At 41.2% G+C, this 72,089-nt stretch overlaps 2 protein-coding genes and 1 non-coding gene across 3 annotated transcripts in view; 1 reads left to right on the top strand and 2 right to left on the bottom strand.

Moving 5' to 3' along the window:
• The first annotated feature begins 14,873 nt into the window (after positions 1-14,873).
• Positions 14,874-14,980, top strand: LOC122649312. Its single transcript, XR_006331272.1, has one exon. It is a non-coding gene; the product is annotated as a small nucleolar RNA R71 (small nucleolar RNA).
• A 6,835-nt stretch (positions 14,981-21,815) lies between these two features.
• Positions 21,816-22,642, bottom strand: LOC122648743 (two-component response regulator ARR2-like). Its single transcript, XM_043841963.1, has 2 exons — positions 22,418-22,642; positions 21,816-22,330 (listed from the first exon to the last, which is right to left on the bottom strand). The coding sequence occupies exons 1-2, from the start codon at positions 22,494-22,496 to the stop codon at positions 21,912-21,914; spliced, it is 498 nt and encodes a 165-aa protein (XP_043697898.1). The 5' UTR covers positions 22,497-22,642; the 3' UTR covers positions 21,816-21,911.
• A 37,504-nt stretch (positions 22,643-60,146) lies between these two features.
• LOC122650600 overlaps positions 60,147-72,089 on the bottom strand; it is a 13,645-nt gene continuing 1,702 nt past the window's right edge. Inside the window, exon 2 of the mRNA XM_043844003.1 lies at positions 60,147-60,764. Coding sequence (XP_043699938.1) covers positions 60,147-60,764 — 618 coding nt within the window. The remainder of the gene's footprint in view (positions 60,765-72,089) is intronic.

Raw genomic sequence — 72,089 nt, 5'->3', positions numbered from 1 at the left:
TACATACTCTTTGTATACACTACAAAGAGCTGCTACCATGGCTGGAATCATCATTAATTAGAGCATCTCTAGGGATGGAAACTATATATGCCTTCATCACCTTAAAAAGCTTAATAAATAAATGCTCTCTCTTTCTTTCTGTGTGTATGTTACATAAGAAAATTGCAGCAAGCCTCAACTAGTTGGGAATAATAGCAAAGTAATGATTGAGGCTTGGTGGTGGTAGTGTGAAGGGACTGGTTGATGGTCCAAAGGTCTGATTGCCCATCTGAATGGTCAAAATAAAACCAATATGCATAATTATTTCACAATATATGAAAATAGCAGCAAGCCTCAACTAGTTGGTAAAGACTATATAACACAACTTGTGTGTGATGATAGTTAAGGCCAGGACCTTTAATGATTCTTAAGGTTAATCAAGTCTACACTTTCTGATAGTATTTTTAACTTCTATTATATATATGTAGATCTTTGTAATATTTGCTCTATTGTACTAACTTATTCAAATTACTAATGCTTATGGCAGGTGTTCTTGGACCAAAAGAGAGGGGAAGCTAAACAACAGGATTTTGTTAACCATGTTTTATTTGTTCATTTTAGATTGGGCCTTTTGCTGGATCAAGTATACTATCTGTTCTTATTAGTTTAATCAATTTTTATTTGTGTGGAGAGTCCAAACCTATAAGAACTCAAAGGATTAAATGGTAATTTGTTTTCGTTTCTTTGTTTTTGTTTGAGAATTGAGTGTGAGAAATGATGATTATAACAAATGTGTGGGTGGATGTGAGATATGCAATGATTGATGTGAATGTGATTTGATGGTAAATGTAATTACATGTATTGAAAATGAGAAATGCAGAAGCTAAATTTTTAAAAAATATATTAATATTAGCCGCAGTTTTAAAACCGCGATTATATATTAACAACTCATTATTATTTCGCCACGGTTATATAAAACCGTGGTATAAATAAATAAATTTATAAAAATATATATAAAATACAGTTCGGGAGGTAAATCTAATATACTATGGTTATATAAATCATGGTTAGATGTATTACTAACTTATTAACCGCGGTTTTAGAAAACTGTAGCTAAAAACGCAATTGGTAGATGTACAACCACCTTTATACCCGCGGTTTATGAAAACCGTGGCTAAAAACACAATACACGCACGGATGTAAAAATCGTGGTGATAGCCCACTTTTCAAATGCGGCATTACTTTCGACCGCGGATGAGCCGCGGTTTTAAAATCGCAGTTAAAACCCTTTTACCACGGTTTTTTGATCAATTGCCACGGAAAAAACCACGGCTAAAAAATACATATTTTGTAGTGTGTCAATTTATCAGGGGATGGGGGTCATACAATTAAATGAAATGGAGTTGCCACCTAGGATTAGGGCCTAGGACCCATTGGTGTAGCCCTATAAAGGGCTACGGGACTTCGTTTGGTCTGGTCAGGGATTCGGGGTAAGTAGTCAAGTTACGAGAGTGGGAAGGTGTTAGGCACCCACCTCACCCGGGTGAACCGGTCTTTCTACTAAATGCTTGTTTTTGAATATTCTCCCATTTTTAATAACCTATTCCCACATGTATGGCTAAAATGATGCGTAAACAGCTTAACTAAAACTAATCTAATTTACATTAACTACTGTACACTACACGAGAATAATTTAAAAGTCTACATTGTTACGAAATTCAAGGTTCAATGAAGAAAATAAATACCTGTATGCTTTAAACCAATACAATTATGCGAGATGGATTGCGTCCCTTAGCTTAGGTGGAGGCAAAAGACTGACTTTGTCATTCGTCGGGTAGAGTAACGGCTTACGGGTGTCGGGTGCTAACCTCAGATAGAATAATGGCGTCGGATAGCTTCAGGGTTAAGACACTCGGGTGTCGAGTAGAGTAATGGCTTACGGATGTCGGGTGCTAGGACCTCGGACAGAGTAACGGCGTCAAAAAGTTTCAGAACCCAGACACTCGGGTGTTGGGCAGAGTAACGGCTTACGGATATCGAGTGCTAGGACCTCAGACAAAGTAACAGCATCAGAAAGTTTCAGAACCCTGACACTCGGGTGTCGGGCACAGTAACGGTTCACAGATATCAGGTGCCAGGACCTCGGACCGAATAACAGCGTAGAAAAAACGTGTATTTGGACGTCGGACAGAGGGGCTAGGCTATGGGGGATTCCTAGGGCTTGGATAGAAAGTGATCGGGGAAGGTGGATTCGGGTGACCCGGACTTCGGATAGAGGGACTAGGCTCTAAGGACCAAAATCGGGTTGGGGAAAAGCCCCTAAACAAGGAAAATAGGAAAAAAAGAAAACGGAGCTTTGGGGGTGCCCCCTCTCCCACCACTTGGAACTTGTTGAAATGAGGGGTGGAGGGGGGCTACTTATAGGCAAAATCACACCTGGCAGCGCTGCCGGGGGTGTACTGCAGCTCCGCGGGGGAGCAAAAAAAAGAAAAAATGGATTTTAGGCACACGCAACATTGCCTGGCAGCACCGCACAACGCACAGTGTTGCATGGCAACACCGCACAACACGCACAACATTGCATGGCGGCGCCGCACGCACGCGTAGCGCTTTCGCGTAGGGCTGCTGCTATGTGCGGGGCTGTCGCATAGCATTGCTGCAACATGTAGAGCTGTTGCGCAGTGCTGCTGCTGCGTGCGGGGCTGCCATGTGCTGAATGTTGGGTGTGCTTTTCGAGGTGAAATAGGGTGGTGTTTTTTTGAATGGGTTTCCAAAGGGCATTGCCAGTCTTTCGCATCCGGTTGTCGTCATCGCTGGGGGTGGTGACAAAATTCAGCATCTACAGATACTTAATCAACATACGAATCTCCTGAGTTACACTAGGAAAACCTCCATGCCCTCATTTCGATCTTCTTTCACTAGGTAGGCCCTTCAGTCTTTGATATTATTCAATCTACTTTGTTTTCTTACTTCTATCGAGTTTTGCATCTCCAAGAGGAGTGTGATCCCGTCTCTCTAGATGGTGATCACACCCAATTTTATTTTCTCTTTCTGCTTCACTATTTTTTATGTGTTGTATCTCCTCTCGTGCACGCATCTCCAAGATCCCAATCCCCCGTAGTTTAAGACTCCCTCATGCACATTCACTATTGGCATATTCCCTCCTGTTTTATTCTCAGATTCCTCCATGCATATGTATATAATTTATCATCCATATTTACATGCATTTATCAAATCATCATGCTTAGCCTAGAGTCAATCATGTTTAGCTTATTAGGTTTATGGGCCCTTAATTTTACATTCTAGTATACTATCCCTTTCCTTGCAGCTGAACCTCCGGGTATGTGTTCTATTCACTCCCCTTGTAATTTACTGTCTTACATTTTTACTCGTATTTACATACTATTAAAGCATATTATTCATTCCATAATGCCTAGCAATAGAAGACCGGCAAGTTCGGGCGAACTGAGGTGCCTAATACCTTCCCCAGACTGTAACTTGACCCCCATACCCAGATCAACGGGCCATTTGTCCCCAAAAGGGCATTGCATGAGAGTCATTATATTTACATTATGAGTCTTAGACCCTCCTCTAGGTGGCGACTCCAACATACAATCCACCTCTCTCTTTTCCCCAAAGAGGGATGAGGTGGAGGACATGTTGCAATCCCCCGCTATATGGTCATTTGTCCTCATAGGAACTAGCCCGGTTTAGAAGTGAACCGGCCTTGGTGGAAAATTTCCAAATTTGTCATTACTAAGGGAGATCAACAACTAGAGCCCTCGCGTTGACAATGAGCCACATCAAGCTTAGGCTCATTGACATCAAGCAGCCCCTTCCATTCGTCGAACAGAACATTCCCAGTGTCGATTGCATCAAGTACACATGTTGACAATTATAAAACTCTGGTTGACATTCGATGACCCCGAGTTGGCAACATGCCCATATTTTTCAACAGCACCCCATTGTCAAGTCGACCCCCCCCCCTTTATTGTCATATTTTGCAAATTACTAGAATTTTTCACCTTCCAAATCAAGAAGATTGCGATGCCAAACTAGTTTGGAAGTCAATTTAGAAGATTTTGGGATATTTTTGGACACTTTTTGGCTCCCAAGTAACTCCTTGCGCATGAAATCTACATGGCTACACCCTATGGGACAAGATTGTCATCAAAACTCCACCCATTGATAAAAAAACTACATTGGGAGGTTCCCAATGAAAGATGCGGATCAAAAAAATAATCCATGGACATACCTTTGAGTGTTTGCTCCTCACTAAGTTTATAAATAACAACGTTCTCATGTTGAAAGGGATCCATATTCTTATTCCTCCAACTTTTGCTTAGAGAAAGCTCTCTATAGTTGAGTTGTCTAATTTCTAAGTGAACCAGAGCAATGACATGCTATCTCCTTTACACTCCGACATAAAAATCCAAAGTGGAGGCCTTTCTTTCAAGTCCAAGGTGGTCTCCTAAAAATCTATTCCAGGTACTCTCATCTAGGTAATACTTTCACCTTGCTCTAGCTCATTACATTCTCAACTTACACTCCTTATGCCTCTTTTCTGTTTGGGAGTTTAGAGATGGTGTGTGTGAGCCTACCTCCTTAGGTAAAGGTCGCACACACCCCTATGAACATGATCCCCCCTCTTTAGGTGTGGTTTGTGAGCATTGATGTGTGAGTCATCTCATCTCCATGATGGTGATCATTCATTATCTTTGTTGTATTCATGCTAGTGTAGCATTGTGTTTTTTTTTTTTAATATTGTTATGCAATTCTATTTTCCTTCATATTTATGTATAACATGGCCCATGTGTTTGCATCTAGCTCTGCTCTGATTGCCATACCATGTTCTCTTTTTGGTTATTCGTTCATTTGCTACACTGACAAGTTTTTTTTTTTTTGGTGAATAAAAATCTATTACCAAAGCGAGGGAAAGGAGGGGGGAATACAAAGGAAAGAGAGGGGGGGGAGAAAGATACAGACCTCAGACCAAACTAAGAGGGAGACTGGGGCCGTAAAAGAGCTTATCTAAACCCCAGAAATCAACAATATGCCTGTTCCTTGGAGTGTCACAAAAGGGCTTTTGGGGGAGTAAACTCAGCTTTGTAGAAACATCCAAAGAGATGGCTTTCCAAATCAAGTCAAAAGACCGGGAATCAGAGGTCCATCTCCTAAGGTTCCTCTCCATCCAAATGTGGTAAAGAGTGGCGCCAAACACAAGCTTGCCAATAGTGTTGCAGATAGAACAACCAGGGTAAGTCATAACCAACCAGAGCCACTCTCTAGCAAAGGGGAGGGGTCTCTTACTCCGAGGCCAAATAAATGATAGGGCTTTTTTCCATACGGTAGAGGAAAAGGGGCAAGTAAAGAAGAGGTGGTCAATGTCTTCGGAACCGCTCCAACAAAAGATGCAAGAAGGGGAAACAGGGATTCTTCGGTGAAGGCAAGGGTGGATTCAGACAAGAACATATGTATTTTTGTGATTCCCCGCTTTCTTCTATGTTTTATCACAGTCACCTCTTTGTCATGTCCTCAATCATCTTTTTTTTTTTTCTCTCTTTCTAATCCATCCCCAATTATATTCATGTATGTGTTGTACGCCATAGCATGCATTTTCGCATCCCTTTACTTTCCTGTACACAGACCACCCTGGCCTCACAACCAAGCATCCCAAGTAAGTGCTCGAAATCCCTTTTTATCATATACTCTTGCATGTGGATGTGTATATTTAATTTCACATGTTACACTTAGTCATGCCTAGCACTTGAAAGATCGGTTTTTCAGGGCAGACTGGGGTGCCTAACCCTTTCTAGAGACTGTAACTAAACAGGTCACTATTATATTGGTTTATTAGTTCCCAATGGGCTATCTTAGATTTTACGGGTCCTAGATCTTGACAATCTAGGTGGCGACTCCAACATGATGACCATTTCCTATTTTTCTCAAGGGTGGGATGGAGGACCCATGGCGAACTCCCGCCGTGGAAACCCCCATTTGTCTCCATAGCGGTGACTCTATTGGGGACTTTTGACATTTGACTTTCTTGGTTTATATGTTGTATTGTATCACTTGTATGCTAACTTCTATGAGCTAACCACATCATGCATTGCATGCACTCTAACACACTGTATGCAAAGTTAAACCTAAAAAATAACCCCGTGAGTTAGTTGTCACACCCCATCATCTTATTTGAATGTTTAATGATTTTAGTTTTGTTGTAGTATGGATGTGAGAGATGGAAGACCAGCCGTTATCAAATGGCAACCCGTGAAGGCCTACCCCCATACATTTTACCTGGGTTTGGGACGTGACAAGTGCGATTAATCTTGAGTTAAATTTTCTTCCTATTTTTTCCCCCTCTCTGAGTACAATTTTTTTGGCTAAAGATCAGCGAGAATTATTAAGAAAGAATTAAAGTGAATACAGAATTAACGTTTGGGCATCCCAGATGAATACAAAAAATAAAATCCATGGAAGACCCCCCTTCGGCATTGTCATTAGCAAGGAGAAACCAGGCTTACACAAAGAAAACATTAAGAGAATCTAAATCTAGGTCTACATTCAACATCTCTCCATAGTTCCTCCATCATTTTTCATAACTTTTCTTTTAGAGTACAAGATAATCCTGTAACTCCATTTTTTCTCTTCTAATCTCTCTCCCCCATCCCAAAAGAAAAACCAAAGGTTACTTTTCTTCATGAACTGATTCATCATTTGTTACCATTAGGGTTTCGACCTGAGCTGACCCAAACAATATTAATAGTCTCTGAAGTCATTGTTTTTTTTTTTTTGTAGAACTTTGAAGTCATTGTTTAAAATTAAAAAAACGTGACTCTGAAGTCTTAACTTGACCAAACCCACAAGTAATAATATTAGTGGGTAACATGGTTGGTTAATGGAGCCAATTCCTTTTGAATGGTTTATATGAACGAGCACATACTATGTTTTTGTAACAATTTAACAGCTTCCACAACAATGTGGGACATAATATTCGAGAAGCAATACATTGTACGTAGTGTTTGAGTTATAAAATAATACAGCCAGCATATGGGTCAATCGTAGCTACGGGTCGAACACGAGGAGATAAGCCACTCTATCTTACTTATTTAAAGTAACGCAAGAGTGAACCAAATTAAGATGATTAAACTAAACTAATGGTCCAAACACACAAGCATCTAATGATTCCAACGACCTAACCATTCATCATCTAACCTACCAAAATCTAGTGTGGAATACGAGATTGACGGATTGAAATTACCACATCCACACACATACAATGAACATAAATCCAAGAGCAAAGAGATAAAACCCGAAAATTGCTTGAACCGAACTTGATAAGGCTTCCTCTACCAAGCTTGAATTCACATCTACATCTACCAAATCTGAAAATAAAAATAAAAATCTAATCATAAGACATGAGGATGAGAGTAAACAAAAATAAAATCCCAACAGAAGCACTTGAAATAAAGAGAATGAGGATGAGAATGAAAGAAATAAAGAGGATGAGAATTAAAGAAATAAAGAAAAATAGGATCGACTACTCCCTTCTATCAAACTTGCGAATGTTGATGATGATTGTGTTGATTGAGCATTGAATGAATGTTGTTGATGAAGCCTACGTTGCTTGAATTAACTTGCATACCTTCCTTCTTCAAATCTCTAAATTCCTCTCACAAGTACTAGAAACCTAGAACTAGAAGGATTGAAACAAAAACTACACCTAGAGATTGAAGAACTTACAACCAAAATTGAAGAACAATCTTTGAATTAAAATTGCATAAAAGAAATTACAACCATTGAAATAAAAATTTGGAAAAGTAGAACTAGAAAACTAGAAGCCAAAAAATATGAAAAGAGACTAGAATTCTCAATACCTTCTAATACCCACACCCCACAAGTATTTATAGGGAGAGAGGAAGGAAGAGAGGGGAGGAGAGAGAGGCCTCCACATTTTTGAGTGGGCCCCACCTCCAAAATTCGTTGGAGGTGGTGTTGCTCACTCAATCTTTGATTTTTTTTTTTTGTTTTTATCTCTTCTTCCTTTTACATCAAAACATGATTCCCAAGAAAAAAGAAGAAAATAGAAAGTAAAATATACAAGTTCTTGGTTTAATACACCTTCTATTTTCTAATTTGAAAGCTTTCTAATTTGACTCTTGAGCATAGATTACACTCTCATGTGTTTCCTTTTTCTTGTAGGTGTCTTCTTCAAGTAATGTGAATAAGGCTCCCTCAATCTTTGACTCTTTAACTTCCCAAGTATAAGAGAATATTTCCCACAAGATATCCACCACTTGTTAAATCCCCACAGTGCCCTTGGAAATTCGTTAGAGAGAGAGAGAGTGTGTCATGTGGTCTTTCTTCTTCAAGAATTAAATTGATGCCAATTCTTCCCCTTAAAAAATCGTGGACCATGGGGTCCTCTTTAAAAAACGTGGAGCATAGTGAGGGAATCCCAAAAAATGCAAAAATAGGATCTTTTGCATGAGAGAATCTCAACCCTTGATCATAATTATCTTCTTTGATGCCAAATATATCCCTAGGAAATCACAGAGTGGCCCGGGCTTGCATTCTAGCTCATTTCTGGCTCATATTCTTTTTTGGCCCAAAAAGAATAATCGTATGTATGGATGTCAAAACTAATCCGTACTTTTAATGCATCATGTCCATCTTGCTTAGAATTCAGCCCTCTTCACAGCCATGGAAAGAAACATGGTGACTTTACATGTAGATTAGGAGATACAGCTTTCGATAGCCCAGAATAGCATAAAATGACCTCAAAATACCTAAAACCTGAAAAACAAAGAAAAATACCCGAGTAACTCTGTTCAATGTGGTAAAATGCATGCTTTATGCCTTAAGATTTCACACATAAATGTGCTCATCAAATTCCCCCTTACTTGAACTTTGCTTGTCCTCAAGCAAACAAAACTAAAAGTATCCTTGAATGTAGAAATTCTAACTCACTTTTGTAGGAATCACGGTTGCACTTCATACGTGCAACAAGCCTTTAAATCCCTAGGTTACCCCTAGTGGACGAGTTTTGTCTCGTGGATGTTTGCAGTGAATGTACACCCAAAATTCACGATTCCAAAAATGTTGCAAATTCTAATTCTGGCATAAAGTAGGATAGTGCAAACAATATCTAAAAATGCTCAACTAAAGATCAAGGAGCCAAAGATTCTCCCATACTTGAATTTTATTACCCCACATCAATTCAAGAAACAAATATGTATCAAGATTAAGGGATCTCCTCAAATCTTCTGAACACTACTCACCTTCAGGTAAACTAATCATAGCATCGATGGAACCAAAGACTTAGGCTTTGAGCATTTTTTTCCATACTTTTCCTTTTAGGCATTAAGGCAATAACTTTTTCTTCCTCTTCACATAGTGAACTCTATTTCTACTCCGCTACTGTTCCCTAAATGACATGGTTGAGCATACACCAGACACCCAAGTACTTGGTAGCTTCGCTTTTTGCATACATCTATAAAAACGTTGATGCTAGAGTTTTTTTTCTTTCAGAAGTTTCCTTCCAAGGAATTTTGAACAAGCCACCCCGTTTTCTGAGGCACTAGTGCCCTGTCTAGTTCCAAGGAATTCCACTTTCCTTTCTTGTTACTTTTTTTTTTCACTTTCATGCCTTGCCACAAATTGGTCTCAGCTTCTAGCCAAAAGATCAAAGGGTCCATAAAACACACAGAGGAATCTAGCCATCAAATGAAATGGTGCTCATATTTTCTAATTCAGTCCCCATCATCGGATATGTACTAATTACCGCCCTCGAAAAGGGATTTTTTTATTATTTCGCATGCTAGGGCACCTAAGTTTCTCTTTCTCTCGCTTCGCAATTAAAGAAACGTATGTACAAAACTACCACCACAATCAAAATTCACCAATTAAGTTCACACCCCCCACACTTAAATCATGCAGTGTCCGCAATGCACACAGAAAATAAAGAACAAGGAAAATTGAGGGGTTATACCTGATAGTGTTAATCATCAAGATAAAGAGGTTCATGGAGATCCATGACCTCTTCCGTTGGAGCAGACGGGAGTTCCAAGAAGGGCTTCAGTCTTTGACCATTAACTTTAAAGATCTCACCTGTGCTGGGATTCAAGAGTTCAATAGCACCGTGAGGAAAGACAAAGTGCACAATATAAGGTCCGTTCCATCGGGACCTCAGTTTCCCTGAAAAAATATGCAAATGGGAATTGTACAACAAGACTTTTTGATCCACCTCAAAAGATTTTCTCAAAATTTTCTTATCGTGGAAAGCCCTGGTTTTCGCCTTGTAAATCCGGGCATTCTCATATGCATCATTTCTTAGCTCTTCCAACTCAAATAGTTGGAGTTTTCTATACCCACTGACCTCAGACAGATCAAGATTCAATTTCTTGATGGCCCACCAAGGCTTGTGCTCAAGTTCCACTAGTAGGTGACACGCTTTCCCGCACACGAGTCGGTAGGGGGATTGATTGAGATTGGTCTTGTAAGCAGTCCTAAATGCCCATAGGACATCTACCAGATAGGTCAACCAATCCTTGCGGTTGAGGTTCACCGTTTTGTTTAGAATCTGTTTGATCTGTCTATTTGAGACCTCCACTTGGCCACTCGTTTGCGGATGGTAGGGAGTCGTAAGCTTATGGGTGATCCCATATTTTTGCATCAAAGCCTCGAAAGGCCTATTGTAGAAGTGCTTACCCCTATCACTTATGATCGCTCAAGGAGTGCCGAAGCGGGATAAGATATTTTCCTTCAAAAACTGGATCACCACTTTGTGGTCGTTGGATTTACAGGCTATGGCCTCTATCCATTTTGACACGTAGTCCACAACCAACAGAATGTATAAATTCCCAAAAGAATTGGGAAACGGTCCCATAAAGTTAATACCCAAAACATAAAAAATCTCCACAACAAGAATAGGATTTAGGGGCATCATGTTTCTCTTAGTTATTCGGCCCAAAGATTGGCAAGCTTTACAAGCCATGCAATAAAGGAAAGCATCCCTAAAAAGGGTAGGCCAGTAAAAACAGGACTGAAAGACTTTAGCAACCATTTTCTTGGGACCGAAATGACCCCCACAAGCATGATCATGACAAAACGATAGAATAGGAATCTGCTCATGCTCAGGGACACATCTCCTGATGATCTGATCAGGACCCATCTTGAATAAGTAAGGGTCATCCCAAAAGAAAATTTTGACCTGTGAATGGAACCAGTATTTTTCTTGGGTGGACCAATGATCAGGTGTCACACCCGTCACAAGGTAGTTCACAATGTCAGCATACCAAGGTTCGTTCATAACGGCCAATAATTGCTCATCAGGGAAATGCTCACTAATGGGGCAGTCATCCTTGCTTGCATTGGGCAGGCGGGATAGGTGGTCTGCAACCAAGTTTTCCGTCCCTTTCTTATCCCTTATCTTTAAGTCAAACTCTTGAAGAAGCAAAATCCAACGGATGAGACAGGCTTTAGCATCTTTCTTACCTAGAAGATACTTAATGGCAGAATGGTTAGTATAAATAATAACATGTGAGCCAACTAAGAATGAGCAAAATTTCTCCAAAGCGAAAACTACAGCTAAAAATCCCTTCTCAGTGGTAGTGTAATTGAGCTGGGCATCGTTTAGAGTTCTACTAGCATAGTAGATCACAATGGGCAATTTATTGAGTCTTTGACCTAGGATAGCACCAATAGCAAAGTCTGACGCATCACACATAAGCTCAAATGGGTTAGCCCAGATAGGAGCTTGAATGCTGGGGGTTGTGGTCAATTCCTTCTTCAACTGTTCACAACTCTCATGACACTCAGGAGAAAAAATAAAGGGGTGGTCCTTTGCAAGCAAGGTAGTGAGGGGTCTAGCTAACTTACTAAAATCCTTGACGAATCTTCTATAGAAGCCAGCATGCCCTAAGAATGATCGGATATCCTTCACACTCTTGGGTGGTGGCGAATTAGCAATGAGATCCACTTTGGCTCTATCAACCCGGATCCCTTCTTTGGATACTATATATCCAAGTACTATGCCCTGTTACCATAAAATGACATTTCTCCCAGTTTAAGACTAGAGTCTTCTCTCTGCATCTTTTTAAAATCAAAGAAAGGTGATGCAAGCAGTCAGCAAAGGTAGAGCCATGAATAGAAAAATCATGCATAAACACTTCCAGAAAGTGCTCTACCATATCAGAGAAGATATTCATCATGCATCGCTGGAATGTGGCAGGGGCGTTGTAAAGCCCAAAGGGCATACGCCGGTAAGCAAAGGTTCCATAAGGGTATGTTGGTCTTCGGTCTTCAAGGGCAATAGGGATTTGGTTATAGCCAGAGTATCCATCAAGGAAGCAATAATACTCATGTCTTGCTAGCCTCTCTAACATCTGGTCAATAAAAGGCAAAGGGAAGTGGTCCTTCCATGTTGCCGCATTCAGTTTTCTGTAATCAATGCACACTCTCCACCCTGTTTGGACACGGGTTGGAATCAATTCATTATCGACATTAACAACTACAGTGACACTAGATTTCTTAGGTACTACCTGCACTGGACTCACCCACTGGCTATCAGAAATGGGGTAGATGATCCCATGGTCCAAGCACTGGACCTCTTTCTTGATTGCCTCTTGTATGACAGGATTAGCCCTCCTTTGTGGTTCTCTTGAGGGCTTGGAACCCTCCATAAGATGTATATGATGCTGAACAATGGAGGGGCTAATACCTTTGATATCTGATATGGACCAACCTATGGCTTCCTTATGTTCTTTCAGAAGTTTGATCAACTCTTCTTCTTGACTAAAAGTCAGATCAGAGGCAATAATGATAGGAAGAGTTTGATCTTGTCCTAAGAAGGCATATTTTAGGTTGGAGGGCAACGCTTTCAACTCTAATGTGGGGGGCTCAATGATGGAGGGTTTAGGAATGGAGGTGGATAGGGGTCTAAGGGGCTCCACAGGCGATTGGATGCTCCAGACCGCAGACAAGATGGTATCATCAACACCTTCTAATTCCTCCATATACTCCTGAAATCCTGAATCAAAATCAATCTCAAAGAAAGTCTCAATGTCATCAGGGAATCCTTGAAATATATACACCTCCTCATCTATTGGGCTACTTGCCCAACCTAAACACATTAAAGTCCACAGATGTGTTGCCAAAAGATAATTTCATGAGACCATTCCTACAATTAATTAAAGCATTATTAGTAGCAAGGAATGGTTTACCCAAGATGATAAGGATTTGGTCCTTGATGTTTGCAACAGGTTGGGTATCTAAGACGATGAAATCCATAGGGAATATAAATTCCCCAACCTTGAGTAGGACATCCTCAACCATCCCCTTAGGAGTTTTTACCGATCCATCTGAAAGTTGAAGGGTGATTCTGGTGGGTTTCAGCTCTCCCAATCTCAATTGTTGCTAGACATGAAAGGCAATAGCTTCACACTTGCACCAAGGTCCAATAAGGCATGATCAATAGTGGTGTTGCCTATAGTGAAAGATATGGTTGGGCTCCCTGGGTCCTTATGCATGGCTGGTATTGGCTGTGCGATGAGAGAACTAATGTGAGCAGCCAAGAATGCCTTTTTGGGCACATTGGTGGTCAGCTTCTGGGTACATATGAGGACTTTTGCATCAGCGGGGACCTGGGCTATAGCATCCAACAAAGGGATGCTCACTTGAACCTATTTAAAGACATCAAGTATTTTCTCCATAGAAGGAGATTTCTTACTAACCAACCTATTTGGGAATAGGGCAGGTGGAGTATACATTCTTTTCGGGGTGATTCCTTTAACTTTCTCAAAAGAATCATCTTTGGTTTCATTAACCAAATCATCTTGAATTTCTTCAGGTTCATCAGACGAACCTAGAATAGAAGGCACTACAATGGCCTCATCAGTAGGGGAGAGTCAATGAGAATATCAGATGGTAAAGATTGAGGGGTACTAACCTGTTGATACTCACGGCTACTCCATAAAGTATATACTACATTAATCTGGCTAGAGGGCCCTAGATGTTGTTGACCCTGTGCAACATTGAGCTGAGGAGCATGGGTTCCTTGTTGAGTTAGAGCCTGATGTTTAGGATACAGCTTTGGCTGGCTAGGAAATTTTCATTTTTTTCTCTTATGTAAGATTGTGACAAGCTGGGTGAGTTGCTTTTCCACATTATTGTGGCTTGTCATGAGAAGGGCCATGCTTTTCTCTAGCTCACTTATTCTTGTTGTCTCTCCAGTATTAGTAAACCCTGGGGGTTGCTGATAGGGTGCAAGGAGAGGTGGCCTAGCAGACTTCATTTGACGTCCTAAATTAGGACGACGAGGGAGAGAATGAGGAGCCAAACTTGGGTTTGGTGGTACAAAATTAGGCCTTTGGGGACCAGGCTGGCCTTGATGGTGGAAGTTGGATGGGCCTACTTGATTCCCTTGGTTCTAGGAGAAATTAGGGTTATTTCTCCATCCTGGATTGTAAGTGTTGTTATAAGGATTGTTCTAATAAAGAACACTTACATTTTCAGTGTTGAAATTACCCACAAAGGTGTTGGGACATTCCTCCATAAGATGACCAAGTGTGTAGCACCAACTGCACATGGAGATTTGGTTGACTTGGTTAATTGGGATAGACTCTTTAGGAACTATGGCTTCCAACCTTTTGATGAGGCTATCTAATTTGGCTTCCTTGGGTGGTACACCTTCAATAAAGTAACCCTTAGTGGTTTTTTCAGCCTCTTGGGTAGACTCCCATTCCCTAGTCTTATCAGCCAAGTTGGTCAAAAATGTCCAAACCTCGTTCTCATCCGTAAAAGATGTAAATCCGGTGGGACACATAGATTCTAGTAGCTGCTTGGTCTGAAAGTCAATGCCCTTATAAATGATATGACAAAGTTGCCATAAGTCAATACCATGGTGAGGGCATTCTAACAGGAGATCCTTGAACCTTTCCATAAATCTAGAGAATGACTCATGTGGTTTCTACCTAAATTGAAAAATGTCACTCTTGAGTTTATTGGTTTTGTGAAGAGGAAAAAAACTTTTCGAAGAAGACAATCATAAACTGATCCCATGTAACAATGGAATTAGTCAGCAGACCATAGAGCCACTTCTTGGCTTAGTCTTTCAAAGCAAAGGTGATGAACCGAAGTCTAACTGCATCATCAGACAAATTTTGTACTTTAATCAGAACACACACCTCCTCAAATTCCCTAAGGAAGAGATAGGGATCTTCATTGGTCATCCCATGGAAATGGGGCAGCATACTAATGAAGTTTGACTTGGGTTCATAATTATTTCCTGTAGCAGTAGGTAGACTGATGCAAGAAGGCTATGTAGCCTTGGTAGGGTAGAACCTATCCTTAAGAGTCCTAGGCTGAGCTCGGTCGACCATGGTCAAAGTTGGTGGAGGTGAAGATTGTATTCTAACAAGTCGGTTGGTAGAGTCACGGGTCCACACTTTAACCACTTAAACCGATTAAGAAGTCTCTTTTTTTTTTTTAATAAAGAAAAATAAAAAAAAACTAGAAGAATCACTAAAAACACGAGGGAACTAAAGACAGTTGGTGAATCTGCCCCTTAAGGATTGAAACAATGATTCCAAAGCTGTAAGGTTGCCATGTAGGTTGACAACAAGGGAACCCGTATAGTCTTCAAAAACCACCTACGTGCGACTCCTGGCGGATTCTGATGTAGAGTGGAGGACTACTATACATTTTTGTTTCTAAACAAAAGCACTCACAATGTTGTTTTCTTGTTATCAAAGTTGGTCACCTCCAAAAATAAGTCACATGCCAATCCAAACCACCCAAATGAATCAAGGGGCGGCGTCATAGGTGACGAAATCCCATGAAGTACACCAAGATTGGTTGGGTTTGGGCATATGAAAATTTTTGGATGGAGTGCACATTCTTTGGAACAGAAGAGAAACAAGATTGGTTATTTTTTTATTTTTTATTTTTTATAAACAAAAGAAAAAAGAAAATTAAACACTTCGATTTACTTAAAACTAAGAAAAACAAAGTGGACAATTATCTCCCCGGCAACAGCGCCAAAAACTTGTTTGAGTTAAAAAATAATACCGCAAGCGTACGGGTCAATCGTAGCTACAGGTCGAACACGAGGAGATAAGCCACTCTATCTTACTTATTTAAAGTAGCGTGAGAGTGAACCAAATTAAGATGATTAAACTAAACTAACGGTCCTAACACACAAGCATCTAATGATTCCGGCCAACGACCTAACCATTCATCATCTAACCTACCAAAATCTAACACCGAATACGAGATTGATGGATTGAAATTACCACATCCACACACATACAAAGAACATAAATCCAAGAGCAAAGAGATAAAACCCGAAAATTGCTTGAACCGAACTTGACAAGGCTTCCTCTACCAAACTTGAATTCGCATCTACATCTGCCAAATCTGAAAATCAAAATAAAAATCTAATCATAAGACATGAGGATGAGAGTAAACAAAAATAAAATCCCAACAGAAGCACTTGAAATAAAGAGAATGAGGATGAAAATGAAAGAAATAAAGAGGATGAGAATGAAAGAAAGAAAGAAAAATAGGATCGACTACTCCCTTCTATCAAACTTGCAATTGTTGATGATGATTGTGTTGATTGAGCATTGAATGAATGTTGTTGATGAAGCCTACGTTGGTTGAATTAACTTGCATACCTTTCTTCTCCAAATCTTTAATTCCTCTCACAAGAACTAGAAACCTAGAACTAGAAGGCTTGAAACAAAAACTACACCTAGAGATTGAAGAATTTACAACCAAAATTGAAGAACAATCTTTGAATTAAAATTGCATAAAAGAAATTACAACCATTGAAATAAAAATTCAGAAAAATAGAACTAGAAAACTAGAAGCCAAAAAAACATGAAAAAAGACTAGAATTCTTAAGACCCTCTAACACCCACACCCCACAAGTATTTATAGGGAGAGGAGAAGGAAGAGAGGGGAGGAGAGAGAGGCCTCCACGTTTTTGAGTGGGCCCCACCTCCAAAATTCGTTGGAGGTGGTGTTGCTCACTCAATCTTTGATTTTTTTTATTTTTTTTATCTCTTCTTCCTTTTACATCAAAACATGATTCCCAAGAAAAAAAGAAGAAAATAGAAAGTAAAATATACAAGTTCCTAGTTTAATACACCTTCTATTTTCTAATTTGAAAGCTTTCTAATTTGACCCTTGAGCATAGATTCCAATCTCATGTGTTTCCTTTTTCTTGTAGGTGTCTTCTCCAAGTAATGTGAATAAGGCTCCCTCAAGCTTTGACTCTTCAACTTCCTAAGTATAAGAGAATATTTCCCACAAGATATCCAACACTTGTTAAATCCCCATAGTGCCCTTAGAAATTTGGTGGAGAGAGAGAGAGCGTGCCATGTGGTCTTCTTTCTTTAAGAATTAAATTGAATCCCATTCTACCCTTTCAAAAACTGTGGATCATGGGGTCCCCTTTGAAAAACGTGGGGCATAGTGAGGGAGTCCCAAAAAACGCAGAAAGGGGATCTTTTGCATGAGAGAATCTCAACCCTTGATCATAATTGTCTTCTTTGATGCGAAATATATCCCTAGGAAATCACAGATTGGCCTGGGCTTGCATTCCATCTCATTTCTGGCCCAAAAAGAATAATCGCATGTATGGATGTCAAAACTAATGCGTACTTTTAATGCATCACGTCCATCTTGCCTCAGAATTCAGCCCTCTTCATAGCCATGAAAAGAAACATGGTGACTTTACGTGTAGTTTAAGAGATACAGCTTCCGATAGCCTAGAATAGCATAAAATGACCTCAAAGTACATAAAACCTGAAAAACACAGGAAAATACCCGAGTAACTTTGTTCAATGTGGTAAACTGCATGCTTTATGTCCTAAGATTTCACACATAAATGTGCTCATCACGTAGCCAAGATTCTCAACTTCTAAAATGAAAAGCAATAAAAGAAAGATGTCAAAAGTTTTCTCCTTGTTCAAATAACTAGAATCTTGAGTATCAGTCTCTGTTCCTGACTTTCATAAAGTTGAGTTGTCTTGCAAAACTAAGAAATTATATCATATTTAAATAAAATAGAAAAAAGCTTTTATGATTTCCTCTTCATTGAATGTTCTAATCTAGGCACAATATCTATTAACTTATTGCATCAAATCTTTCCCATATATTCAGTGATAATGGAGAAAAATCTGTCTTTTAAAGCTTAGATATGCCAACTGATGGCACACATGAATGAAGAGAAGACCAATGAAATCCACTGGGTCGACAGAACTGCTAGTTTATCTACTAGTCATTATAGGATCAAACAATTATCATCTTCCAATAATGTGTGACAATTCAGCATCAATCTCCAAGTATCATAGAATGTGATAGATGACAGTCATATAATGATGTTTGCATTGTTGTAGCAAAAATTCTACAGCCTAGATTTATCCTACCTCTAAAAGAAAAAACTATATGCCTTAAGAACGTTAGGTAAAACTTGTGAAGGATAGTGTACCATTGTATGAATTATGCATGTACAAAAAGTATAATTGACTCATTGAATCCTTTCCAAGTTGTAGACAATATGATCTCACCAAAAACAATGCTTGGCAGTATAGAAGTCCATTGTTCTCTTACATTTGATTTAGTAGTTATGAGCATTTCTTCTAGCCATCTAAAAAATTTAATGACCCAAGGGCATGACTAATGTCTTAAGCCTTATGTTTTTCAAGTCTTGGCTATCACACAAGTTAGATTTTCAAAAGCCATTGAAATTATCAAGAAAGGAAACAAATATCCCGAAATCCCAATTACAAATACTTATACGCTGTCCTACTTGTAAAGCATAAATTTATCTGTTCCAAGTTTCAGTCTAAACTAAAGGGCTATATGAAAGCCAAATTCAACTAATAAGTATAGAATCTGCATCGTTGCGGAATCCGAACTGAAGGATTGTTGTTGTCTTTTTTTTTTTTTTTTCGCTAAAAGGATTCAAAATCGTATTAAGATGAGAAAAAGGATATACAAAAACCTGGAAGAGACAAGAAATTAAAAACAAGATTTGTTGAACCTAACCGACTCCTACGGCATGACCCTCAGAAGGGGAGAGGAAGCAGCCAAAAATAATTGCAAATTTACAAATTAACACCACCGACAGGTAGGTCTTCCTTGGGCATCAACTCAAGATCTTCTTATACAGAAGCAGGCCATGAGTCAATAGGAGAAGAAGCATCAAATTTTGCAAATGATTTAGCTAAGAAGTCTGCCACTTGATTTGCTTCTCGAAAACAGTGTGTTATTTTCCATTTGATGTCCCCAAGATAGCCTTGAAGAGTCGACCACTGTTGCCATATGAACCATGGAACCAACTTCTTAGAAACCATGACAACTACCATTACTGAATCGCATTCGATCCAAATCTTGTTAAGGTTGAGTTCTCTGGCCTGTTCCAACCCCAAAAGGATTGTTGTTGTCCACAAGACAATTGTTGATGTTGAAGTCAGGATCCATTACTTCTCCACAAATTTCTTACTTCAAACAAAGACTGATATTTCAAAATGGTACAAGCTTAATACATATATTCATAATACAAAAGATCATTTTTGGAATGAAATGAGCATTAGAGACTTACCTGATTAAGTGATTGACCTATTGGCATGAACAATATATCACTAAGATAATGCTCATCAAATGATGGAACAAATGAGAAGTTTGCAAATGAGGAATTGTTTTTCATTGACTCAAAGTAGCTATCAATTTCTTCTCTAACCATAATGTCATTTTCTTTTTGTTGTTGTGGCGGTGGAGGTGGAGGTGGCGGCTGTGCTGCCAACAAAGGCAGTTGTTGACTAACATTAGTGAGGTTCGGTGAAAATAGATTAGTGCTTGTGAATGTACTAGAAGAAATTGATCCCTGATGCACCATCCCACTAGGAGGAGCTAACCCTTGAGGCATTAAACAACTAGAAGAAGCTATCCCTTGAGAAGAATAATCAGCATGAGATGAAGTGAGTCCAAGAATGAGAGGAGATTTCCCAGTGTCTACTAGAAGCCCTTTTCATTTCGGATCTTATCCATCCTACTATAGCCACAATTGATACCATTTAATGCCACATGACCATTTGGCATCTGATTGAATTCAGATAGCATTGCAGTACTATTCATTTGAATGCTAGCCAAACCATTAAGATTGTTGAAGGATGGCATGTTTCCAACATTTTGAATGTCACTAGGCAAGCTAGTTTTGTTGAAGCAATGATCAAGTGAGCCACAGGAAAAATGCCCCATTCCTGTATGAGGTTTCTGTTGGATCATCGGAAATGTGTCTGTATTGATTGCAAGAGTAGTCGGATCAGTACCACCACATAACAATGATCCTGCTCTAATGTTAGATGATTCCATTTGGAAAGGTGAGTATGTACCATAATTTCGTTGATTAACAAACGATATCATGTCAAGCAAAGGTTGCTTCAACTTTTTTTGGTTTCTTTTTGGAAGGGAATTTTCATCTCCTAGTTGAGAGGTGGAGCACTTCTTAAAACTGAGCGATGGAGAAGGATGTCCCGATGCAAAACTTGATTTAAAAACTGTATTTCTCAGTGACCTATGAACACTTAGTTCACTTGATTGACTTGCTTCCTTAATTTCTTTCAAAAATATGCGATATCTCTGCATCATAGATCAATAGAAAAGATCACTAATTCATATTATATACAAAAAGCTTCAATATATGCAATGGACATGAATTTAAACAGATAAAATTCCAACTTAAGTTGTAATGTATTTTTGCTTGCTTCTTTAAATTAAAGATCATTTTGCTTTAAAAAAAAGGGTTTAAAGACTATAAAATCTCTGTTTTATAGTTTGAAGTAAGAACACTAATGATGTCATATTACTATGTAATAATAGTGTACAAGTTTACTAATATAACACTATGTTACCCAATTAAAACATGGAAAAATTACCTAGATCCACTAGATAAGTAAAATTATTACAAACAAGTAGATTTGATTTTGTTTACACTTACTTTTCTTGTAAACCTTCTTATTTTGTACTATTTTTTCTTATCTAGTAGATCTAGGATATTGTCCCTTAGAAAAATTAATATGATATTATTATTATTATTAGGGCATTTTCTAAAGGACAAGGTTGTAATTGAATCTCAACAACTCTCTCTCTCTCTCTATATATATATCTATCTATCTATCTATCTATCTATCTATCTTGACTAGTAGAGCTTGTAGTATGGTGCAAAATCCTATTTTGTTTAATAAAATAAGTAAAGTTATAACTATATATGGTTGCGGTTATATCTAACCACGACTATAAATAGCCTTTTCCATGCTATTACAATATATATGTATATGGACATAGTTGTTAATAACTGCCGCAAAATATACTCCCACCACTTCGCGAGACCTTTGCGGGGAGGGTCCTGGGGTATTCAACAGCGGTTTTTACCAACCATGGTTATATAGGCATATATATGATGTTGGTTTGTAATAACTATAGTTATATGGTTATTAATGGCCACAGTTATAGGAAAAAGCGGCTATATATGCACCCCAAGCACATTTGGCCGTGATTTTAATAACTGTAGCTATAGAGCACCTTTCGCGCGGTCCTTGGCAACCGCCACCATAGACCTCCACACCCAAATTGTCTTATTTGGGCGTTATTCTTGTAGTGCTGTCTCTCTCTCACTCACACACACACACACATTTATTTTGATGTTACATAAGGAATTTCGCAACTGAAATATCAATGAAAAGTAGTATACCTGTAAACGACTGGCAACATTTACTCTAGTTAATCCAGGGGTATTCATTACCTCAAGTATTTTGTTTGGAGAAGCCCCTAGAATAGAAAAATATAACCAAAACAAAAAAGGGTCAGTGAAAACAAATCCAAATAAATATGATATACGTAAGTGAGTGAGATGCTTTGAACTCTTAAGAAAGAAATTTCTTACTATGAAGACCTATTTGGTCGATGGCATCCAAGAACTTGTTATGAAGCCCATTTGTCCAAACCACCATTGACATCTTTTTTGTAACATTATCTTCTTTATTTCCCCCCTCGTTTTGATTCTTCTTTTTGGAAGATTTTTTCCACGATTCTTGTCTCCTCCAATTGCTTTCATTAACGGAGGATTCAGACTCAATATCTCCCTTCGATACCTTTTCAAGTGTTCGTAATTCTAAATCACTACATATTTCCTCAAGTACCATTCTTTCATTGCGTTTCTTCAGGTATACATACTGCCAAAGGTCACTAAGATTACTTATAGTTAAAGGTTTTGTAAGATAAAATGTAGCGCCGCTTTCCAAACATCTTGAGGCAATAACCTCTTTATCATTGGCAGACATCACTGGATTAAAAAGTTATAGCTTACTACTTAAATTAAAATAAATGAATAGTGCAAATAGAAGATGACTATAAGGGGTAAAAAACTTACTAACAACAGGTATCTTAAATTCAACCTCAATGCGCTTAAGGAGGGCAATTCCATCCATCTCAAGCATGTCAAGAGCCATTAGAATGATATCAAATCCTCCTGGTCTTTCCCGAAGAATGGCCAAAGCATTGGATGCATGTTTAACAGGGACAACTGAAAATGGGAACAAGATATGAAGTCTTTAAGGAGGGAGTTCACAAGGAAGAAAATAGCCATTAAGTATTTCAACTAAGAGAAGTACTATATGTAACATTTCTAATATTTCTCAACTATTTTCAAAACTGGAAGAGTAGATCTGTAGTTGTTCTTCATGGTAATTCCTTTTAGTTACCTTAAGATGAAAACTTTACAATCAACATGAAACAATGGAAAACCAATACATGAAAGGTATAGAGCTACTTAAACTTCATATGCATAAAACCTCTATCTCTTCCCAAAGCCCATTTGGATAAATGCTATGGGGGGGGGGGGGTAGATTAAAGGCTACCATGTAATATCTACATAAATATATTTAAAAAAAAACCTACAAGTACACATAAGAATAACATTCCCCAATTAGACCTACAACAAAAACAAAAACATACTGTTAAAATACTGCTCTATTCTATCAGCCTAGATCATATGAAAGGCTAGGGAATTTGCTTCTTAGATTCACACACAACAAATGTGGGTGGGGGAGAGAAAGAACATAGAGGAGGAGGTGCTTATTTCTTTCAAAAATAAAATAGGTGTGAAAGCATAGAACACAAATTTAATGGTCCACTATTACCTCCCACAATGAAATAGAAAGAGATGTGGTAAATGGGCTTAGTACTATCTATAAAACCATATATAAAAAAACTTAACAAAACACTATGTTAGAAAAAAAAAGCATGAAAACTTCAAGGAGTACCTTCATGTTGGAGTTCTCGTAGCATTACTTCAAGAATCTTAAGGTATGCTACATCATCATCCACAGCCAAAACCCGCATGCCAGCAGTTCTATTGGGTTTATTGCTTCTTGATTGGGTTATCAAGGTTCTTTGATCATCCATGTTTGACCTTGAGAGCTACAAGGTTGTGGTGAGGAAGGTATCCTTGAACAGACAATTGAGGAGAAATAGGAAGAAGACTATACAACACATAGACTAAAAAATTTTTAGAGATAACACATCTCTGATTGAGATAGAGAGAGAATGTGAATATTATAGAGAGAGGGGAGGAGGACAAAGGGTATAGCTTTTATGGGGGGAAGAGGGAGAGAGAGAGAGCACCTGGTTTTGTTCGCTTGTTTTATAATTTAATGTTTGACATTTTTGGAAAAAATTGTAGAGAGGGAGCACCTGGTTTTGTTCGCTTGTTTTATAATTTAATGTATGACATTCTTGGAAAAAAATTACAATTTTTAAGAAGATAATTTTGACCCTAAATTTTAGGATGTTAATAATGGAAATAAAAATAGATAATTTTAATTTTTAGAATCTTGGAATATCTTTTATGCCCTTAATTTATTTTCCATTTTGGTCATGTCCGTTTTCTTTGAAAGTGGATTACTACTTGGCACAATTATTCAACTTTAGTCCAAATATCACTTTCATTGTTAACAATATAATTAATCTAATCAGATCTTTTTAATTATGATTAGATCATACTTAGCTTATTTAGATTGCTTAAGGCTGTTAGATTGTGTGTATCTCGGTTGGGGGTCTATGGTTGTCCATTGACTTGCATATCATGGGATCATAGGAGTATAAGTTTGGGTTTGATCTATGATAGTCTAGATTTTCATTCCTATTGTAACTAATATTAGTTTACACGTTAGTTTTCAATTATGTTTATGTTTAAGAGTTTATATTGGACTGTGTAATCTTCAACAATTATTATTATAAATATTTTTTTGTTTGCTAAAAGATCATGTACATTAAAAGGAAGAAGAATATACAAGTGTTGCGTCAAGAAATCGCTTAGTGGTCCTTCGAGTGCCATAACCTGCAAAAGACCCTGGGGTGACAAAGGAGAACCAGTGTGGTTCCGGCCTAGGATTCTTCGATGCCTAAGTTAGATCTCTCTGAGCAAACAGATGAATAGTAGTATTCAAGGTGAGTTCCAATGTCCCCTGATGGGGTTGTGTACCTTGCCTTTTATAGTAGTGTATGACGGTGTGGAGAGTCCTAGTTGATGTAGAGTGTTTGTCGTAGGTGATAGAGTCCTTGGGTAGTAGGGCTTACTCCTGATTGGATGTTTTCCCGAGAGATGTAGAGTCCTAGATAGACTAAGTAGTTGTCTTCCTGGGAGATGTAGAGTCCTTGCTAGACTAGGTAGTTGCCTTCCTTAGAGACGTGGTGTCTTTGGAGGTCTTCGTATCCTTGATGGATAGATCATCTACGTGGTAGATGAGGTTCAAGGTGCTTGAGTCCATTCACTCCACCTGACTTGATAGGTGGTGGCCTAGAGTCCTTGACGAGGTTGTCTTGCTGACAACGACTGTGGTACCTTATTCTTAGACCAGGGTCTATACCTGTGCTTGTCCGAGGTCACACCCGGAGGGTGGTCATGCGGATGGCCGTCTGTGGAGGGTGATCATGCGGATGGGCATTCGTGGAGGGTCGTTTGCGCCGGTGCCAGGTTTGGATCAAGTCCATCCTTGGTTCGCCGGTTTAGTTCTGGTTCGGCCCTGGGCGGGTCTTCTTTCCTGATTTAGGACATGTGGCTACCCCTGATTGGTTGGTGTGAATTTGGGTTTATCATTTTCCCCCCACTCTCTTGGAACGGAGTGATCAAGAGAGTGTCCTTCTCATTTTTGGTTTTGAAGCTTTGTCTCCCTTGCTCTCTTCTGGTTTCTTCCTTTCTTGGTTATTAACCCTTGGCCTTCCTAGTGGCTTACCTAGCCTTGGCCTACTTAGTGTTGCTTACTCTTGATCTTGATCACGTCCGCTGTCTCAGTCATTAGCTTGTCGCCTCCTTGTGCCCGTGTCGCTCATGCCTCGGTCTCACGTTCTTTGCTCGTACCTCGACCAATTTGTGCTCATCCGTGCCCGTTGGCATGCCCGTTGGCGCGGCTCATTGGTCTGTGCCCGTAGGCCTCGATCCACGCCTGGTTGTGCTCGATCCTCGATCTGCGCTCATAGGCTTCAATCTGCGCCTGGTTGTCCGCGCCTGGTCCCTTTGGTCTGCCCCTGGTCCCTTCGGTCTGTGCCTACTGGTGATTCACGCTTGTAGGAGGTCCGCGCCCATGGGCGGTCAGTGCCCGTAGGCATCTGTGCCCGTCTTCTTGGTCGATCCGCGCCCGTAGGCTATCCATGCCCCTGATCTGATTGCTATCCACGCCTACCCGGCTTCGGTCGACGTCCTTAGTGAGTACTGTTCTTCCTTCCTTGCCTTTTCATGTAGCACCTACATTCTTATTTTTTTTTTTGATTGATTGGCCCTGCATTGATGGTTGCAGGCAGGTCTTCTTCTTCTTGGTTGCTTGGTTTTGGGAGATCGTCTCTTTGAGTAAGTGATCAGTTCGCTTCGTTGTCTTTTCATGTCTTCGTCTGATGATTCTGATCAAACCTCAGTCGGGGTTGGATCTGTTGAGGAGTCTTCTTCGGGGTCATCTTCCCCCACGGATACTTCCCCTCTGCCCTCCCCTGTTGCTAGCGATGGGGAGGAGGAGGTTTCTGGAGACTCCGCCCCTAGTAGGGGTCGTAGGGCCTCCAGAGCTTCTATCTCTATTTGTGACCCTAGCGTCTTGACTTCCTCGGACTTGGCGGTTCACGTTCTGGAGAAGACCCCTGATTATGACTTCTCGGGGTTCCCGGAGGTCACTACACTGTTACCTATGACTACTTCTGTGACTCGTGTCTCTCCTGACGATGGTGCTGTGGTGACAGAGGAGGGTGCAGTCTTGCCAGAGGAGAGTGTTGCTCACCCCGCTGAGGCCAATATGATGTCCCTTACTGGGTCAGATGTCGCCCCTCCATCAGATGCTCCATGAGTTTATAGATGTTCCTTTTGGATGTTGAGTTTGTGGATTAGAACTTTTTGGATGAGAACTTTTGGATAACAACTTTTGGATTGTGATGTGATGAGCACGTTTATGTGTGAAATCTTAGGGCATAAAGCATACATTTTACCACATTGGACAGAGTTACTTTGGTGCCTTCTTGTGTTTTTCAGGTTTTGGGTTATTCTGGACTATCGGGAGTTGCATGTCCCAAGTTACACGTAAAGTTGCCATTTTTCCTTCCATGGCTGTAAAGAGGACTAAATTTGGAGCAAGTTGGATGTGACAGAATGCAAGTATGCATTTGTCTAGCCCACCGTACAGTTGATTATTCTTTTCAGCCCAAGAAAGGATAATGGGTCAGAAAGGAGCTGTAGTGCAAGCCCATAGTCAGTCTACCACTGTCTAAGGACATTTTTGATATTATAGAAGATATTTCTAAGCAATGGTGGAGATCTACTGCAAGTATAGGGCCGTTTTGACAATTTTGCATTCTTGAAGAGAGAGAAGGACTGCTACCCACATGGAGGGACCCACACTGCCATTAGATTCCATTAATTTTGAAGGCCTACAAGGTGTCCATGATTTTTATGGGATGCATTTAATGCACTATGATTTTTAGAGGATACATTGGGAATTTTGTTATTTGGTTGAGTGAAATCCTAGTCATCACTCTCTCTCTCTCTCCTCCAATTTTTCAAGGGCATTCTTGGAATTTCACTTAGGATAGATTTATTTTGAAAGATATTTTCTCATCTATAAAAGGTTGAAAAATCAAAGATGCTTTGATTTTATTGCTTGGAGAAGATATCTACAAAGAAAAGGAAGCACAAGTTAGAATTAGAAATTTACTTTTCTAGAAATAGAAGGTTTATGTAAACAATATTCTTTTCTCTCCCTCTTTCTATTTTTTTCTTTTTTCTTGGGATTCAAGGCAATGTAAAGGAGGAAGGAGAAGAAAATATTCTCTTTTCTTAGGGAATATTTCTCCTACACTTCCCTCTTCTCTCTTCTCCCCTTTCCCCTATAAATACCCCCTACCTCTCTTGTAAATTTTGCTCATACACTTAGTGAAATTTCTTCTCTTCTTCTCCTTCTAATTTGTGATTTTTGGCTTTTCTAAGTTCTACTTTGCTTTTTTGATTTTCATATAATGGTTATAATAGGTTTAGTTTATGCTTTAATTTCAATTTAAGTCTTCAATTGGGTTGTAATTTCTTAATTCTAGTTTAGGTTTTAAGCCTTTTAGTCTAAGTTCTTAAGTTGATGACAAGACTTGAAGATTTAGAAGAGGAGACCATGGTAAGTTTATGCACGTATTCAAGCTTTTCAATTACATTCATGCAAGCACATCCAGGTTTTACTATCTAAATTCTCAATCTCATTCTCCATCTCCTCTATCTCTCTCTATCTTCTTCTTCTTCTCCCTCTATTTCTTTTATTTTAATTTTATATGGTTGTGGTTTGTGGATGTATTTTTATTCCCTTATTTCTTTTTATGTGGTTAGTATGTGTGGCTGCATTTTTATTCCTTTCAATTCGCTTTAGTTTGATAGGTTAGATGCTCATGTGTTAGGACGCCGATTTAATCCCTTAATTTTGTTAGATGCTTATGAGTTAGGATGCATTGATTTTCGTTAGTTTAATTAGTTTAATTTAACACTTTAATTTGGTTCACTTTGCATTACTTTGAAGTTAGTTAAATAGAGTGGCGTATATCTTTTCGTGTTCGACCCGTAACTACGATTGACCCGTATGCTTGCGGTTTTATTTTAACTCTAACAAGTTTTTGGCGCTGTTGCCGGGGAGATTATTGTCCATTTTATTTATCTGATTTTTAAGTAGTTCGAAGTGTTTTAGTTTATTATTTTCTCTTCTTTTTTTGAAAAAAAAAAAAAATTTTTTTTGAAAACCTCTTCTTGTTTCTCTTCTGTTTCAAATAGTGTGCGCCCAATCTAAAGTCCTTCATATACTTCAACCCTCCATCTTTTGGTGTCCCTCATAGGATTAAGTTACCTATGACGCTACATCTTGACTTGGTTGGGTGGATTGGCATGTGACTTATCTTTGGAGGGGACCACTCTTGATAATAAGAAAGCGACATAGTGAGAGCGTTGGAAACGTAAATGTATAGTAGACCTCCACTCTACATCAGAATCCATGTGGAGTCGACCGTAGGTGGCTATAGCAGACTATACGGGTTCCCTTGCTGTCTACCTATTTGGCATCCTTACAGCTTTTGAACCATTGTTTCGATTTTTGAGGGATAGATGCACTATCTACCTTGGGCTCCCTCTTGTTTTTGGTACTTTTTCTTAAGTCTATTATTTTTCTTCAATTTTTCTAAAGGACACCTCATATCTGTTTAGGTGGCTATGGTGTGGACTCGTGATTCATCTAATTGTCTTATTAGAATACCACCTTTTCTATTACCCTTAACCCCACCTTTGACCATGGGTGACCAACAACCCAAGACTCTTAAGGATAGGTTTTACCCTACTAGGGCTGCACAGCCTTCTTGCATCAACTTACCACCTGTTACAGGAAACAATTATGAACTCAAGACCAACTTCATTAGCATGCTACCCCACTTCCATGGGATGGCCAATGAAGATGCATATCTCTTCCTTAGGGAATTCGCGGAGGTCTGTGTTCTAATTAAGGTCTAGAGTTTGACTGATGATGCAGCTAGGCTTAGGTTATACCCTTTGCACTGAAAGACCAGGCCAAGAAGTGGCTCTATGGACTGCCTACAAATTCCATTAATACATGGGATGAGTTCACCATTATCTTTTTGAGAAAATTCTTCCCTCTTCACAAGACCAATAAGCTTAAGAGTGACATCCTCCAGTTCAGGCAGAAACCACATGAGTCTTTTTCTAAATTCATGGAAAGATTTAAGGACCTCCTCTTAGAATGCCCTCACCATGGTTTTGACTTGTGGTAGCTATGCCAAATTATTTATGAGGGTATTGATTATCAGACCAAACAACTTGTAGAGTCCATGTGTCTTGCAGGCTTTACTTCTTTTTTTGAGGAAAATGATGCATGGACATTCTTAACCAACTTGGCTGATAAGACTAAGAAATAGGAATCTTCCCAAGAAGCTGAAAGGACTACTAAGGGGTATCTCATTGAGGGTATGCCAGCCAAGGAGGCCAAACTTGATAACCTCATAAAAAGGTTGGAGTCCATAGTTCTTAAAGAGTCTATACCGGTTAACCAGGTCAACTAGGTGACAATATGCAGTTGGTGCCAAACACCTGAACATATTTTGGAGGAATGCCTGAACACCTTGGTAGAAAATTCCAGCACTGAGAGTGTAAGTGCTCTCTACCAAAATAACCCATATAGCAATACTTACAATCTAGGATGGAGAAATCACCCCAATTTCTCCTGGAATCAAGGGAACCAAGCAGGCCCATCCAACTTTAACCATTAAGACCAGCTTGGTGTCCAAAGACCCAACTATGCACCACAAAGCCAAGGAATGTCTCCTAACCCCTTTCCCCCTCGTCCTCATCTAGGACCTTCTGTGAATTCTGTTAGGCCTCCTCTCCTTGCACCCTATCAGCCACCCCCAGGGTTCATCAATACAGGAGAGGCACCAAGAATAGGTGAGATTGAGAAAAGAATGACCCTTATGGAAAAGCAACTCACCCAACTTGTCACAATTTTGCATGAGAGGGAAACAGGAAAGTTACCTAGCCAACCTGAACCAAATCCTAGGCATCAGGTTTATATTCAACAAGGTACCCAAGCTCCTCCACTTAACCCGGTACAAGGCCAATAGATTCAAGGGCCCTCCAGCCAGGTTGATGCTGTCTATGCTTTTAGGAGTGGCCATGAGTATCAACAGGCTAGTATACCTCAGTCTTTACCATCTCATACTCCTATTGACTCTCCCCTTTCTGAAGAGGCCATTGAAGTGCCTACTGTTCCTAGTTCGTCTGATGAACCTAAAGAGATCTCAGATGATTTGGTTAAGGAAACCAAAGATGATTCTGTTGAGAAAGTAAAAGAGACCACCCCTGAAAGAGTTTATACCCCACCTGCCCCTTTCCCAAATAGGTTGATTAGTAAGAAGTCTCATTCTGTGGAGAAAATTTTGGATGTTTTTAAACAGGTTCAAGTGAATATCCCCTTGTTGGATGCTATTGGCTAGATCCCCGCATATGCTAAAGTCCTCAAAGACTTATGCACCTAAAAGCGGACCACCAATGTGCCCAAAAAGGCATTCTTGGTTGCTAACATTAGTTCTCTCATCTCACAGCCAGTAGCAGCCAAGCATAAGGATCCTGAAAGCCCCACCATCTCTTACACTATAGGTAATACCACTATTGATCATGCCTTATTGGACCTTGGTGCAAGTGTGAACCTCTTACCCTTTCATATCTACCAACAACTGGGATTGGGAGAACTAAAATTGACCAAAATTACTCTTCAACTTGTAGATCGATCGGTTAAAGTTCCTAAGGGAATGATTGAGGATGTCCTGTTGAAGGTTGGGGAATTTATTTTTCCTATGAATTTTATTGTTTTAGATACCCAACCTACTGCCAAATTTAAGGACCAAATCCCTATCATCTTGGGTAGGCCATTCCTAGCTACCAGTAATGCTTTAATCAATTGCAGGAATGGTCTCATGAAATTATCTTTTGGCAATACTTCTATTGATTTCAATGTGTTTAGGTTGGGCAAGCAGTCTGATATGGATGAAGAGATGCATATGCTTCAAGGATTTTTCGATGATATTGATACGTTCTTTGAGATTGATTTTGATTCGGGATTTCAAGAATGTATGCAGGAATTGGAGGGTGTTGATGATACCCCCTTATCTGAGGTCTGGAGCATCCAACCACCTTTGGAGCCCCTTAGACCCCTATCCACCATCATTCCCAAACCCTCTATTATTCAGCTCCCCACATTAGAGTTGAAGGCATTGCCCTCCAACCTCAAGTATACCTTCCTAGGGCAAGATCATACTCTTCCTGTTATTATTGCTTTTGATTTGACTTCTATTTAGGAAGAAGAGTTGATTAAGCTTCTAAAAGACCACAAGGAAGCCATAGGTTGGACCATGTACATTAAAGGTATTAGCCCCTCCATTGTTCAACATCATATCCATCTGATGGAGAGTTCCAAACCTTCTAGGGAACCCCAAAGGAGGGCTAATCCTGTGATGAAAGAGGCAATCAAGAAAGCGATCCTAAAGTGGTTGGATCGTGGCATCATTTATCCTATTTCTGACAGCCAATGGGTGAGTCCTATGCAGGTTGTGCCTAAGAAAGGAGGAGTCACTATAGTTGAGAATGCCAATAATGCATTGATTCTAACCCGTATCCAAACGGGGTGGAGAGTATGCATTGACTACAGGAAATTGAATGCGGCAACATGGAAGGACCACTTTCTCTTGCTTTTTATTGATCAAATGTTAGAGAGACTAGCTGGCCATGAATATTATTGTTTTCTTGATGGTTATGCAGGCTATAACCAAATCCCTATTGCTTTAAAGGACCAACATAAGACCACATTCACATGACCTTATGGAACTTTTGCTTACCGGCGTATGCCTTTTGGGCTTTGCAATGCCCTTGCTACATTCCAACGGTACATGATGAGTATCTTTTTTGATATGGTAGAGTACTTCTGATATGGTAGACCCTCCCCAATTGATTTCCACCCTCTTTGTCTCATTTTTTTACCCTCTTTTGTCTCCTTTCTCTTATGAGAGTGTGAGTGAGTGAAATTTTCTTGGTCGTGGATAGATCCTTCGATTATCCCTTCGAGCATAGAGCACTCCTGCTCCTAGGCATTGTTATCCCGTCAGTGCACGGATAACCATCAAACCCCTTTATTTCAAATGTTATTTTATCTATTTTTCTCCTCTCCAAATCATTTGAAAGAGCCGTTATTCTGCCCAGAAAGAATCGGCATTTGTCCATTCGTCTATCTCCCCTGAGCCTAGGGAATACAACCATACATGTATAATTACTGCATTCTTGTTGATTCAATGTAGTCCTTTCATATTTCATCATTTTAGTCCGTATTTTTCAGATGTGTAATGTAGTTTATTATGCTTTATTTCAATTCATAGCATTTGAATGTAATTCATAATATCCCCCATCCCCGTAATAAAAGAGAGAGAACATTCATCTTTATATAGCATCTAATACAGAGAGACCGACTTCGGCCGGATGAGGTGGGTGCCTAATATCTTCCCGCACTCGTAACCTGACCCCTTACCCAAACCTTTGGTCAGACCATATGGAGTCATGTAGGCCAATTCCGTTCACAACGGATAGAGCTACACTTAATAGGTCCTAGGCCCTAACCCTAGGCGGCGACTTCACATTATATTAGCATATTTTAATGCATGATCCCAACCCCCCATTTATCCATATTATACATTGACAATGTTATCCATATATATATATCCGTACACCAAACCCTTGTTGCCATAAGGCTGGGGAACCCTCGTCTCGAGGACCACGGTACTTACAGTGGTGACTCCGCTAGGGATAGGTGGACAAACGTCCACTGGTGGTCAAACTTTCTACATAGGTGCTATAAATAAATGACAGAATGTTCTCTCCAAACTTTTATGTAAAAAAAATATATATATATAAAATAAAATAAAAAGAGTAAAAAAGTGTACAAAACAAAATACAAAAAATAAATACCATAGTATGTTTGTCTGGCTAACCCCTATGTGTACTAACCGCATCATGCGTAGTGCTCGAAGTGAAATCAAACGGCGAGGGTACTCCCTGTCGTGCCTTTACCCCCGGGGAGGTGAGGCACGTCATACTAAGTACTCTGAGGTCCGATGATAGCCGCTTCTTGTACCACTTTCTTGCACACATACACTACATGGGAACCCCTCTTACCCCCGTAGTTAGTCGTTGGACCCCATGAGTAGTCATGGGTAATTCGTGGTGAAGCTACAACCCTCGATATTTACTGAACGAGTTTAGAATCACCAGCAAGGGTATTCACTAGTGTGCTGTGGAGTGCTTTGCCACTCAAAAAAGGCACTAACTCGATTACTCTGAGTTTGTGTGACCTATTCTCTAGGTATATCAAAAGAACCACGTGCCTACAATTCACGACCATGAGCGATAGGTATATCGATTCTGTCAAGGGTGACTTTGTTCTGTCCTATGGAAGCCTACCCATTACATGCATCATGCAGGAAAATAGACCATATATGACTAGGGTACGACACAAACTAACCTTTGTTAGCTGTAAGAGAGACCGAGTTTTAGGGTCATTTGACGATTAACTTGGCTTTGATATGAGATGCCACTGAAGGTAAGGAATTCCATAGTCCCGCGATGGTCCCTCGAAGAAGAATGGAAGCTCACTTCCATATGATGGAACCTTACATGTCCCTCAAAATAAGGGCATCTCATTTTGACTCCAGACATAATCGTCAATAACTCGGTAACTAGGATCTTTCTTTTGTTTGTTTTCTTTATTGTGTTCAAACATGCTTGGGCAATGACGGCATTTAAAGCCCGCATTTAGAGAAGCCCAACCAGAACTCTGATGATGGTTTCAATTACTTGAGCCAAACAAAATAAAAAAAAATATCATAAAAATATATGATGAAATACAAAAAAATAATAATAAAAAAAGGGGGAATTAAAATAAGAAAAAAAAAAAGATTGTTGAATAAGATTTATTCCTTCTTAGGACCTGAACTAGACAATTCTTCTCTTTTCCATAGAAGCACAATTCCGTCCTTGCCCACCTGGATCCGACGCAGTGGAAGGCTGACCCGAGCCAGCCCACCATTCTTCTCAAGATCCTTGATTCCTTCTCATTCTTCTAGTTCATCTTCTGAGATATCACTTATGAGTAACATGAATCCTCCGGAGGATCACTTATCTGAAAGTCACGTCGAAGATCGAGTGGATAGGCTGCAAGTAGACATGGCCGAAATGCGGCAACTTATGGCACAACTAGTTTAGTCAGTCAATGAACTATCTAAGGGTGGATCCATAGCTAGACTAGCAGAGCAGGAAGTCCAAAAAAACTAACCCCACAACCCTTAAGAATCCAATCATCATACCGGTAGAAGAAGGGGAAGATAGCCACCCTGTGGACCCTCCTAAGACTGAAAGGGAGAAGAAAATGAGAGAAAAAATAGCCGAGTTGGAAGTGGTTGTCAAGGGAAAAGTCAAAGAAAAAGATGAAGAAGACCTGGTGTTCTTTCCCGAAGGGAAAATCCCTAAAGATTTCAAGTGGAAATTGGATAAGTTTGATGGATCGGGAGATCCTAGGGCTCATCTCAAGATTTTTGCCACCATTGCCAGATCATGGGGACTTTCTAAAAACCAAATGGGATAGGCGTTCTTGTATTCTTTGGCTGGATCTGCTTTAAGGTGGTTAACCCAGCTTGATCACACTCAAACCCAGTCATGGGCCTCTATGGTTAAAGCCTTCACTAAGCAATATTCATACAACACCGAGATGGATATTACTCGAAGAGAATTGGAAACCTTGAGGTAAGAACCAAGTGAAGAATTTTCAAATTACATCATGAGGCTTAGAGAGAAGGCCACGAAGATGTGGAACTGCCCTACTGAGGAGGAGCAGGTTGAGATATCGTTAGAAAATCTGTACGGGGAGTATCGTGAGAAGATATACTACCAGCACATTAAAACATTTGATGCTCTTATGACGATTGGGAAAAAGATTGAAGACAAGATCTTTAAAGAAAGGAAGAATCAGGGTATGACCCGTGAAGCATCAGGAAGCTATTCGGCGAGGAAAAGCCCAAGAGCCAAAGGAGGAAATACTGCAGGGACAAGCAGCCAGGCGGCAGAAGTCCAGGTGGTAGCCGCAGGATCCACCCCTCTTATGATCCAAACTGAACCTGAAGCATCCAAGAGGAATTTCAACTTTGAAGGAATGACACCCTCATTGTTATTCACCAAGCTCAAGAAGCAGGGAATGATCAATTCAGTTCCTCCTAGGCCTGTGGATTTGAACAATCCACCTACCTGGTATAAGCCCAATCTGTAGTATCATTACCATGACCAACAAGGCCATCACACGGATAGATGCCTATCTCTTAAGCATGCAATCCAGGACTTGATTGACGAGGGTAAAATTGAACTTCAGAAGAAGCAGCCGCCAAATGTCACCATAAATCCTCTGCCTAACCATGGAGTAAACATGCTTTAAGAGGATGCCAAGCAAGCAGATCCTACCACTTTGATTCATCCAGTCGTGAAGAGGAAGCTAATGAAGGCACACGTCTATATAACAATGTTGACCAAGAGACTTAAGGAGGAAAAAGAACCACAGATTCAACAAGAGATGTCTCAGGAAGTGGATCCGCCTGATTCCCCTTTCTATCATCCAAAGTTAGAAGGTGCCACCTGGGTAGAATACCAGATACCTGCATGAAAAATCTCACAACCACTGGTGAAGGGGACTTATTCTTCAGAGTCATCTACAGGGTCAGTAAACATGTTGCAGGAAGAGACACCATTCCAAGATCCTACTACATTGACCCAGCCCATCCCGTGGTATTTAGGAAGAGATGAGCAGTCATGGCAAGCACAGGCAGAAAGGATGTAGGTCTGCATTTACTGCGCCCGAACCAACTGTGACGGGAATATCTAAATAGGCGAACAACCATGTGATCAAGGCAGAGGTATAGCATCCATCAACCGGCTTCGAAAGTTGGATTTCTTGGAGTATAGATTATAAGGTCTCGAGTCAATGACGCCATTGTGCAAGTATGGTTTCTCATCATCCGAAATATGTCACCTGGTCCCTGAAGAAGAAGGAAATGAAATCACCAGAGTCACACCTCAGCTCCTTAAAGCAGTTTTAACACTAGCTATTGGTCAAGCTCTGACAGAAGAAGTCTCTCTTGTCCATATAGGGGGAGATACTGACGACAGCTCAGATGAGGTGGACGATCAAGAAATCCACGAGGGATGGATAGAGTATGCCGAGCAAAGTCCAACGATGGAGGACCAAGGAGTAGAAGTGATGGATTGGGTAAATAACATCAGAAGCGATGATAATAATGATCCTACCAGCCTTATTCAACCCATATCATCAGATGAGGATGAAAGCAGAGATGATGAGGAGATATCATCTCCAGAAGTCCCCAGAGGCGATTGGAAGGTGTCCAGAGAAGATTTCGAGCGTTGGAGCATGAGCGCCTTCTACCAGGTTGCAGATATACTCAATGTTTCCACCAATACTCAAGAGATCCTGTACAAGGCTACTTCTCTATTTCCAGATCTGGTGTGTAGTAACTTTGCAGCATGTTGTGAGAGCTTGGTGATGCCAAATGAGAGCGATGTACTCGCTCGGACCCTCCATGAGTTGAAAAACATGACTTGGTTAGCCAATGCTTTGGCTCGGGACCTATTTGGAACCCCTCCTGAAGATCTAGCCCTATATTCGGATTCATTCTCCTATCCAGACCCACCTCGAAGAAGTGAGATATGAGACGCATGGATCAATGATATCAGTCTCGGGGAATTTCAAAGTGATCCCACCAGAGGCATCTTTCCTATGGACATCGATGATGAAAGGGAAGAGCAGTTAGAAGAAGAACAATCATCTGAAGAAGATGAAAGTGAGCAAGAATCTGCATCAGAAGAATCCGATGATGAAGAATCCGAAGGGGAAGAAGAAACAAAGGATGAGGAGCCTTGGTAACCAAGGATGCGTCTGGAAAAGTATGAAAATATCTGCGGACCCGCACCATGGGCTTTGTCATTCCAGGTGAACAAGATCCATCGGGATGTAGACAAGATCCAAGAAATGCTTATGAGAACGGTGGTCTTGGATGATAAGTACCAAGAAGAGCTTCAACAGCTAGAACCCGTCAAAGAGAAGTGGTCACTCCCTCAAGCAATCCATCATTTGGAGAACTCTGTAAAGCTAACTTTAGCTCTGGCACAAGACCTTTGTGGGACTCCTCCTTCGTCCCCAAATCAGGGCAACAGAGAATACAATGCATGGGCAAGAGCGCATGGCGATTTCAATATGTGTCATGTCAATGAGTAAGGAACGGTTAATGACCCAACAGGGAACATCCACCCAGTTATTTTAAGCCCTGAAGAGAGTTTCAAAAGCTCAGGTTCTCAAGGGGAAAGGAAGGATCGCAACTTCTACAAGTAATTGGCGAAAGCAAGAAAGATGTACCAAACGACTTCGGAAGCCTTTCATGCCATTAGCCAATTGATACCAGAAGATTCTCATACAGTCCAATAGGTTTCTGAAAAGTAAGAAACCCTATCAGGAATCCTAAATCAGGCCCAGAAGTCTATTGTGGCCTTATCTGATGAAGGAGGTAAAACCCAAACTTGTCCCAAGGGTCCTCTTATCATCACTGATAGTGACGAAGAAGATGGTGACTTTTATCCAGTCTGGTTGGTCATCAAAGAAAGAGAGTCAGAGGTTGCGAAAACCAGGAGTGGCCGAAACTTCAAGAATAAGAATTTGACAGTGAAAATATTGGTCTAGCCAATCAATGGCAGTTGTTGAGCCAGAAAATTGAGTACTAGACCAATTGAAGAAGGCCAAGCTGACATCTCAATCTGGGGATTATTAATGGCGTCACCAACCCACCGAGAAGTTGTTTTGAAAGCTCTTACCAAGGTTCAAGTGCCCATAGAAATGGGGCTTGAGAAATTATCTCACATTGTGGGGATCACTTATGCCATTCAGTCACTCTTTTTCTCAGAAGAGGATTTACCCCCGGGAGGAAAGAATCACAATCGGGCACTCTACATTGCGATGGAATGTAACAAGAATCAGGTCCCCAGGTTCTGATAGACAATGGGTCCACCCTCAATGTAATGCCCCTCAAAGTAGCCAGATGCATGGGTCTATCTCTAGACAAGATGAAGTCATCCATTTAAACCATCAGGGCATACAACAATTCCAGGAGGGAGGTAATTGGGATTCTTACCACCAGTGTCAAGATTGGACCAGCCTGCTTTACCATAGACTTCTTTCTAAGTCATCGACATTCAAGCATCCTTCAATATGTTACTTGGAAGACCATGGCTGCATTCAACAGGAGCCCTAGCATCAAGCCTTCATCAAAAGCTGAAGTTTATATATGACCAGAAAGTGATTACCATCTTTAGAGACCCATAAATGGTGCACACTTTGGCCAATATTGAAGTAGGTGGTTCATCCTCGTAGGAGGTACAGCTGGGTGGGTTTGAAATCGGCCACATTTGTACTACCTCTACAAGTGAAGAAGATCAGAGTCTGGGAAAATTCTCGACGATGTGGAGCGAGGCCTCTGTAAAGATCATGAAAAAGATGAAATATTTTCCTAGACTGGGATTGGGAAAGAACCAACAGGGGGTACCAGCATTCCCAGAAATACCAACCAAGGAAGGACCCAAGGAAGAAAGTCACAGGACGGAAGAATAGTGCGGCGAATGGTGTGCCATACTTCAAGACTCTAAATGGGTACTTCGTGAAAGAGGGAGAAGACTTCCCTTATTGAGGAAATCAAGAACCATGGTTTAATCAAGAGCAGGGCGAACGTCTACCAGGCTTTGAAATATTCTTTGAGAATGAAGTGGACTAGATAGCCATGGAATTGGATCAAGCCAGCAAGAAGGAAGTCACAGGGGATCAAGGGATCGGCGAGCTGTTTGAAGTGGCAGTGATCATTGAAGAAGAGGAAGAAGGACAGGCACCACATCTTCTCATACAACCTCTCCAAGGATCCATAGCGAATTGGGCATGAATGATGGAAGATTTTCATATTAATGAGTCTGAAGTTGTAACCAGCTCTAGCATAGTCCTGTCTAAGTCTGTCTCTTAGTCTGTATCTGAGTCCTGTGGAAATGTCCAGTCCATTGGGTCTGTCTGTACTCTTCCCCTTATCATGAATGAAATTGCTGATTCTGAGTTTGTTTCTTCTTCTTCCTCCTATTCTTATGATGATGATAATGTCTTAGAACATCGTAATCTATTAGAACAATTGGAGCAAAGAAGAGCTCAACCCGTCCGAGAGGACACCCATCCCGTAAATATAGGGACCGATCAATGCCCTCGAATGATCAAAATTGGTTCTTCTCTCAACAATGATGAAACATCCCAAATGATCTCTCTACTCAAGGAATTTGAGGAAGTCTTCGCCTGGTCCTACAAGAATATGCCCGGCTTCGATCCAAAGATTGTGCAACATGAACTACCAACATATCTGGAGGCTCACCCAGTCAAGAAGAAGTTAAGGAGGATGCAGCTGAAATGGAGTGAGAAGATCAGGGAAGAAGTCATCAAACAATGGAATGCAGGATTTCTCTAAGTAATCCAGTACCCTCAATGGTTATCCATTATTGTCCCAGTCCCTAAGAAAGATAGGAAGGTCAGAATGTGCGTGGATTTTTGTGACCTAAACAAGGTCAGCCGGAAGGATGATTTTTTGTTACCCCACATTGACATCTTGGTGGACAACACTGCAGGCCATGCTCTACTGTCCTTCATTGATGGTTTCTCAGGATATAACCAAATTAGTATGTGCCCGAAGGACAGGGAGAAAACTGCCTTCACCACACCCTGGGGCACATTTTGTTACAAAGTAATGCCTTTTGGGTTGAAAAATGCTGGGACAACATATCAAAGAGCGGCCACGACTATCCTACACGACATGATACACAAAGAAGTAGAGGTATATGTCAATGATATGATAGTCAAATCTGTTGACCGACAAGGCCATTTTGCAGCTCTCAGAAAGTTTTTTGAAAGAATCAAAGAATACAAGCTAAGACTGAACCCTCAGAAATGTGTGTTTGGGGCCAAAGCAGGAAAATTACTGGGGTTTCTTATCAGCGAAAGAAGCATAGAAGTGGACCCTGACAAGATAAAAGTCATCACAGAAATGCCACCACCCCAGATAGAAAAAGAGGTACGAGGGTTTTTGGGCCGCATCCAATACATCAGCACATTTATATCTCGGTTGACATCCAGTTGTGAACCTATCTTCAAACTCCTAAGGAAGAAAGAGCCGAAAGAATGGAATGAGAAATGCCAAGATGCCTTTATGAAAATCAAAGAGTATCTAATTTCTCCTCCTATACTTGTCCCTCCAGTGTTTGGTGAACCTTTGCTCCTATATTTGTCAGTAGGAGAAATAGTGGTCGGATCAATGATGGCCCAAGTTGGCAAGGCGGATGGAGAAGAGCACGCAATCTATTATGTAAGCAAGAAGTTCTTCGAGTATGAAACTCGATATGCTCCAGTAGAGAAGACATGCACATCTCTGGTTTGGGTAACTAAGCGTCTGAGGCACTACATGGTGTCACATCCCGTCAGGTTGATCTCTCAAATGGATCCAATTAAGTACCTCTTCGAGAAACCAGCATTGACAGGGAGGATGGCTAGGTGGTTATTGTTATTATCAGAATTCGACATAACTTATGTCAATCAAAAGTCTGTGAAAGGGCGGGCAATCACCAACCATCTAGCAGCATTTCCCTTAGAGGATGATTCCCGAGCAATAGAGGACCACTTCCCAAATGAAGATATGCACTCCATAGAAGCAGAACCAACTAAAGAGTGGCAATTATACTTTGATGGAGCCGCCAATCAAAAAGGATTTGGCACAGGGATATTACTGATAACCCCAAAGGATTTTTCCTTGCCCATGGCCTTCAGATTAGAATTTGGTTGCACCAATAACATAGCAAAGTATGAAGCTTGTGCTATTGGGTTAGAAATGGCTCTGTCTGTAAGGGTTGACAAAATTAAAGTTTACAGAGATTCTTCCGTTGTGATCTGTCAAACACAAGGAAAGTGGAAGACTAAGGATGAGAAGCTGAAGCCCTACCAAGTTTATCTGGAACAACTGACTCAATGCTTAAAGGAAGTTTCTTTTGAGTATCTACCCAGGGATAGCAATCGGTTTGCCGATGCATTAGCCACTTTGGCATCCATGGTAGAATGTGATACTCGGGACAAGATCCAGCCTTTCCTAATAGAAAGGAGGACCCGCCCAGCATATGGAGAGCCAGCCAATGCACTCACCGAGGATGGAAGGCCTTGGTATGCTCCAGTAGTCGACTACATCAAGGAAAGGAGGTACCCTGAAGGGTTTTCAAAAAAAGAGAAGAGGCATTTGCGAAAATATGCTAATCAATTCATCCTCTAAGGAAACTTGTTGTATAAGAGGTCTTATGATGGTATCTAACTATTAGGTGTAGATGAGGATCAGGCTCAAATCATTATGGAAGAAATCCATCAAGGAATATGTGGACCACACATGAATGCAAGGATGTTGGCCAAGAAAATTCTCAGGATGGGATACTATTGGGTCACTATGGAAGCTGAGTGTGTTGCCTTCGTAAGGCGATGTCATAAATGCCAGATATTTGCCAACATCATTCATATTCCTCCAACAAAGTTGCATTCATTAAATGCCCCTTGGCCATTTTCTACCTGGGGAATTGATGTAGTTGGTAAAATAACTCCAAAAGCTTTAAATGGACACCAATTTGTATTAGTCGCCATCGACTATTTCACAAAATAGGTGGAGGCTCAATCTTATGCAGTTTTAACTTCCACTAAGGTGGCAAAATTCATAAAAGAGAATCTCATTTGCAAATACGGTGTGCCGCAGCAGTTGATTTCAGATCAAGGCTTGTATTTCAGGGGAAAAGTGGAAGAACTCTGTAACGGATTTGGCATTAAGAGGTATAAGTCTACTACTTACCGGCCACAAACTAATGGAGTGGTGGAAGTAGCCAACAAAAATATGAAGGTCATATTGCAAAAGATGGCAGATACACACAATGACTAGGCAGAGAAGCTTCCACTGGTCTTATGGGCATATCGGACGTCTATCCGAACCTCTACCGGAGCTACCCCATATTCTCTGGTATACAGGACGGAAGCTGTATTGCTAGTAGAAATTCAAATCCCTTCTCTTCGAGTCTTACTCGATAGTCAATTGCCAGAAGGGGAATGGGTAAGGGCCAGATATGAAGAGCTCAATCTCCTGGATGAGAAAAGGATGAAGGCCTTGGGCAATCTTAAGAAATATCAGCAAAGAATGGCTAGGGCATTCAATAAGGGTGTTCACACTCAAAGCATTGAAGAAGGAGATTTGGTCCTTAGAGAGCAGCGAGCTCCAATTCATGACCCAAGAGGAAAGTTCTGACCCAATTGGAGTGGACCCTACAAAGTCAAGACTATATTACCAGGATAGGCGGTCCAACTCTCTGATATTGACGGAGAAGATCTTCGGGGATTGGTCAACATGGACCAGCTAAAGAAGTATTTCATCTAAGATATGTAAGGATTTAAACTACGTTCGACCTGATTCCTCTCAAAGGATACGTAGGCAACTCGATGTATTCGGGTACAATCACATAAAATAAAAAAAAAAAAAGAGAGGGCATTATGTTGGTTTCCTCCCATAAATTCTGCCAGCCGGTGTCCCTTGCACATATGGGTAAATCTCGCCATTTGGCCTTCTATTCCTCGACCTAGCTTAGGAGTAGAGTCATCTAGAGCTGGTTATTAATGAAGGATTTATTCATTCTATGTCGCAAAATGCACCCAATCCTTGATGCAGGTAGTATGAGGAGACCAAAGAAAGAAGGACTCGATGAATAGTTGTGCCAGTGGACTCTCCGGATGAATGTGGATGAGCCTACACTTCTAGAGGATCACCATCTGACAGTATTGGGAAGAATCGGTTGCTTCAAGATCCATCATGACTTGCTAAGGGAAGTGTCGAAGTGCTGGAACCCCCAATTGAATGCATTTTGCTTCAAAAAAGTCTGGCTGGCTCCGACCATTGAAGAATTTTGGGCTTGCATGATGTCACCCCCTTGAGGAAAGTTGTTCCTCCCAACTATGAAGAAAGAACAGCTTTTCAAAAATTTGGAAGATTTCTTTGCCATGAATAAGAAGGAATTAAAGCAAGTTCTCAATTATAACAAGGTGGATGCGTTGAAAGTTGTGAAGATCTTCAACAACAATAGATTTGAAGAAGAAAGACAGATCCGACGCAGAAAGTGGGCGTACTTATTCTGTATGATTGGGAGGTACTTGTCAGCATCTTCAGGAAAAGGCATGTCTCCAATGCTTACAGAAGTAGTTAAGTAGATTGAAGAAGGATGCGACATCGCTCCTACCATTTTAGCAGAAACATTCAAAGGGTTTGATACCATGAGTCCCTCTCAGAAATACGGAACAGACTTCCTTCATGGATCTCCGGCGGTGTTCCAAATGTGGTTGATGGAAAAACTAAAGTTGGTAACACCAATTTTGTGTCCTCACCTCCGACCTATGCATTATCAAATAAAAAGGGAAAAGTCAGAATTCCACAAGGTCCAAGACTGGAAGAAATATTTGGAAGAGAGAGATGTCCAAGAAATCCAATGGAACTGCCCTTGGATGAAGGCCGATATAGAAAAACCAGAAACACCAGGGTACAATTATGTGAGATTCATGGGTCTAACTCACACCAATTTTTATATCCCTTCCTTAGTATCTCCGAGGCAGGAACAACCTAAGTTGGAGAATTTCAGAACTCCAGAGATGTTGACACAAGAAGTGGTGATTCTGTTATCCAAAAAATGTTGTAAATAAGTGATATCAATCTGATGTTCCTATCTTTAATTGTTTGTCTGTCCTTTCTCAATTTGTCTGTCCTTTCTCATGTGATGAAATCATTTATCAATGGAATTTGGGCTTCTAAAGAAAGGGATGGAGTCTTGTGTGCATTCCAAAGAAGAAAATATCCAATGAATTCATAAACAATTTGTTTATGTGTACAAAAAACAAAAGAGAAGAAAAGTGTACATAAAAATTGCACCAGTATCCATACAAAAAATATATAAACAAAAAAAGGAAGGAGAGTAAATGTACACAGTTGTAACAATATTTCCGAAAAAAAAGAAGAAGAGGAGGGGTCACGACTCAGGGGAGTAATTGTCAACATCCAAGCCTTCCCCCTCTCCGCTCTGGGATGCCATCAGGGCATCTCTCTCGACCTCAACCCGCGTGAGGTTGACTGCAGCTGCTCATTTGCAAGCCTCAGTCTCTCAATCTCTCTCCTGTAATGGTCAAGCTCAACCCTCTAAAAAACAAGAGAGAGGAAAATCAAAAGATAAGCATGAATAAAAAAAAATGGAAATAAAATGAAAAAAGAGGGGGGGGGGGGAAAGAGACGAAGCAGTACCATCCTATGGCCCGCGTCCACACCCGAGATGATCATCTTGTCCATGCTCGCCATCATGCGCCTCATGTTGACATATCGGCTCGCATCCACCTAAACATGATATTCATCCAAGATGTCAAGAATTTGAAAAATAACGGATAAAGTTAGGAAAGTTGGATATGCTTACCCCATCATAAGGAAGTGGGAGGCTTAGGTCTGTGTCTGCAGCCCGAGGAGGTGGTAAGATGACCTCAACCATCCCAGGCTCGTGGTGGCGAATAAACCACGAACGATACACTGGAATGTGGTCATCCGGACTAGCAATCCGTAGGGCTGGAGCCTCTCTAGAAAGCCCAACACCTGACTCCGCCTCCCCTACTCGGGAGGCGTGAGAAGAGCTCCTACCACCATAGACCCCTGGAATCACGGGGCGACTTGGAAACTGTCAAGAAAAGAAACAAATCAAGATAAAGGCTAGTTTAACAATCTAAGGAAAAGAGGGAAAAATGGAGAAAATCTCACCTGCGGCCCCTCGCGGGTGAGGGGGACGCAGACTGTCTCTCGGAGAAGGAAGTCGGTATAGTTTGTCTCGGCTAGCACCAGCCCAGTCGCGGGCTCACCAACCATCCAGTGCTCGATCTCATCCCGATCCATCAAGGCTGGCTAATGGACCCGAGCAGGAGGAGGGCAGGGCACGAAGCGAGCCTCAGACAACTACAGGGACACTCGCTCTCCCAAGTAAAAGGTAAACCCCCATAGACCCTCAAAGGGGACCCTGTGAGTGGAGAGAGCTGAGGCCCTAGCAAATGGGTCCAGCTCTAAAATCATCTCCCCCAAGTAAGGGTGGAGAGAAGCCTGTCAAGTAAAAGTCAAAATCAATGCAAAAAAAAAAAAAGAAGAAAAGAGAAAATAAGATAAACAATCAGTTTAGATTTACCTCTGTAGGCTGCAGCTCGTTCAGGAGGCCACGAATGGACCTAAGGTCCTTACCACGACCGCTCCTGAGTAAATGGGACTTACGCCATTGCATAGTCCAAGGAAAGGTGGTTCCGGGGTCATCCCCAGGTCTGAAGGTGGGGGCCCGAAACCGAAGGATCTCATAGCTCCATGTCTGTAATAGATAGTAGCAAGTGAGCTCAAATAAATAAAAAAAAAAAAAAAAGGGAAAGGCAAAGTTGGGGAAGTTTACCTATAGGACATAACAGCATCCGATCAGGTTTGGCGACCCCACAACCAGATAGTCCAACATATCTAGGAAATTGGCATACGCCGAACGGCCCCAATCGTAGCCTGCGGCCACGTCAAAGTTCTCAAAAAAGTGAACATATGCGGCATCGGCTATCACCGTACTCGTCATATCGTTGAAAATCACCTCCGCCAGCAAGAAGAGGAGGAAGCATCGAGCCTGCTGATCCTGAATATCGGACAGCGACTGGTCTGTAACAACCCTCTCATCCCAGGTACCCCTCAGGACCGACGCGGGGATCTCTCTTCTAGTAACAGCGATCCCCAGCTGCTGCCTCTAATACTCCAGGCGCTCGGATAGCTCCGTCGAGGCTATAATCCTCTCCTCCGGAGTTAGTGTCACGGCTACCCCTCCAAAGGGTAATCCCGTGATCGTGTAGAAATCTAGGGCGGTGACTGTCGCCTCACCAAATGGAAGGTGAAATGTATGGGTGCTCGGCCACCACCTCTTTATCAAAGCCCTCATAGTTGGGCTGTCTAACTCGGGGGCTAGGGATGAGGCGATGTGTCCCAGCCCGGTCCAAACCACCCGCGACTGTACTGTCGGGCAGAGTGTGCGATACCACTCTGAAACAGCCTCCAGCCCACAACACTTCTTGAGCGAAGGAAGGGGGTTGCCCTAAAAAGAAAAATAAGGTAAATGGTTAGCCAAAATAGTTGGGACAACAGTTGAATAAATAAATAGTAATGGAAAAAAAAGGGGGCATTGCCTCAGTTTACGTGCCAAAAGGCACTTAGGGTAGTGTTTGATGGCCTCGCTTTGATCTATGTGTCACTAGGTGCCTAGGATGGTATCTAGAGGCGTTACCTTGATTTGCATGCCAAAAGACACTTAGGGGTGGTGTCTGATGGCCTCGCTTTGATTTGTGTGTCACTAGGTGCCTAGGATGGTATCTAGAGGTGTTACCTCGATTTGCATGCCAAAAGACACTTAGAGTAGTGTTTGATGGCATCGCTTTAATTTGTGTGTCACTAGGTGCCTAGGATGGTATCTAGAGGCGTTACCTCGATTTGCATGCCAAAAGACACTTAGGGTAGTGTCCGATGGCCTCGCTTTGATTGGTGTGTCATTAAGTGCTTGGGGCAGAATCTAGGGACGTTACCTCGAATCTATGCGGTGAGGTATGAAGCTAATAATATAATAAATAAAATGCATAAATTGGAAGGGAAAGAGTAAGACTATTGACCTAGCCCCATATGGAGCGGCAACCATGGTGGGCAGTATCGACTAAGGTGACCCCTGAAGGGTACCATGCAGCTCGTGCATCACGAGCAGTAGTGCCAAGCAATGGCTCCCTGTGGGATTGGCCTCCGCGTCGACGGAAAGACATGATGAGAGAAGGAGGGTGAACAGAAAAAAATAGAAGCCCAAAAAATCAAAAAGGCAGGGCTTCGCAGCAAAAAATGGCAATAGAGAGTAAGGGGAGGGCACTTCTATTTATAAAAAATGCTATCGCGTCCACGGTGCTGTGGAGATCTCCACGACCCTGTGAGACAGCGGCCCACGACACGGTGGAAGTTCCTCCTCGGAGCCGTGGGATTTTGCAAGGAGCCGTGCAAGCACGGTGCCACCCATACATAGTGCCGTGCAGACCCCACACGGTGCCGTGTCAAAAAAAAAAAAAAAAAAAAAGAGGGGAAAGAATAACAAAAAAAAAAAAAAAAAAAAAAGGGGAAGAAAGGAAAGGAACGAAGAAAGAAAAACTAGAAAAAGAAAAAGAAAAAGAAAATATATATATATACAAAAAAATGTATATATAAATAAATAAAATAAAATAAGTCCGAGGATTACTCCTCATGCGAATATCCGATTACGATGAAAGCCACTTGCAACCCGAATCATGGGGCCCCCTGTACAATTTGGCTGAGGTTTTAATTATTTTTGCACTTATGAGCAGTTGATCCTTTCCAGAGTCATAGGTCTTCTTTACAGAGTCAATCCATTATTGAATTTTCCTTTTTAGGAGGATTGTTTCTCCAGAAAAGAACATCTGTTCTACGGGTGTATGTGCAACATAATCCTCGATGAAGTTGTCAAAACCTTATTGAATGATGCCTCATCACCCACCAAGCTACACATCCCCAGTGGAGTTCTCAAAATCTGATCCTTGGTTGAGTGGTGCCCCGTTACTCTTCAATCCCGATTTCTGTTCAAACAGGTGTCCCTTCACCTTCTCTCTCGCTTCTCTTTCCCCCTTAAAGAGGGATGAGGTGGAGGACACGTGGCGACCCCCCCGCCAACACAGAGCGAGCTTGATCTGCGCAGAGAGGAAGGCAAGGAAATTGTGTTTAAGGGCAATAAAAATAAGAAGCCTAAGAAAACTATCATTTCAGCTCTTCAAGTTCAGAAGTTGATAGAAGAAGGTTGTCAGTGTTACTTAGCCTTTGTGCTGGACACCGAAGTCAAAATTTCACCTATGGAAGAGATAAGCATGGTGAGAGACTTCCCTGACGTCTTTCTGGAAGACCTCACACGGTTACCACCAGACCTGGAGATAAAGTTTATGATTGACCTGGTGTCTGGTGCTGCTCCAGTGTCTAAGGCACCGTATAAAATGGCCCCATCAGAACTGAAGGAAGTTCAAGAGCAACTCAATGACTTGTTGAAGAAGGGCTTCATTAGGCCAAGTGTTTTCCTATGGGGCACACCTATTTTGTTCATAAAGAAGAAGGATGGTAGTATGTGTATGTGCATTGATTACTGTGAACATAACAAGCTTACGATCAAGAATCGGTACCCACTGCCTAGAATCGACGATCTGTTCGATCAATTGCAAAGCGTAGGAGTTTTCTCAAAGATCGACCTCCGCTTGGGGTATCATCAGTTGAAGATCAGAGGTAGTGACATCAACAAAACAGCGTTCAAATCGCGATATGGTCACTACGAGTTCCTGGTCATGTCCTTCGGACTGACCAATGCCCTGACAGCTTTTATGGAATTAATGAATAAGGTGTTTCATGACGTGCTAGATAAGTACGTTATCGTGTTTATTGATGACATCCTGGTCTACTCCAAGAGTGAAGAGGAGCACGCTGACCACCTTTGCATTGTGCTACAGCGCTTGAGAGAAAAGCAAATGTATACTAAGTTCAGCAAGTGCGAGTTCTGGTTACAACAAGTGGCTTTCTTAGGTCACCTGGTCTCTGCCAAGGGTATTGAAGTTGACCCCAAAAAAATAAAGTCCGTAGTTGATTGGGAGACACCCAAGACTATAGCAGATATTCATAGCTTCCTCGATCTAGCCGGCTACTATAGGATTTATTAAGAACTTTTTAAGGATTTCAGCTCCTATAACTTGACTTACCTGGAAGGGAGTGAAGTTTGAGTGGTCCAATGAATGCGAGAAGAGCTTCTAAGAATTGAAGCAGCAACTGATTTTGGCTCCGGTACTCACCATTCCAAATGGTACTGGAGGGATGGTAGTTTATTATGATGCTTCCAAGAAGGGCCTCGGCTGTGTTCTGATACAGGATGGTAAGGTGGTAGCCTATGCTTCTCGTCGGCTGAAGGATTATAAAGAGAATTACCCAACTTACGACTTAGAGTTGGCAGCTGTAGTTTTTGCTCTGAAGATCTGGAGACACTACCTGTATGGAGAAAACAGTGAGATCTACAGTGACCATAAAAGCCTCAAATACTTCTTTACCCAGAAGGAACTTAACATGAGACAGAGGCGATGGTTGGAGCTCATGAAGGACTATGATTGCACCATCCACTACCACCAAGGTAAGGTAAACGTGGTGCTGGATGCCCTTAGTCAAAAGTCCCAGACCTTATCCATCGCATACTTGGTGTCAAGAAGAAACTTGTTAAAGAAGTTTGAAGGATGGATTTGGAGTTCTTGGGAGGGTATTACTTTATCTTTAGTAGCCCTATCTATGCAATCAACTTTGGTGGAAAGGATTGATGCTGCTCGGGCCTCGGACGAACGCTTTCAAGAGATCATTGAAGCTATTCCAGGTGATACACAGCAAGATCTGGATTTCACTTTGATAGAGAGTGGCGTTCTCATGTTCAGGGATCGGCTATATGTTCCCAAGGATGATCGCTCAAGAAGGAATTGTTGATAGAAGCACATGATTCTCCCTATTCGATTCACCCAGGTAGTACTAAAATGTACAAGGACCTGAAGGGACACTACTGGTGGAGTGGAATGAAGAGGGATGTAGCTGAATTTATGGCTAGGTGTCTCACCTATCAGCAGGTGAAGGCAGATAGACAACGGGCCCATGGCCTTTTATAGTCCTCGCCCATGCCGGAATGGAAATAGGAACATGTTACCATAGATTTCGTCAGTGGACTGCCTCATAAACCCAGAGGTGTTGATGCTCTATGGGTTATTGTGGATAGGTTGACGAAGATAGCTCATTTCATCCCAATCAAGGTCACCTATTCTATGGATAAACTAGCCCACTTGTACATTGATAACTCGGTTCGCCTGCACGGAGTTCCAGTTAGTATCATCTCAGATCGGGACCCAAGATTCACATCTAAGTTTTAGGGTGGATTTCAGAGAGCTATGGGTACCTTGTTAAGTTTTAGCACTGCATTCCAGCCTCAGACGGATGGGCAGTTAGAGAGAACTATAAAGACATTGGAAGACATGCTCTGAGCCTGTGCCATTGATATGCAGGGCAACTGGGATAAGCACATCTCGCTTATCAAATTTTCCTACAATAATAGTTACCAAGCTACTATCGGTATGTCACTGTTTAAAGCTCAGTTTGGGAAGAAGTGCCAGACTCCATTATACTGGGATGAAGTAGGTGAGCGACGTATCCTTGGGCCATAATTGATCCAAGCAACCTATGAGAAAGTGGACTTGATCCATGAACGAATCAAGGCTGCTTAGTCTAGGAAGAAAGGCTACACGGTCCAAAGATGGAAGGGATCTAGAGTTTTCTCTTGGCGACAAGGTAATCCTCAAGGTGTCACCCACCAAGGGCGTGATGCAGTTCAGTAAGAAGGGCAAGCTAAGCCCGAGATACATTGGGCCCTACAAAATTCTTACAAAGATCAGATCGGTGGCATATCGGTTAGTGCTCCCACCATCTTTGGATGGCATGCACGACATCTTCCACATGTCCATGTTACGGAAGTATGTGCATGACCCAAGCCATGTCTTATCACAAGAACCACCGGAGCTGGCAGTGGATATGTCTTATAAGGAGTAACCCGAGAAGATTCTGGACAGTAAGGTGGTGAATCTACGCAATAGACCTATTCACTACGTGAAGGTGAAGTGGTGCAATTACCCAGAGGAAGAAGTGTCCTGGGAAGCTGAAGTGGAAATGCGAGCGAAGTACCCTACCCTTGGATTCTTACAAGGTACGCCAAATTTTGGGGATAAAATTTCTTGTAAGGTGGGGGATGTTACATCCGCACCTGAATTTGTTAATTAATTATAGTTTCTCTCTCTTGTGACGTGTAGATACTATTACCGTGTACTCTGGGGAACTATTTTTAATTGTGGTCAAACCCAGCAATAAGATCATTGACCAATGCACTGGCCTACCTATAAAAGAGAGGTTCCTTAATCGACAATGGGGGAGATTTGTCGATGGTGATTTCGTTGACCATCCTCCTAGCACGAGTCCCTGGAGCGAAGAGTACCGAAAGGCATTTCCTATGTCCCCACACTTGGACACCTTATTCGGTGATGAGTTTAGCATCGTGATTGGGAAACTCTTCAGAATCATGAAGGACACATCGTGATGGTCAAGGGGTAAGATATTTCCTCGATGTATGTTAGCGTACCCTCCCCTTTAAGGCCTTGAAGTGTGGGCCAAAGCCCAATAAATTTCCCTAAGATTCTGCCCTTTTTAGCAGCAACAGAGTCACAAACGGACTCACAAGACTGCTTCCGTCCATGAGTCTGTCCATACTATTTTAAGCTTTTAGGTGTGTTCCTCATGTGGGACGCACACCCCATGCCCCAGGCATCCTACCTAAGCACCTAAACAAGGTGGACCCAACCCTTGGTCTCCTTGAATTATGCGTGTACTATATAGGTGGACCCACTTGCCAATGATGGCATTTAAATGAGTTTTAACTCTTAAAGCCCCAAGCCAAACAGGCCCTAAGTGGGAACTTAGCTATAAAGGCACGGCCCAGCCATTTATGGCTTTTTCATTTCTCCTACCAACCCAAAATGTTGGAAGCTTGGAAAGCATTGAAGGCATTGAAGGTGATTGGAGGGAGTTGTTGGAGGTGGAACCCTTCTATTGGCTCATTCTTGAGGTGAGTACTCTCCCCTTCTCCCCCTCTTTCCATTTCAAACTTGGGAGATCCCTTTGGAATCAATTCTAACCTAGGGTTTCCTTTTGGAAACCCAATACCCCTCTTTGGTTTCCTAACTAGAGACCTATTTCTCTCTCCCTTGATGCCTTTCATGATTGAATGGCTTGAGCTGCTACTCAATGTCTTAAGACCTAAGTCTAGGGTTTGGGAAACCCTGGAGATGGTTCCTGTTGTGACAAATTCTGACTCGTGCAATGGTTCATCTGGTCGGGTAGTCCTTGAGTGGTCTTGCACAGGAAAAAACTACAGAAAGACAAAGAAGTGCCGGCCTAGGCTGTTTAGTACACTCCGATGCCTAAGTCAGAGCTCACAACAGATAAATCTCAAACTAAGGAGCTTGAGTAAGCAAAAAGTAAAGTGCCATACCTAAGCCTAGTATGGCTATTTATAGTTTTGAGGTGCTAAACAGTATTCGAACTTTACCTATTTATAAATAAAAACTTTGGTTCCATGTAATCCTTGGTGGCAAGACCCCTAGCTGACATGTGTATGACCTAGGGTCATGCTTAACGTGTGATTCTAGGGTCGTGTGAAACGCGTGACCCTCAACTGACCGGGGTCAATTGAGGTGAGTTATCACTAACTTGGGTTAATCTGGGTTGTCTCGAGGTGTGTTACTGACCTGATTTGCGCGTTGGTCAAGCTAGAGCTAGCCCTCGTCATCCACGTGTTACGAGATGATTGGTCTTTGTAGGTTATGACCTATCATAGGTCCCCCACTTTTATTGATCATATTTGTTTAATAAGAGTAGATCGGGTATGCCATATCCTGGATTCTCTCGACCCGTGGTAACGCTACTACCCTGCTAGAGTATTAAATGCAGTCCGTACTGTGTCAGGAACTGGGTGTCAGTTATTTGACATGTCGTTTCTTGGTCTGATGCGTGGCCCCTCATCATCATTAGCCTCGGGCATGTGAATTGTTACGCGTCCTCAGTCGTTCAATCAGCGATTCTTGGCCATTGGATCCTCTAGGTTTCCTGCCCTTTTTTTCTATAAATAGGCATTCTCCTTTTGCTCTCGTCGGCCATTTCTCAGTCTTCTTGGCTTTTGGTGCTATTGTGTTCGGGTTTTCCTTATTTTTTTGGCACTCGGCTCCTTTCTTTGTCTGATCGGTTCATTCTCTCTTTCTCCTCAAGAGTAAGTATGTCTTCTAATAGTGATTTCAGACATATCCCCAACAAGGGGGATGTCAAGGGCTTCAGTGAGGATAGCGATCCGGAGGGGTCGTCTTTAGAGTCAGTTTATGACTCAAGTGAGGGTGAAGAAGTGACGTCCCGAACTGCCAAAGAACCACCTGCTGGGCCGTCGTCTGTCAGTCCTGACGCCTCTGGGGTGAAGGCCTCTGGTCATGTTCACGAGGGGGGTGCTGCCATTCCCTCCGGCCGTCCTGACCAGGAAGAAGGGTAGGGGTCGGTAGATCATGATGATGTTGATTCTTCTGATCCCGAAGCTGTGGAGGTCGCAGAAATGGCATTTGTGGAACCCCATAAGCGGGCTCTGCAGAAAGTCGAGGATTATGAATGTACCTATACCGATGCTGCTATGGCCGCTCTTAGGAAGAAGTACTTTGTTCCCCCTAACGTGGTTACACATCGGCCAAACCGACACGAAAGGGCCAGTTCTCCTCGTGCCCCCAAGGTCTGCATCCTAATGGATGCACTCAAGGCTGGCCTCAAATTCCTTGTTCATCCTTTTGTCATTGATGTACTCGACCATTGGGGATTGGCCCCGGGTCAAGTCATGCCAAATTCGTGGAAGACCATCTTTAGCTGTTTTATTTACATGTCCGTTCGGGGTCGTGAGCCGACCATTCCCCTTTTTGCCTATTTTTACTGCCTGAAGAAGTATAATGAGGGTTGGTATTATTTCACCTGTTGAGATCTCGATGATATGTGGAAGCAGTTTAAATTTTATGATGAAGTTCCACCATCGAACAAATTCTTGAAAGGGAAATTCGTTTTCGTGGTCATCCTGGGCAATCCCCTTAGATCAGGGTGGCCAAAGATCAATCTTTGGGTCGAGAATCGTATGGTTGGTCTGACCTGAGAGGAGCAAGAGTCGGTGAAAGCCACTCTTCAGGGCCCCAAGGTCGATGTGTGAAACCTTCAAACAGAGGTCTTCCACGTCAAATGGGGTCTCAGTCTGGGTCAGTCCAACCCACCCTTCTTTCTTTCTATTTCTTTATTCAAATAACTCTCCCTTGCTTTTCTAATTATTACTTTTTGTATTATCAATGAAGCTCGACCTGGCTCATCTCACCGCAATGAATAGAAAGCAAAAGCCCTCAAAGCCCGAAGATAAGGTGGTTGGTGATGCCAGTAAAAGTCATCCCGATCAGACCGTTGGCTCGGGAATTCAAAACAGAGAGAAAAAGAGAAAGAGAAAGAGAAAGAGAAAGAGAAGGGGAAAGAGAAGGAAAAGGGCAAAGGCCCCGCTGAAGTGAAGGAGGCTGGTCGGACCCCTCCTCCCAAAGATAATAAGAACAAGAGAAAATTTGGTGATGCTGGTCTTCTCGATGCTCAGTGAAGAAATAAGAAGTAGGAAGACGGGAGTCCATCCCTCCCACTCAGCGCAGACAACCTACCCCTCTCGGATCGGTTAGTTTTCAACCGACCCGACATCTTCAACCCACATTGGGTTCTTACTCCTACAGACTCGGCCACCGCCGACTGCGCAGTGGCCTGGGAATTACTGGTGAAGGGTTGCCTCCCTCGAGATGCGGCCCACGTGAAGTCTTTATCTCATAACCGATTTGTTGACACAGCCTATAAGGAGCTTGCTAAGGTACTGCCCCTTTTTCTCCTTCTTCCCGTCCCGTTGTTCTTTTGCTCTTCACTTTTCGTCTAACTTTCCAGACCTCATCCTAGGGTCTTCTTTATTCTATGGAGGTGGTGAAAAGGGTCGAGTTCCTTATGGAGGAGAATCGCAAGCTCGCCCAAGAGCTCAAGGAAGAGAGATCTTATGTGGAGACCCTTAACAAGAGTAAGGCGGATACAGAGAGTGACCTTGCCAAGATCTAAGCTGACCTAACTGTTGCCTTGATCCAAAAAAGTGATCTTTTGAAAGAGCAGACCCTCCTCAACGACAGCGTTACCACGATGAAGTAGGAGCTGGAGGAGGTCAGGTCTTCCAAGGCGGAGTTAAAGAAGACGTTGGAGGGGGCAGTCACGGTTGCTCGGGTCGAGGCCGTCAAAAAATTCAAATCTTCGGAGGAGTTTGTGAATTTGGTCTATTCATTCAATGCAGAGGCCTTCGGGCTTGGGGTCCACACTACCTGCCACCATATTTACAAGTTGGATCCTGAGTATAGTTTTGCTGATTTTAAGCAATATGACCCGGCCATTGAAAAGAAGGTGGCAGACACCAAAGAGGAAGAATTTAAAGCGTCTCTAGAAGAAAACATTCCTGAATTTTCCGAAGCGACAGTGCTGGTCGATGACCCGAAGGCCACCGATGTGGACGCCTCTTCCCAAACTCCTCTGACTGATGTGGCCAAGATCAACGATCAGGTAGACCCCTCTCCTCAAGACAATGCCGAAGTAGTGGTGGTGTTGCCCACCTATTAGTCATGTTCATTCTCTTTTTATCTGTTTCTCTTTTTCTTTTTTTTGTAAATTTTCTAAGTGTTAGTGATTGGGTTGGTAGTGTTAGTACCGACCTCCTCTTGTAACTTTTGTACATATAAGTTAATGGAACTTCTTCCTTTTCATCGTGTGATTTGTATATTTATTTCTAACTTTATGCTTCCGGTATGGTACCTCTCGGGTGAGGATTCGGGTATGGTGCCTCACGGGTGAGGACTTTTGTGGTACCAGATCTTGAGGTCGGGTATCTTTATTTTGAGAAGCTTTTATTAGGAAAAATGAATTTATTGTTGTATATTCCTTGTATATTGCTTGTTTTGTAATATAAAAGATTAATCAAGTAAAAGTAACTGTAGCAAAGTTCCAGGGTTGGGTCAGGAATTTTATTGATAGAATCTCCTTAGATTTAAAGAATTCCAAGGTCTTGGGATGTTCTCGCCCCCCAGAGTTTTCAGGTGATACGTGCCTGGCCGTATCACCTTAGAAATTATGTACTGGCCTTCCTAGTTTGGGGAAAGTTTGCTGGAGTTGCGGGGGTCAGATGCGCTGGTCTTTCGAAGTATTAAATCTTGGACCCTGAACAATCGTGGTAGCACTCAGGAGTTATAGTACTGGGTTGTGCGTTGCTGGTATGCCTGATTCCTGATCAGTGCTTCTTTCCTTACTTCATCCAAGAAATCAAGATTTGCTCGCAGCCCATCCTCGTTAGCTTTTTCATCAAAATGCGTGACCCGATGTGATGTGGCCAAGACTTCGACCGGGGTCAAGGCTTCAGTTCCATAGGCTAACCTGAATGGAGTCTCCCCTGTTGGTGTTTGAACTATCGTTCTGTAGGCCCACAGTACATTGGGTAGCTCCTCAACCCATTTTGCCTTCACCTCCTGCAATCTTTTCTTAATCCCGTCTAGTATTGTTCGGTTCGTGACTTCCACCTGGAAACTACACTGGGGGGTCGCTACGGTCGTTCTTCTGTATTCGATATGGTAATGTGCATAGAATGCTTTGAATGAAGGGTTATCAAATTGTTTTCCATTGTTTGTGAGCAATACCCTGGGGAGCCCGAACCGATATATGATTTTGTCGCGAATGAACTTCTCCATATTCTTCTCAGTGATAGTTGCCAACGGTTTGGCCTCTACCCATTTTGTGAAATAATCAATTGCTATGACCAGGTATTTTCTATTTCCCGATGCTGGGGTGAAATTCTCGAGCAGATCCATCCCCCACATCGTAAACGGGATAGAATTGAGCAAAGAAGTCAGGGGTGTCGCTGGTCGATGCAGTACTGGAGCGAACAACTGATACTATTCATAGGTCTATACATAATTCATTGCTTCCTCCTGCATCCGAGGCCAATAGAAGCCCTGCCTCAATATTTTGTACGCCAGTGCCCGACCACCCAAGTGGTTTCCACAGATACCCCCATGTACTTCTACTAGGGCATATCTTGCTTCTGCCGGCCCGAGGCATCGTAGCAGTGGCCTTACCAACCTTTTGTATAGTACTCCATCAATCAACGTAGCTGCTCTTCTCACCACTTTCTGAGCTTCGGCTCGGTCATCCAGTAGCATGTCATCTTTTAGATAAGCCATTATCGGGTCCATCCAGCATGGCCCTTCTTCAATTATGTTCACAAGTGGTTCTTCTTTGTATGATGGCTGATCGAGGTTTTCTATGTACACAGAGTGATCCAAGCTCTCTCATCCTTTGGTCGAGAGTCTTGAAAGGGCATCAGCCGACCCGTTCTCACTTCTAGGGATATTACTTATTTTGAAGTACTCAAATTCTGAACTGAGTGCTCTGGCTTTCTCCAAATATCTGGTCATTCTTTCTTCCCTGGCTTCGTAACTCCCACGGAGTTGGTTGACCACCAATTGAGAATCGCTGAAAACCACTAGGTGTCTGACCTGAACTGCACGGGCCACCCTCAGCCCTGCTAGCAATGCTTGATATTCTGCCTTATTATTAGAGGCTACAAACTAGAATCTCAGGGCATACTGGATCCTGAAACCCTCGGGGCTAGTCAATATCAGACCTGCTTCACTTCCCAAGGAATTGCTCGACCTGTCCACGAATAACGACCACGAACTCGGGTCGGTCTCTTCTTCTATGTTATTTGCTTTGTCCCCTCTAGTGCATTCCACTATGAAGTCTACTAGACTCTGGCCTTTAATGGCCAGTCTAGGCTTGTAAGTGATACAATGCCCGCTGAGCTCAATAGCCCACCCGACTAGTCGACTAGCAAGGTCGGGCTTGTGCAAGATTCTTTTCAAAGGTTAATTTGTGAGTACCGTGGTCGGGTGGCTTTAGAAATAAGGTCAGAGCTTTCGTGCCACCACTACTAGGGCGAAAGCTATCTTCTCAACCTGAGGGTACCTGGTTTCAGCTCTCATCAACACGTGGCTGACATAATAAATCGACTGCTGTGATCGAATACGTTTATCTGCCCTGATCAGGATGACGCTCATCGCGACCCCTGTTACTAGCAAGTAAAGTTGCAACTCCTCACCCTGGATGGGCCGGGATAGCAATGGGGCTCTTTGCAAGTATTCTTTTAGCTCTTCGAAGGCTTTCTGACATTCTGGCATCCATCGAAAATCCTTAGGGTTTCGAAGATTTTTCAAAGTAGCAAAGAAGGGTAAGCATTTATCCCCTGCTCGGGCCACGAACTGGTTGAGGGTGGCTATTCTTCTTGTTAGCCTCTGTACTTCCTTCATAGTTCGGGGCGGTTCCATATCCTGAAGAGCTTTTATCTTGTCAGGGTTTGCTTCTATGCCTCTTTTGGAAACTATGAACCCGAGGAATTTTCTTGATGCGACACCGAACACACATTTTGTGGGGTTGAGCTACATCCTGTTTACCCGTAGACACTGAATGGTCTCACTCAGGTAGGCAATGTGCTGGTCGGCTTAGAGACTTTTCACGAGCATATCATCGACATAGACTTCCATGTTTCTCTCGATTTGAGGTCTGAATATAAAGTTAACCGTCCTTTGGTAAGTTGCCCCCGCATTCTTTAGTCCAAAGGGCATTACTTTGTAATAGAAGTTTCCCTGCTCGATCCTGAAGGCTGTGTATTCTTGATCATCTTCACTCATCATTATGTGGTTGTACCCTGAGTATGCATCCATAAAGTTTAGCATCTCGTGCCCAGCAGTTGCATCGATCAACTGGTCTATATGGGGCAAGGGGTAGCAATCCTTTGGACATGCTTTGTTTAGGTCTGTGAAATCCACACACATCCTCCAATTACCATTGGACTTCAGGACCATGACCACATTAGACAACCAGGTCGGGAATTCTATTTCTTGTATAAAACCTGAGTCCTTCAATTTTTGTATTTCAACTTCTATAGCCAGTAACCTTTCTACAATAAAGTTTCTTCTTTTTTGTTGTACTGGCCTACACCTTGGGTTAATGCTGAGTTGGTGCTTTGCGATGCTCCTGGGGATTCCAAGCATATCTGTTGCTGACCATGCGAAGACATCAGCATTTGCCTGTAGGAATGCCACCATCTGGTTTCTCAGTTCTCCCTTCAGTTGGCTACTGACCTGAACTGTTCGGTCGGGATTTTCTTCACATATTGGAATTGCGATCACCTCCTCCACTGGTTCTCCTCTCTGAGTTACGAGTTCGTCTCTATAGTTGGGTACAACTATGGCCAAAGCCATTCCACCACAGTCACTTCTATGCTTGACAAAGCTAGAAAAACATTCTCTTGACTTCTTTTGGTTAGTTTGGCACTCTCTTATAGGTTTGGGGTCGGGAACTTGATCTTCAAATGCTTGGTCGATACTATGGCCCCGAGGGAGTTTAAAGCTGGCCGGCCCAAGATAGCATTGAAAGCCGATACCAACCTTACCACCATGAAATTAACTTCCACAGTAACCTCATTAGGATATTCTCCTACTGTGATGGGCATCTTTATACTCCCTTCTATCCTTGTTGCCGCTCCTGAGAAGCCATACAAGTTGGTATCATCTGGGGTGAGGCTTTCATCATCCAACCCGAATTGCTTGAAGGCCTGGTATGATAGCAAGTCGACCGAGGTTCCGGTGTCCATGAAGATCCTATGGACCATCCTATCCCTAATTATCATTTGCAATATGATGGCATCATCATGGGGCCAGCTAATTCCCTCCATGTCTTTGCTGGTGAAAGATATGGTCCGGTCAGCCTTGGCTACCTTACTGGTCATCTCCGCCACTCAGACAAATCGGGCGTGTGCTCTTGCCTTTCTTATTGATTCCTATCCTGCCCCCCCCAGGATAGTGAGGATGGGTGCTGCCAAAGGCTGGCTTGACTGACCAGTCTCCTTGGTGGGCTCACTCCTCTTCTCGGTTGCTCTTTCTTTTTCCTTCTCATATCTTCGATCATCCCTCTATTGATCTCTCCGATCATCTTTCCCATATTGTCGCTCCCCTTCTTTTTGCTCGGGCCGGGGATCTCTCCTTCTATCCACATATTTGGATAAATGCCCAATGCCCATCCCAAATGAGGTTCTCTATTTCTCTTTTTAACTGCTTGCAATCTTCCGTGTCATGCCTTGTATCTCTGTGAAAACGGTAGTATTTTCGAGGGTTTCTATCCTCGGGCTTTGAGAACATAGGTCCAGGCCAGTTCAACAGTCCCTTTCCTTCTATCTGCATCAGTATCTCAGATCTCCTTATATTGAGCGGGGTGTACTCGGGGCTAGGCACCCTGTCGGTTCGGGGCTTCTTGTCATCTTTTTTCTCCACCTTCTTCTCTTCCTTCTCTTTTTCTGCTATCTGCTTCTTTTTTAGAACTCCACTTGCCTCGTTTCGAGCTGCGATGATCTCTGCCATGTTGGCAAATTGATGACATTGACTGATCAGTTTGGTCATATTATGTGCCTTGTTCAATATAAGGGATTTGATAAGCTCAATGTCGGTTATCCCACTTTGCAGTGCGTTGAACACCACCGAGTCATCCAGATCGGGTATGTCGAGCGACTCCCTGTTAAACCTGGAGATAAAATCTCGGATTAACTCATCCTTTTGCTGTTTGATGGCCAGCAAGTTGGCTACTATCTTCTTCTGTCTGATACTGCTCTGAAATCAAGTGACAAATGCCCTAGATAACTCCGTAAAAGCATTGATCAACCTTGGCCTGAGGTGTGAAAACCAGTAGGTGGCTGTGCTTTTTAGCGATGCCGCTAAGAACCTACAAGATGCAGTGTCTGACCCGCCGTACACCATCATAACCGAGTTGAAATAATTGATGTGGTCGATCGGGTCGGTCGAGCCATCATATAGTACAAAGGCTAGGACCTTAAATCCCTTTGGTAGTTTCGTATCCATGATTCCTTCGACAAAAGGATGCTGGTTTGACACTATTAGCATTTCCTCTGCTACATTTTTCCTGAAGCTCCGTAATCGGTCATCACTGACTCTCAGGTGGTGCCCAATCTCGATGTCCTTGGGACGGTAAGATCCGCGATCGCTCCCTTCCAGAGGGGAACCCCTGCGCACTGATCGCCCTCGGGGCAATATGGCAGGTGATCTTTCCCGCACCCTCCTTGGGCTTCGAATTGATCGGGTGGGTGACCTTACCCGATGTTCTTGCACCTGGTCCTCTCACCCTCTCCTCAGACTTTGGATGGATCGGGTCGGCGATCTCGCCCGTCGTTCCTGTATTTGGCCCTTGTGCCTTGTACCTCTCTGCGAGGGTGGGGTTCTTCTCCTCCTCTTGGCAATATTGGCCCTACTCTTGCTTCGGTGAACATCCTGCTCCTCTTATCGCAGAGGTGGTCGGCGCAGGAGTCACTTGCATAATCCTTCTCAGCATCGCGTTTGTCTCTGCCATCTAGAGACACAGGTCATGCACTTATGCATTAGTAGCGGGTGCGTTTGGATCAAAATATTGAACTCCTAGAATAGCTGGTATCAGTCTTGGTCCACCACCCTGGATCCCTGGGATTGGTAATGGGGGTGGTGGAGGCAGGTTCTCTTCGATCACCGGTTTGGGTGATCGACGCACTCAAGACAGTCCTGGAAAGAGCATTGCCCTTGCTGCTTGTCAAGTGATCGGGCCTCTCTCCACCTGAACCTCCTCCCTAGGTGGGCTCCTTGCTGCCCCACTTTTTCCTTGGTGGGAACTATTTCTCCTCTCCATAGTCATGTCACACGGCTCTTTGTGACGTTTCCCATAGACGGCACCAATCTGTTGTGACAAATTCTGACTCATGCAACCATTCATTTGGTCGGGTCATCCTTGAGTGGTCCTGTACAGGCAAAAACCACTGAAAGACAATGAAGTGCCGGCCTGGGCCGATTAGTACACTCTGACGCCTAAGTCAGAGCTCGCAATAGATAAATCTAAAACTAAGGAGCTTGAGTAAGCAAAAAGTGAAGTGCCATACCTAAGCCTGGCATGGCTATTTATAGTTTTGAGGTGCTAAACGGTATTCAAACTTTACCTATTTATAGATAATAACTTTGGTTCCATGTAATCCTTGGTGGCAAGACCGCTAGCTATCATGTGTATGACCTTGGGTCATGCTTAACGTCTGATTCTAGGGTCATACGAAATGCGTGACCCTCAACTGACCAGGGTCAATTGAGGTGAGTTATCACTAACTTGGGTTAATCTGGGTTGTCCTGAGGTGTGTTACCGACCCGATTTGTGCGTTGGCCGAGCCGGAGCTAGCCCTCGTTATCCACGTGTCACGACATGAGTGGCCTTGGTAGGTTATGACCTATCAGTTCCAAACCCCTTGAAATCCTGTAAGGCCTATGTTAGGCTAGGTGTTTAGGACCCTGGCAAAACTTGGGACTCACCTCCCTAAGCCTAGGAACCCTGTGGTCACAAGAATGGAAGGCTGGAGATGGAAATCTTGCCTAATCTCAAAAAGAAATTCGACGGATCAACGAACAGATCAAACATCGTGGTTCCATCCGTTGATCCGTTCAGTATAACCTGGTGGACTGGTTAGGATGGAGCCAAGAACGGATTCATTAAGAAGTTCCACCCATGGTTTCGTTCACTCTTAGGAAAGTCTTAAGGTCCGGACGGATGCACGAATGGATCCACTTAGAAGTGTCATCCGTGAATCCGTCCCACCTATTTTCACTAAATGCTTGGACGGAGCTAGGAACAAACTCACCTGGTTGCCTCCGTCCTTGCGTCCGCCCGTGCTGTCTTGACTTAGATTTCCAACTAATTATTGGGATCCATCGTGGGACCCACCTATACTCTTCTAACTTTGTTCTCATGTATCCCCAGACTCTGTAACTTGTATGGGAGTGCGTGCACCGAGGCAAATATTATCAAACACCCCGAGAAACAATCAAGCAAACTGTGAGTGGGTTTTGGGTGATGTTTGGGCTTGTTAATTATATATATATATATATATATATATATATATATATATATATATATATAAATCATATAATTGTTATTATGCTTGCATCCATTCTTAACATATTGCATCCTTGCATATAAACTATATTGTTTACAATTGTTGTAATGTGGATATGTTTTCTTTATGTTATTGTATCGGGTTGCGATGCCGGAACCCCGAAATGTTTAAGAGAATTATTGATTGTCATCCTGGCCTTGTATCGCCATATCTCGACTGGTACCGGGTACTAGATGGAATGGGACGTTGATGCACCCGGATTACCTCTCGGGACAATAGGACTTACATGTAGTATATCTACGGCTAGGAATCATTTCCCTATGCTACGATCCTTACCAATATGGGTTTATGTGTTGGGTAATCGGGGCTCCTTATTGCCAGTGGGGGAGAGAGGCCAAGTCAGGGATGACCACTGATCATTGGGGTCTGCCACTGGGTGGTTAGATGGCTTCTACCGGCGTAGACTCCCTAGTGATAACTGAGGTTTCATTGTGGCGATAAGTTAAGTGACCCACAGTGTCTCCCGAGTTATCATAGTAGCATATACCCCGACCTAGACAGGTTTGTTAGGTGGAAATTGTTTCAAAAATTTTGTTTGTGCTAATAATATTGATGCTTGGGAGGTCATTGAAAATGGACCACATTACCAGAGACAAACCCAAAGAAGAATGGACTATCGTTGAAAACGTAAAAGTTCAACTTAACTATGTAGCAATTAGCTATATTCAATGTGCTTTGAGAGAGAAAGAATACAATAGAACTTGCATGTATGATACTGCTAAGGAGATGTTTGACAAACTTGTTATAACCTATGAAGGTACCTCGGAGGTCAAACAATCCAAAATAGATATGCTTGTAAATGAATATGAATTATTTAAAATAAAAAATGATGAGGATATCTATGCTATGTTTACTTATTTTACTAACATTGTGAATAAGTTGAAAGGTTTAGATAAGATCTATACAAACGAAGAAAATGTAAGAAAGATCTTGAGATCTCTTTCCAAGGAATAGAGACCTAAAACAACGGCTATCAAAGATTCAAAAGATATCGACAAGTTGAGCCTAGATGAACTATTGTGATCACTTTAAACTCACGAAATGAAACTTAAACTAGACATCAAGGAAGATGAACCAAAAGAATCTAAGAAGAAAGTCGTGGCTTTCAAATCATGCTACGAAATTAGTGATGATGAAGAAGAACTATCTGATAACAAGATTGCATATCTCTCAAAGATGTTTTCAAGGTTCCTAAAGAACAAGGGCAAAACCTCTTTCAATAAGAGAAGATTTTCTAAGGACCAAAAAGGTAAGAGTATTTCCAAAGACAATACTGATTCCTCTTCAAAAGATATTATTTTCTTTGAGTGTAGGAAATCAGGACACTACAAGGGAGACTGTCTGAAAATAAAGAAATACAAAAAGGCATACAAAGTCGAACATTTATTTGACTCAAGCAATGAAGAAGAGGAAGACGAAGAATCTCAAGAAGAAGAGTAAACCAACCTTGCACTCATGACCCTTGAAGATGAAGAAATCAAAATGAGGTAACCCCTACATCTCTATCTCATAAGGATAAAGATTTCTTTGAATTAGAAGAAGCATTTGAGGATCTTTATCAAAGTAGCATGGAATTGGCAACCACAACAAAGAATCTCTTAAAAGAGATCAATTCCCTTAAAGATCAAAACATGACTTTAACTTCTCAAGTTAACGACTTGGAAGAAGAAAAAGAAAAGTTATGTAAAACCTTAGAATCTTTTACTAATGATAAAAAGAACCTTGACATTTTACTTGGATCTACATCCAAAGTACCTTTCAACAAAGAAGGACTAGGCTATGATGTGAATATGAGTTCAAATCAAACCAAAGAGCCAAGTTCAAGTAAAATAGCAAGTAAAAAAATAATTAAGCACAAATACTGTAATTATTGCAAAAAGAAGGGACATTCTCTTGAGGAATGTTATTTCAAGAAGAAAAGCCCTTAGGCTAAGAAACCCAATCCTAAAGGGAAGACTCTAAATCTAAAAATCCCTCAAATTGTTGTATGTAATAACTGCAATAAAAAGGGACATACAATTTAGGAATGCTATCATATGAACCAAGCATTTTATTATCCTAGAAGACCTTATAATAGTTAAAATAGGAGAAGTCCTCTAAAGATGCAAAGAGCATCTAGAACTCCACCAAAGATGCAAAAGCCATCTAAGAGCTAAGGATCATATAGAGTACCCCAGAATAAAAGACCTTGAAACCCCCCATCATACAAAAATTGGTATGGCAATTAAAAAGTAATTGGAAACCAAATGGTTTGGAGACCAAGAGGAATGTATGATACTAATAATGACGGACCCAACACACAATGGGGACCAAAATTTTATTAAGTGTTATTGTTTTGTAGATGCACAAGAGCAACATAGAATGGTACATCGATAGTGGCTACTCAAAGCACATGACATCCAATCCAAAGCTTTTCTCCGAGCTCAAAAAGTAAAAAGGAGGATGTATATCATTTGGAGACAACAACAAAGGAAGAATAATTAGAAATAGATCAATCAAATTTGGAGGTACAGTAATCTCTAATGTTAGCTTAGTTGATAACCTATCGTATAATCTATTTAGTGTAAGTCAATTATGCAACAGTGGATATTTTATGAATTTTAATGCCTCTAAATGTGTAATTAAAGATTCTGACGATAATGTGATTCTTGAAGGATGTAGAAGAAATAATGTTTATACTTGCATATTTAGTGTAAACTCACATGATGCTTGTCTTATTTCAAAATTAGATGATGCTACCTTATGGCATAGGAAATTGGGATATATAAATGCTAAAATAATTAGATCCCTATCCTCAAAGAATTTGGTGAGAAATCTACCAAAATTGAACTTTGATAAGCAACACACTTGTGGAGCATGTTAAAGAAGTAAACTTACAAAGGTTTCTCACAAGGGCATAAACTCTGTTGCTACTTCTAGACCCTTGCAATTACTCCACCTTGACTTATTTGGACCTATCCAAACTACAAGTTTAGGAGGTAAAAAGTATACTTTGTTATAGTAGATGACTATTCTAGATTCACTCGGACCCTCTTTCTCAAGCATAAAAATGATGCATTTGAGGAATTTATATCTCTGTGTAAGAGAATACAAAATCAGAAGGGTTATTTGATCACCTCTATCAAAAGTGATCACGGTGGTGAATTTGACAATATAGATGAATTCGGAGACTTCGGTAGAAAACAAGGTAGAACTCATAACTTTTTGGCTCCTAGAACACCACAATCAAATGGTGTGGTTGAAAAGAAAAATAGAACAATCCAAGAAACTGCAAAGACAAGGCTCAATGAGTACTCTTTGCCAAAGTATCTTTGGGCCGAAGCCGTTCATATGGCATGCTATGTGTTAAACCAAGTTTTAATAAGACCTATACTTTTGAAAATTCCCTATGAACTTTTTCATAATAAACTTCCTAAAGTTGATTAATTTAAAGTTTTTGGTTGTGCATGTTTCATTTTAAACATAAAGGACAACTTAGAAAAGTTTGAAGAAAAGGCCGATGATGGTATATTCCTAGGCTACTCTACAAATAATAGAGCTTATAGAGTATTCAATAAAAGAACTTTAGTTGTGGAAGAGTCTATGATTGTCAAATTTGATGAATCTATGGCCAAGGATAAATATAAAGACTTAGAAGAAGTAGATGAAGATGAAGTATTTGAAATTAGGAAAAGAGTTGAAAATGTCTCTTTAGAAGAACCTAATGATCATGTACATCAACTTCCAAAGGAAATAAGGACTATCAAAGATCACTCTCTTGACGTTGTTATTGAAAACTGTTTGCAAGAAATAATTACTGCAAGCGTACGGATCAATCGTAGCTACGGGTCGAACTCAAGGAGATGTATACTACTCTATCTTACTCACTTAAAAGCAATGCAAAGTGAACCAAATTAATTAAAGTGTTGAATTAAACTAACGTATCCTAACTCACAAGCATCTACTGAATCGAATCCTAACACACATCCATCTAGTAAAATTACGCATCTACGGAATTGAATTGGCGTCCTAACACACATTCATCTAACCTATCAATAATAACGTGGATTTGAAGGAATAAATCGTAGCCATACACCACAAAAACAAAGGAAAAATAAAGTTAAGAGATTAAAGAAGTAAAACCCGAAGGTGCTTGAACCGGACTGAAATTGTTTGCTTTCTCTACCATACTTGAAATGCTCCTACCAAATCTAAAATTAAAACAAATATAATTAAAGTAAAAATTTAACATAATGCATGATGATGATAGTGAATAAAAAATAAAATTCCATAAGCATGGAAGAATTAGAGAGGTAGGAGAATGAGAATAAAAATAAAAAGTGGAGAATTAAAGTCCTACTAGAGTGGAGGGAATGGAGGGGATGGGAGTAAGATTAAAATAAAAATAGTGGAAGAATTAAGAGGTTAAGAAGAAAAAGAAAATAAAAATAAAAATAAGAACTAATACACCTTTCTGCCAAAGTTGAAAGTGCATGAATTGCTTAGGCTTTGAATGAAAGTAGTTGATCAAGTTTGAAAAACTTGAATAATCCTTGCATGGCTTCCTTTTCTAAATCTCCAAGTCTTCTCACAAACTTAGGAACTTAGACTAGAAAACTTTAAAACTAAACTAGAATTAAAAAATTACAACCATATTGAAGACATTAATTGAAATTAAAGCTTGCATAAACTCATTATAACCATTGAACTAAGTTCATACAATCAAACTAGAACTAGAGAAATTACAAATTAGAAGGAGAAGAAGAAGAAAAATCATAAAAAATTGAATTAGAATTGCACTAAAATTGAACTAATTATAACCCCAAAGCAAGGGGTATTTATAGGGGGAAGGAGAGGAGAAGAGAGAAGAGGGAGAGAAGAGAGGCCTCCACGGTTTTGGGAGGCTCTCTCCTTCTAAAACCGTGGAGGGTGGAGAAGGGAATCTCCCAAAATTATATTCTCCTATCTTTCATTCCTTACAAAAAAATTGAATCCCCAAAAAAAATAAAAAATATGGAAAGTAGGAGAGATACAAAGCTTGGTCCAATAGACCTGCTAATTTCCAAAAAGTAGAATTTCCAATTTCTTTCTTGTGCTTCCTTTTCTTCGCAGGTGTCTTCTCTAAGTAAGATGATCAAGGCATCTCCAAACTTTGACTTTTCAACCTTCCAAGGACGAAAGAATATTCTCCAAAAGATATCTATGCATAGTCAAATTTCAAAAGTACCCTTGGAAAGTTGAAGGAGAGAGAGTGTGATGACTAGGATTCCACTCAACAATTAATTACATCCCCACACTAACCTTAAAAAATCGTGGAGCATTGTGTGGTCCCTAGAAAAAACGTCGAGGCTTGTATATGTGCTCCAAAAAACGTGGAGAGTGGTCCCCCCTTGTGTGGATGGCAGCTTGTCTCTCTCTTTAAGATTTGAAAATCACAGATAGGGCCTTATACTTGTCGTAAATCTCAGTCCTTGATTAGAAATACCTTCTTTACTGTCAAAAGTACCCTTGGGAAGTGGTAGACAGGCTTGGGCTTGCATTCCAGCTCATTTTTGGCCCATTATTCTTTCCTAGCCTGAAAAGAATAATCGCTTACATGGAGGCCTAAACGGATGCGTACTTGAATTCTGTCACGTCCATCTTGCTCAAAATTTAGTCCTCTTTACAGCCATAGAAAGAAAAATGGTGACTTTACGTGTAGATTTGGACATGTAGCTCCCGATAGCCCAGAATAGCATAAAATAGCCAAAAACCTGAAAAGCACAAGAAAGCACCAAAGTAACTCTGTCCAATGTGGTAAAATGCATGCTTTATGCCCTAATATTTCACACATAAATGTGTTCATCAAAAACCTAGAGAAAGGCATACAAACTAGAAGTAAAATTCAAAATGTTTGTTCAAATGTAGCCTTCATCTCTACCATTGAACCTAAGAATATAAAAGAAGCCTCATTGGATAGTAATTGGATAATTGCTATACAAGAAGAGCTTAATCAGTTTGAAAGAAATCAAGTTTGGGACTTAGGGCCAAAACCCATGAACACCAAAATTATTGGAACTAGATGGGTATTTAGAAACAAACTTGATGAAGATGGAAACATAATTGAAAACAAGGCTAGATTGGTCGCTCAAGGCTATAACTAACAAGAAGGCATTGACTTTGATAAAACATATGCACCTGTAGCTAAACTTGAATCCATTAGAATGTTACTTGCATTTGCATGTCATAAGAATTTTAAATTACATCAAATGGATGTGAAAAGTACATTTTTGAATGATTTCATTAATGAAGAAGTACATGTCATCCAACCCCCTGGATTTGAAGACTCCAAGTACCCAAACCATGTCTACAAACTTAAGAAGGCTTTGTATGGCTTGAAACAAGCCCCAAGAGCTTGGTATGACAGGTTGAGTAAGTTTCTTATTGATAATGGTTTCTCAATGGGTAAGATTGATACTACTTTATTTGTTAGGCATAAGAAAAGTGATTTGATTATTGTTCAAATTTATGTTGATGACATTATTTTTGGTTCCACTAATGATGCACTCTGTCATGAATTTAGTAAATCAATGAGTAGTGAGTTTGAAATGAGTCTAATGGGAGAATTAAATTTCTTTTTAGGACTCAAAATAAAATAAACTCCTAATGGAATTTTCATTAGTCAAACTAAATATCTTAAGGAACTCTTGAAGAAATTTGACATCAACGGACAAAAATCCTCTAGTACTCCAATGAGTACATTGGTAACTTTGTCCAAAGATGAAGATGGAACTCCTGTTGACCCCACAAAATATAGAGGTATGATAGGTAGTTTACTTTACTTAACAGCTAGTAGGTCTGACATAATGTTTAGTGTCTGTGCTTGTGCTAGGTTTCAAGCCCAACCTATGTAATCCCATTTGAGTACTATAAAGAGAATCTTTAAGTACTTAAAAGGAACTCCAAGCATTGGCCTTTGGTACCCTATGGACAATGACTTTGACCTAATTAGCTTGTCCAACGCCGACTTTGTCGGGTGTCATGTTGATCAAAAGAGCACAAGTGGGACTTGTCATTTCCTAGGATCTTGTTTAGTCTCGTGGTTTAGCAAAAAGCAGAATTCTGTTGCTTTATCAACCATCGAGGCCGAATACATTGCAGTCGGATGGTGTTGTGCACAGGTGTTATGGATGAGACAAATTCTCCAAGATTACGAAATTATGTTTGACATTTCCTCAATCCAGTGTGATAACACCAGTGCCATTAACTTAAGTAAAAACCTGATTTTACACTCAAGAGCAAAACATAATGATATCCGTCATCACTTCTTGCGTGATACAGCTCAAAGAGGTGAAATCAGACTTGACTTCATAGAGACCGAGAAGCAACTCGCAGATATTTTTACTAAACCCCTGAGTGAGGAGAGATTTTGTATATTAAGAAGAGAACTAGGGATATGTAACCCCTTTGAATGATTATATTTTATCTCTTTTATTCTATTCCCTCAATTCCACCTTTTCCCGGGATGTCTTCTCAAGATCCACCTAACCCCGAAGCCCTGTAATTTTATTGTTCATTTTTTTTATAATGTCAAAATGGGGAGAAAAAGTGGAAAAAGGTTGTAGTAATCTTGAAAGTTTTATGTATTCCTTTATTTGCAATCTATATATGCAATTGCAATTATGAATTTTAATTATGATATGCATTCTTACTTTTGTGCAAGATTACATTATTTTTCTTACTTTGTTCGATTATTTGTCATCATCAAAAAAGGAGAGATTATTAAGGAAAGGACCTCACACACTCCTTTATATCATGGTTTTAATGATAACAAATAAACTTTTGTGTACTAACTGTTGTTCTAGATGCATAAGAAATCTGGATGCATAAGAAGCCCTCTACAAGAGCATGGCAACAAATGAGGGGGAGTACCTAAGTTCAAGAGTATATATACACAAGCAACACAAGACAAACACTTCAAATTATTCTTGGAGGAAATTCAAGCTAAGCTATGACATACTCAAGACTTGAAACATCCAAGACTTGAAGTACTTTTGAAGTTGTAATAAAGTTGTAAAAAATGTATTAAGGTCTAAATCAATGTATCGCACACACACACGCATGCATACATGAAGAAATACCTTGGGAGGTGAAAAATAACCCAATTCCATGTGCCCATGCTAAGTGGATATCACCCCCCATATTAGTCCTTTAAAGGACTTGCAGTATTCTTGAACAACTGCTGATTCGGTATACCGAATCTAAAACTGGCATACTGGATCATTGTCCCACAGATATAAAGTCACAGAGAGCAAACAGAATGCTTTGGATTTGAATCCGGCATACCGGATTAAAATTATCACTACAGACATGGATCCCGCATACCGAATCCAATTATAACCGTTGGGATTTGACCGTTGAGTCAAAGGCTTTAATTTAAGTAATTTGGTGATTTGGCATACCGGATTGGGATCCGACATACTGGATTAGCTCTGTCTTTTAAATCCGATCTTAAGACAGATTCCTAATTAATTTGAGCTACCTAGCCTATAAATAGGCACTTGTTTAAGCTCTAATTAATACTAATCATCATCATTAAGAGACTTCAATACAAGCTCTAAGTATCATAGCCTCAAGTGAGCATTCATTGATTTCAAGCATCAATTCATCACAAAGCTCACACACTCAAGCTCCTCTACCTCATATAGCTTCAAGCTCCAAGGGTGGAAGGTAGCTTACACACTTATTAAGGTTGAGGTTGTGAATTCACTTAGAGGGGGGATGAATAGGTGTAGGTTCAAAAATTAGAATAACTATGCGAAAATAAAACCAAACAATAAAGATAGGGAAGAGTAAAGACAAGTAGTGTAAAAAGACACAAACAATTTATAGTGGTTCGGCCAATATGTGCCTATGTCCACTTCTCTCACCTTAGAGAGAATTCACTAAATCGAATCTTGAGTAAGAGTAAGAGGACTGGTACAAATCTTGATTAAGA

This window comes from Telopea speciosissima, chromosome 1, assembly GCF_018873765.1.
Source record: "Telopea speciosissima isolate NSW1024214 ecotype Mountain lineage chromosome 1, Tspe_v1, whole genome shotgun sequence".
Lineage (NCBI taxonomy): Eukaryota > Viridiplantae > Streptophyta > Magnoliopsida > Proteales > Proteaceae > Telopea > Telopea speciosissima.
The sequence above is the reverse complement of the archived record's forward strand: the minus strand, read 5'-3'. Positions and strand labels throughout refer to the sequence as shown.

Excerpts from the sequence above, each read along its gene's own strand:
- LOC122648743 (XM_043841963.1), bottom strand. The coding sequence starts at position 22,496 with ATGGCTCTTGACATGCTTGAGATGGATGGAATTGCCCTCCTTAAGCGC. Across the intron at positions 22,331-22,417 it reads ATTTAAGATACCTGTTGTTA|TGATGTCTGCCAATGATAAA; the intron begins GTAAGTTTTTTA and ends TTTTTAATCCAG.